This window comes from Schistocerca piceifrons, chromosome 2 (assembly GCF_021461385.2).
Source record: "Schistocerca piceifrons isolate TAMUIC-IGC-003096 chromosome 2, iqSchPice1.1, whole genome shotgun sequence".
In the NCBI taxonomy this organism is placed as follows: domain Eukaryota; kingdom Metazoa; phylum Arthropoda; class Insecta; order Orthoptera; family Acrididae; genus Schistocerca; species Schistocerca piceifrons.
In genome coordinates, this window is record NC_060139.1 from 16,285,809 (window position 1) to 16,357,897 (window position 72,089).

The following is a 72,089-nucleotide window of genomic DNA, read 5'->3' on the forward strand; positions in this document are numbered from 1 at the left end:
AGGCGCCAGCACCTATAAATTCGACTCTCTGTAGCGTCGTTGGATGACGTTTCTGGGCACGGTTACTTGCCATCGATTTGTTCCTCAAGACACCCTCTGTAATAGATCAAACTGTTTCTAGAACACACAGTATGAGCTCTGTGGTGTCACCGCCAGACACCACACTTGCTAGGTGGTAGCCTTTAAATCGGCCGCGGTCCATTAGTATACGTCGGACCCGCGTGTCGCCACTGTCAGTGATTGCAGACCGAGCGCCGCCACACGGCAGGTCTAGAGAGACTTCCTAGCACTCGCCCCAGTTGTACAGCCGACTTTGCTAGGAAAGGTTTACTGACAAATACGCTCTCATTTGCCGAGACGATAGTTAGCATAGCCTTCAGCTACGTCATTTGCTACGACCTAGCAAGGCGCCATTATCAATAGATATTTAACTTGTGATGCCTGTACCGTCAGACCAATGTACACCAATTATGGATTAAAGTTAAGTATTACATCAACTACGTACTTTATTTGCTACTATTAATTCCCTTAACTGTTCCAGACCTCACGCCAATCTGCGTGAGCTTAAAAGCGTGCATTTCGGCCTCCTCTAGCAACACGGTGTTGGCTCTTCTGCCAACACTTCAAGCTCTGTCTCACAAGGAGTAATCCAGCTGCAATCTTTACCTATTTCAGGCTTTTCCGAAGTGAATGTCACCGTTTTGTGATTTTTGAGCACTGTATCCGCTATTACTCATTTGAATTCCGCACTTAAATCTACATTCCGCTGCCAGAAAATTCATTTCAGCACACTCAGTTAATACTACGAGTGTGAGTCAAATGAAAACCTTAATTTTTTAAAAAAATATTATTTATTGTGCAGAAGTGATATAAAGCTGTATCACTTTTCAACATAATCCCCCCCACGCTCAATGCAAGTCCTCCAGCGCTTAGAAAGTGCATAAATTCCTTTAGGAAAAATTCTTTTGGTAGTCCCCACAACCACTCATGCACTGCGTAGTGTACCTCTTCATCATACCTGTTCATCAGAACGGAACTTCTTTCCTCCCATTGCGTCTTTAAGTGGTCCAAACATACGTAAATCACTTGGTGATGAGGAATGGCGCCATTCCTTGTTCGCTCTCTTCGTTTATGGTTGGTGGAAGTGAACCCAGGTTTCGTCCCCAGTAACGACTCTTGCACAAAGCGCCGAAGAAGTTCTTCACAAGCATCAACACGTCGTTCTCTCATTTCAGGAGTCAGCTGCCGTGGCACTCATCTTGCAGACACTTTGTGAAACTGGAGCACATCATGCACAATGTGGTGTGGTGACCCATGAATAATCTGTAAACATGCTGCAATGTCATTCAGTGTCGGCGGTTTTCCTCCACTATGGCTTCAACTGCTGCAATGTTCTGTGGAGTCACAACTCGTTGTGCCTGACCTGGACGAGGAGCGTCTTCCACTGAATTCACAGCGTTTGCGCACTTCCTACTCCATTCGTAGGCTTGCTGCTGTGACAAACATGCATCACCGTACTGAAGCTTCATTCGTCGATGAATTGCGATAGGTTTCACACCTTCACTATGCAAAAACCGAATAACAGAACGCTGTTCTTCTCTGGTGCAAGTGGGGCAGCCATCTTTATACTGATACTGCGACGGTATGTGTGCATCTGCACTATGCTGCCACCTAAATGCCATTCTGTACGCTGTTTTTAGCACGCTCACCAACTTACAGGATAACGGCGCGAAATTTAGATTTGTTATTACAAATTTAAGGTTTTCATTTGACTGACCCTCGTGCATCCATCCCTAAAATTTTTAACATTTCTAGCTCTGTGGTGTGCGTACTGTAAAACCTTCAGTACACACACCATCAGATTATTTGACTTGTCGCTCTAACGAAGTACGTGAGTGTCAGCAATATGTCTCGTGGTCTTATCGTGGCGTGTTTATCTTCTGCCGTTAGGTCAGACGATAGAAATGCCACTTACACACTTAGAGTAGCAGATTGACGGTGACCAACTTTAAATAGGACTTAATTAATTTTCACACACATTTATTAAAATAATAAAAAGCATAGACATTATGTAACTTGATTGTGGATGCTGTTTACAATTGACAATCTGAAGTTCCTTTGGTCTTGGTACATTAATCTTATTCTCACATATCTCTGATACTTGACAAAGTGTCTATACATTTATCTTCATGGCTATGTACAGGAATATAATCTTCTTAGGTGCAGACTGAAACTTGACTATAGACTGGGACAGACCAATGCAGACTGGTACAGACAAATACAGACTGACTGATCGGAGGTCTGTACACTCGTTATAATACCTCGCGCGTTCAGGTATCACTGTGTGAGTGTGATCCGCTAGGAGAAAAGGTTCTATGTTAGCAGCAATCTCACTGGCTGCGTTACATATTAATACATGGATCAGCGGAAGCAGAATTTGGTCCGTCTCTAAGGCAGCGTCATCTCATAGTGCGGAGACGGACGAGCGCTGCACCTGCGCTGTTGTGCTTAGCGGGGTGCGCTCTAGTGGGAAAGTTGTGTACACGCTGACTACGCGGAACTATGTACACAACAAGCTCTCTACCCAAACTTGATACAAATTTGATTTAAATTGAAATTTGGTTTAAATGAAAGAGCTACATCATATGGGGAAACAGATAATGCTCTCCTTCAAAAATCGTAATTCACTGCAAAAAATGTCTGGAAATTAAGTAAGTAAACTATGCTCACAGCTCTGCAGAAAGGTTTCTTCTGTTGACCTAGCTAGTAGCATCGTGATGCCACTGAGTCATACAAATAATAAGTGAGGTAAAATATACAAACTTCACGTTATAATGTAGGGAAAATCTTAACCAACAGACGTACTGATAACGGTGGTCTAAATGATTGCACAGTTCAACGCAGTTTATCTGGGACTCTGTCAGGTTCATCTCCTCAAAGACTGCCCTGTTTACAGACAGCAGCTGCTGGTCAGGACAGTGAAACATTACTCTTTCATTAGCCCTAAGCGAGCGGACTCTGGCAGTAACGACGCTAATCAACAAGGAGGACAAAGAGCAGCACGAAGCCCAGGGGAGGGTGGGGCAGGTCGGTGGTAGGAGTGAGGGGTTGAGGTGGGGGGGGGGGAGACATTACAGCGCAGTAAGGGAGACAAATGGCAGCAGGCGGCGCTGCGGGACTCCTCACGGCGGTCCTGGGCTGGCTGTTTCTTCTCCTGCCTGCCGCAGTTCTTCCACGGCCACTGGCTCACCGCAGCGAGCGCCCAAAGCACAAACTGCCACAAGTCGCACAGATACAGCATTCGTCTTGCAGGGTCCAGTTCAGTGAGCTCTTTTCCACCCACAATCGCCTCTTGTCACTAGTCGACAATTTGAATGTGGTCTAAAGTATGTTTTACAACAGCGACTTTCTGGACTTGTGCCTATGGGTGAGCGTCACGTGCTTACGTGTAAATCAGCCAGCAACAGCTTCACGAGTAGATCACGGGCGTCAACGATAGTTGATGTGCCGAGTGTGGAATTCTAAAATCTTTATTATGTTGTAGACAGCTTATGCACTAAAACGTGGGACTGTTAAGGTAGGAAGTTAATCTATTCTCGCCGAACTCACTTAAAGTCATAATAATGAGTTCTGTGTCTTCGTAACCTTTACTTTCTTGCTTGGCTTGATCCCGTATTACATTACGAAGGTTGCTCGATGGCTTGGTATTTTTCCTTCGACAAAGTGTTCTTTCACAGGAGAGACGAAGTATCTGAAGCCAAAAAGGAGTTTACGTCTTACAAAATGTCGACAAAGAAAAAGCCTGCACTGTACATAAATATGAACGTAAATAGATATACACTTTTAATGAAAATTGTTTCAACATTGAAGAAGTCTGAACTATACGACGAGGATAACAATTTTCGTTATTATTTGACACAGGAAGTAACCAAGATACGAGGGATAAAGTTAAAAAGCGCCATTTTCCGGCTTCTGAATATTGTTCGAATGCATTTGTAACAATATATTTTCTCAAGTAAATAAATTCATTTTCCGTAAGATGTTTGGACGACAGTTTTCCTGTTCTGTCAACGCTCAGGATTGTAGCGTGTTTACCATACAACTAAACTCAACAACATCCACAATGAATTTTGCTTGTGTAATTAGCAAACAATATAATCATTCTTGTTCCTACATTCTGTCACAATATTTCGATTTTGTTGCAGAAAGGAAAGTCTCTCTCACAACCTCACTTTAACAGTTAATGTGCCGTTTGGCGCACGCTTGCAAACGAAAACGCTCAACCGTGAGTGACAGGCCTCAACACAGAAATAAATCGCCAGGGGCGCTGCAGTAATCTCACCGCGAATAATCGATTGAGACAAGAAAGTCTTTCCAGTAAAAGGACAAACAATCGCCGCGCGGGGTAGCCGAGCGGCCGGCCCATATGACCGAGCAGTTCTAGGCGCTTCAGTCTGGAACGACGCGACTGCTACGGCGCAGGTTTGAATCCTGCCTCGGGCATGGATATGTGTGATGTCCTTAGGTTAGTTAGGTTTAAGTAGTTCTAAGTTCTAGGGGACTGATGACCTCAGATGTTAAGTCCCGTAGTGCTCAGAGCCATTTGAACCTTTTTTTTTTTTTTTTTTTTTTTTTTTTTTTTTTTGGTAGCCGAGTGGCGTGTTGTCACGGTCAGCGCGGCTTCCCCCGTCGGAGGTTCGAATTCTCCCTCGGGCATGGGTGTGTGTGTGTCGTTCTTAGCTTAAGGGGCTCCGGAAAGGCTCAAAATCATGAAAAGTTCAATTTTTACTTTTTTGCGTTTTCTGAATCTGCAGACTATTACCTTTTAATAGATATATAATTTATTCAATTCCGAAGACTACAACTATTTTTAAATTTTTTTTGAAATGTGCTCTACATGGACTTGACCCACTGTGGCGCTGTTAAACTGCTGTCAAATGGTGTTATTATTAACGCCCGTGTTCATCAGGTACATTTTAGTGATGTGAGATAAAGTATGTGTTGTGGCTAACCTGTGATGGTTCAATATATATCGCTGGTGTGATTGTCGATTGTTTCATGTTTATTTACTCTGTCGTTATCTCGAAAATATTCGTAATTAATTCTGTTTCTTGAGTCTCTGTTTTGTTGAAGAATAATAATGAGTAAAAGTAAAGTTATTAGAAATCCTCTGAAGGCTTTTAAGAAAAGGAGAAATGTTGGAAAGTCAAAGGTATGTCTTATTACTGTAAACAATAAAGACGATAACCAAGTGAGTGAACCTAACCTCTCAAGTACACCTGCCCATAGCAGTCAAAGTGGGAAAGAAAATACTTCACAGAAGAAGCTTGGTTCAATGAGTGAAAACTATGAATGTTTTATGGGCGAATCGGATGTGAATGAAATATTTGATATGTCGGATCTCAAAGGAATTTTTTCAAACTGTTTAAGATGTATTCATTGTAGTTAAGTTGGTCTGGAACTCTCCATAATAAAGCACGTAGGACTTGCTAGTGAAACACAACTGAAATGTGATAAGTGTTCATACATGACCACCTTAACTGCAACTGAAGAAAATGGTAGCAAAATCTACGAACACAACATTAGATTTGTTTATTCCTTGCGTTCAGTTGGTAAGGGTGCTACTGCAGGTGCAATTTTCTGTGGCATCATGAATCTTCCAAATCCCCCAACCAAGTCTACGACCTATAATAAATTAATAGGGTCTAAAGTAGAAAATGTCTGTATAGAATCTATGAAGAACGCTGTGGAAGAGGCAGTAATGGAAAATAATGGTAACAGAGATTTGACTGCAGCGTTCGATGGTACCTGGCATAAACGGGGACACACATCTCTTCATGGTGTAGTATCTGCCACCAGTATGTATACAGGGAAAGTTTTAGATGTAGCAGTAATATCAAAGTATTGTAGATGTCCACAAAAATATAAAGGTACACATGAAAATAATTGCAAAGCTAACTATAGTGGCAGTAGTGGAGGAATGGAAGTGGCTGGTGTTGCCAGTATATTCCAGCGTTCTGAGGCGTGTGATAAAGTGCAATATGTTAATTACCTTGGTGACGGTGATTCTAAAAGTTTCAAACATGTTCAAGGACTGAAGCCCTATGGTGATAATGTTGTAGTGCAGAAATTTGAGTGTATTGAACACGTACAGAAGCGAATGGGAACAAGACTTCGGCGACTGAAAGCTTCGTACAAAAAACAAAAACTCAGTGATGGTAAAGGGTTGGATGGGAAGGGAAGGTTAACTGACAGTGTAATTGACAAAATACAGAACTATTATGGAATGGCTATTAGGCAAAATACACAAAGTGTCGACGAAATGAAGAAGGCTGTTTGGGCTCTTTTTTTTCATACTTCTTCAACCGATGAAAATCCCCAACATAGCTTGTGTCCCAAAGAAGACAGTTGGTGTAAATATAACAAAGGATTGCTAACTGGTGAAGTGTACACTCATAAACATAGTCTGCCTTATGCAATAATGGAGGTGATGAAACCTATTTTCAGAAACGTAGCAGCACCTGAACTGTTGAAAAAGTGTATTCACAGGAAAACTCAAAACCCCAATGAAAGTGTAAATAGTGTTATATGGTCGAGAATCCCCAAGACTGTATTTGTTGGAATAGAAACACTTCCCTTTGGTGTGTATGATGCTGTTGCGACTTTCAATTATGGCAACATTGTAAGGTGCAAGGTATTTAGAAATATGGGTATGAAGATAGGTTCTAACATGGTACGAGCGATGCTTGCTTTAGACAAGGAACGCCTTCGGGCTGCAGACAGGGCTGTAAAGAGTCTATAAATACAAGCAAGAGTAAACAGGAGGAGGAACAAGAGGAAGCTGGAGGAGGAGTTTGCAGAGGATGAAGATAATCCATCCTATGGACCTGGAATGCACTAAGAAGTTAATCCAATCTTTGTCGCTCGGTTCCCAAAACTTTTATTTTCTCATACTAATTACATGTTTTCTAAGGATCTTCCAAACATATTTGTTTCAAACCTTCAGTAAATGTTACACAGTACCTTCTGCATAATTTAACACAGCCTTTTTCCAAAAAACTGTATATTTTCGAATATATAAATAAAAAATTGCAAAATAATGTTGTGAATTTTCATTACAATTGAAAAAAAAATCATCTTTAATAACTGAACTAAAATTTTGTAAAATCCCTGTGTTAAGTTGTAGCCCATATTCCAATAAATAATCTGTAAAAAGTTCAACTTCCTACGTCAAATACTTCGTGAGGAAAGATGTAATTTATAAGCGTTATTTTAACATTGCAAGTATAGGGCGTTCCGGAGCCCCTTACGTTAGCTGAAGTTGATTAAGTAGTGTGTACACTTAGGGACCGATGACCTCAGAAATTTGGTCCCATAAGACCATACCACAAATTTCCTAATTTAGACAAACAAATCTGCTGGAGGAACGACGGAACTAAGTATTATACCAGAGGTTTAAAATACCGCTTCAATTGCAAACTTCTTTTATTACCACACAACCAGTTTCGGTCTCTTATAAGCCCATCTTCAGGTGTTGTAACTTGGTGCTGTGCCCCCCAGCGCCGCGGTGGACGTGTACTGGGCGCGGTGTGCTACCTATGAGCGCAGCACAGGGAGCTTAAATTTGAAATCATCCTTCGAGATATGGTGACGAACAGAGCAGTGCACACAAGCCGCATTGTGTCACAAAAGTCACGCGGCAGTATACCGAACTGCACTGGGATCGCAGTTGTCTCACTTGTAAGCTGCCGGTAGTGGGCGACGATCAGATGGTGGCATATCGCGTATTACTGCGTCACACACGTTTTAGTTTAGCTATATGAATGGGAATATGAGATAAATAATTTCTCCCTTGTTTACTGGTACTCAAATGCACCAAATAGATATAAAACATTACAAGATATCACTGAAATGTTAAAATCTGTTTGGCTTCAGAAAAAATAAAGATTCTAGACAGGAAAATAGACTACAAAGAAGGTGGAAAGACTCAGAAAAAACACTATAACTTTCTAGCACTCTTGAACTAAGATAGAGCCTTCGGCATTGGAATACATGTCTTTGACATCATAGCAAGAACGGTGATAAATACAGAGTCATGACATGCACAATATCCTCGAATGCTATGTGAGAATAATTAGCATGGAATCAATAACAGGGGACAAGGCTTCCGCTTATTGCGAATTTTATGGTTCTCGAACAAAAGTTAGTGAACGGAGCAAAAGAAAATGTCTGGTGAAAAAACAGAAGGAAAACAACTACTGCTATTAAGTTCGGCTCCTAATGTTGCCCTTATTGCTAAAAGTGAAGAAGAGAAACAAAAACATGTTGAATGTGATTGCTGGCACACTATGTTGATCAAGGATACACGGACAAAGATGCCACAAAAAGCAGTAGAATTGAGAATAGGGAAATGTTGAACATAAAATTGTGGCAGCTCAGACAAGAAAGAATGGGGAAGGAATTCGGTCGTATTACTTGAAAGGAACCAACGTGGCATTTGTCATAAACAGATTAGCCATTTCAGGAAGCAAAGGAAGTTAGAGTAGAGGTGAATAGAAAGGAAACGAAATTCATGAGGATAGAAAGAAATTATGGGACAAAATTGTGGCAAACTATACAGACTGATGAACAAGTGTGTGAAGAAGCAGAAGAGTTTGAGTAAATGGGTGTTGGAGAAAGTAGCAGAAATGATGAAAATTAAGAAATAACAGCGAAGATAAAAGTGGCACCCAGAGCACCATATTGATTCAAGAAACTATTGTCATCCAAAATTTTATCAAGAGGAACCAATCAGGATCTATGAAACGATGCCAGTATATGACCACTGTCGTTGTATGAGGCAGAAATATGGAGAATACGAGAGGAAGGTAAAGTTTTTCGAAAGTAGAAGCCCGTGAAAGATATTTGGACCAGTTTATGAGGAGGAGAAAGGTGAAGACGAAAACCAGATCAGGGAATAAAATATTACTGTGGTAGCCAAGACAAGCAGACTGAGATGGGCCAGGTGCGTCTATAGAAGAGAGGAGCAAACAAGATTGAGAGACGTGTAGGTGAAGAGATCCGAAGGGCGAAGGATTTTACGCAGATCGAAAATAAAACTGACAGACTAGTTGGCCAATTATCTTCAGATATTTGGAGAAAGTGAAGAAGATGCCAAAGACAGCACGCTGTCGAGGAGGCTGCTTGACGACGCCACAAAACGACTGCCGTTTGTGAAGCCAGGAGAGAAAGAGTAAGTAAGGAAAACGTAGATTAAATGGCTTTTTAACGTCGCGAAAGAAGTTGTAGAGCTTTCCTTACTAGGTTGCGTGATGGCGAGAGAGTGCCAGATAGCATGGGTCCAGGAGTGGCAAGGCGTTGAACTCAACAAATCCAAATGAAGAAAAAGGTTTTACGACTTTTATTTACCTCGGCGGCATTAAAACAGTCGAAAGTAATGAACAATAAGTTCATTAATGAATTAGAAAAACAAAATGACGTTTCAAGCTATTATTTTAAAAATTTAAAGAAAATTTTAAAATTTAGTCCTCATGCTATATTCCGTGGGAGAACCGATATCAACAGAATTTACGAGTTTTGCAACACATACACAGACCATAAAACCGTTAACAGTATTGACCACCATTCATGGAGCTGAAAACCAATATATTTGGTTAATAATCAGGCACTGAGACACGGTGACGCTATAGCTTAGCTGAGACATCGCTTGATCTCTCATGCAGCATAGATAAACATTAAAAGTCACATAGCTACAACGCGACGGCTAAGGAAATGAACGTTGAAAGATATTATAAGATCCCTTCGAGCTTCAATTGTCAACAACGTTAAGTTTTGTGTTTTGACTGAGTGATCTTAAAAAAAATTAATGTGATAGTTTAAATTTGAATATTTAGAAGGACCACACATTTTAAAAATGATTGATTTTTAACGCCCAGCTGTCATTGCACCACATAGTGAACAATTTCATTTTTAAAATATTATTGTTCTTTACAAGCGACTTTAGAAAAAATCCGGCTTGTTCTGGTAACCCTAAATGCTGATCCACTTTGAGAGCTAGGACAATTATGACAGTCGCAAACAACACAGACACTAAAAATTCATACAAGTCTACCCCGGCAGCTCCCAGAAAACGAACCGCGTGTGTCAATGACCAGTAGCCTGCCAGGTAGGTGCAAATGCTGACCGAGTTGCGTCAAACACGAAAACTATCGCAATACGGCGGAAGCCATGGTCTGCGGGCGAAACATAATGACATCGTAGAAGCCGAAAGATACCATCAGACTGGTGACAAAACAAAGTTTCGTAAGAAGGGCTGGATACAATCCAACTTTATGTATTCAGGTTTCAAGCCAGCAGAAGAGAGACTCTGAAAGATGAAGTTGCGGAAGTCTAAAGTCTCTAGGAGAGTGATAGCAAGGAAACACTAGGACACGTGATGTCACAGCCATCCCTGCCATCGCAGAGCAGACGGGAAGCGCAAATATAAATATCCCGCCCTTCTTAATAAACGCCTGGTTGATGAGTGCTAATTGTCGGCTACGCAGTGCGTAGTCTCAGCCTTTGCGTCAGCTGCAGCTACCCAGTGAGTGGGGAGGCCATGGAGCCGGCCTCGGCATGCTTAGCTGTCTTCGATCGTCTATGGAACCAAGAGCTAGCCTGTCCCAGCTGCACTGCTAACTTCCGAGTCGACACTGATGGGATGTGGAGGCAGGTCTGCAGGTCTGCTGACGCTTGACCTGCGTGACCTCAACATTGTCCGTCATCCACTTTCGAATAGTGGGCATGGCTGCTGAGCATCCCGTTAATGTGGAAGACACCGATGTTACTGGCTCCCGTCTCCTAAGCGGGGGGCTGAGAACCAATCCCTACATACAGGTGGGTACTTCAGGTGGACCTGGGGCCAAACTCCTGAGAGTAAATCTTCTACGTCAGCGAGTGCTCTTTGGACATCGACCCGTGGTGGAACTGGAGGCTGCCAGAGTTGGGGAACCTGCAGCCGCCCCGTGACGAAACAGCTGCCAGCCGACGATCCGCTGTGATGGCGGTGGTTCTGCGAGTCGATCGCACGCCAGCATTCCACTACTGATGATGTGCTACACCGCACAACGCTTTGGAAGACAATCCTGTACTTCTGCCTAATAAATGTGTCATTGACAATGTTGTTTCCTTGGCACTCTCGAGTGCAGCTAGGATCTCACCACCGCATCCTGATCCACACTCTCCTGACGACTGTAGGAGTCTGGGACCGAACTCTTATAATATGTAAGAAATAAAATTAAATTTCTGCAACGAGGCCTCACTCAAAGAACAGTAGCAGCTGAAATGAGAATCGTGCGAACTCTGAAGATGCAAACCCGTGACCATAAAGGCAGTGGGAAGCAGTAATTCTTGAAATGTAACAGGCACACTTTTCCACAGTTACGGATCGCCATCCATAAAATAACGAACCAGATCTCCATACTCGGTGAATAGCTACAGTTACCACGCCGAACAGCAAGCAGCACATTGAGAGCTGAAGAGAACATGTGTGTGGTAAAAATTCCTGTAGGGACGGCAGTAAACCGATCGGTAAGGTACGAAATACAGAGAAGTTTAATGAGTGATAGGTATCAATACTAATGCTTGCATGGTTCAAACGACTGTATATTTTTTAGACAACAGTGTTCAGATTTTCTATTAAAAGCGACTGCTAGAAAGAAAATGCTGTGCTGCGAAAATGTGGGGTTCGCTTTTTTTGTCTTTCTCTTGCAGACAGGTTTAGCTCCAATAGCGGGGCGTTGAAACGATTACATAAACTTTTTCTTCCATACATATTCTTGTTCTGTACATACATTTTTAAATATTTACATTTCTAAATAAAAATTGTGTACACAGCAATGTGATTTTTGTTTTCTTAGTTTTATAGAAAAGCCGTATATGAAGAAAATATTATTTGTGACTCATCGGCTTATGATTAGAATACTACATTTCAACCTCAATCGTCCAAAACTTTGCAATGCGTCTGAAATAAACATCGTTGTTTTAGGAATTAACGTAATACATCATGAGGAATACCAATCAATCGATTCTGAGGTTGCAGTTCAATATGAACAACTGTTTCTAAATTCACTGAACCCAGCTGACTTCCTGCCGCACAGTTTGAGGCTTACTGCCAGCGTTCCTGTAGTACTAGTATGCAATCCCAGTCCTCTGTAACTTTGTAATGGTAGGTGTTTAAAGATTAAAACTATGAGAAGAAATTTCATTGAAGCTACTAACCTCATGGATTCAGCAGCTGGATAGATCACTCACATAACCAGCATGTAAATGATCCCTAGGATTTACCGATTCACTTTCAGTAACTTCTGTTACCAGTCAGGGTTTCGTTTACAATAACCATAAATAAGGCTCAATGTCAGACACTCAAATGCGTTGGAATTGATTTACGATCAGAGTTTCTTCCTACACTCAGTTGCGTGTTGCCGCTTCACTAACTGGTAGTCCTGAAAGTCAGTTGATATTGTTACCACACTGTATCCAATAAACGAAAAACTTTTATACTCTATAGTTTTGTAACTGTATTGTATAAAAAACTGAACCTTAAAAACAATAAAAACTAGAAACGAAGTAGAGGAATCTTTTTCATTTATATTCTATATGATTTATTATAATTTCGAATTATATACCTTCAAAGTGGGCGAACTCCCAACGAGGGACCGAAATTTGCGTCCTGACACAATGTCCATAGATGTCCACATTAGGAGGGGTATCCGAGACACTGCTTTCCTACATGTTATATTACATGTAATCGTCTTGTTGTTATCGTAGTCCTCAGACCAAGGCTCTGTCTCTGATGACCTGGCTGTCGACGGGAAGTTAAAATCTAATCTTCCTTCCTAGCTTCAGTCCGAAGACGTGCTCGTTAGTTATTCAGTCTACCCATCTAATCTTCAGGTTTTCTCTGTAGGACGACATTTCAAAAGATTCTCCTTTTGTCGAATCGTTTTTCGTCCACGTTTAACTGCTCATGCATCTAAATTACTAGCAGGGATTAATACACAGAAGAATGGAAAAGGAAATTCCAGATCCACTGGATGATAAGTATGGTTTTCAAAAGATAAAGGTACCAGAAAGGTAGTGCCAACATTCCATTTGGTAACGGAGGCATTATTGACGAAAAACCTAAGCTCTGTCAAAGGATTTTCCGATCTAGATGATTTGTTGTGCAACATAAAATGTTGGAAAAGTCTAAGAACAACGGGAATAGGCTGTAGGCAATTATAGGTTTTATTCAATTACTGTAAGAACAAGGATGAAGCATGAATGGAAAGCCAGGAGAGAAGTGATCGGATAGTCGTTCTCTCTTACTGTTCGCCCTGTACAGGGAAGAAGTAATACAGGAATAAAAAACAAGATTAGTTCATGATATTGTTGCCCTCGGTGAATGTGACGAAGGATTGAAGGTCCTGTTTAATGGAATGGCCAGATGAGCACAGAATATGCACTGGGAGTGAATCAAAGAAAGACAAAATAAGAAGTAACAGAAATGAGATTAGTGATAAACTTATCAAGATCAATGTAGCAGTAGTGTATGAGGCAGACTCGCACACGCGAAGAGATTATTCGTCACTTAAAGAAATCTACTAAAACCAAACAAAAGTCATAATTTCAAGAACAAACTCCTAGCATCTACGTCAGAAGCACGCCACTGTATAGCACTGATTCACTGAAAACCCAGAAATGAAGAAAATCGAAGCGTTTGTAATGAGGTGTTACTGATAAGTTCTGAAAATTAAACTGACTGATACGGTAAGAAATGCGGAGGTCTTCTGCAGAGTCGCAGAAGAAAAGAACTTGTCGAAAACACTGAATAGAAGAAGAGGCAGCATGGAACGACATGTGACAAGACAACTTCCGCGGTACTAGCTGGAGCCGTAAAGGGCAAAAACTATAAGAGAAAAGGTTGAAATATATCCATGAAATAATCTATGACACTGGGTGTGAGTGCTATTCTGGAATAAAGGGGGTGGCAGACCCAAGACTGGAATAGAAGTTAAGAGATAACCAAACACGTACCTTCTTGGTACTACATGATGTCAGCTTTTTGCCGTGCCCACCGGATCACCAAACTAATCGGCCTATCCTGCTTGCGATATAAAATATGACCTTGGATCGCATGTATCCCTGATGGATTTTCTAATTGTATATGGCTATCTATCTTTCCCGAAGAACTGATACCGATAAGTAGGAGGAAAGTGTACAACCGACCCTTCTGATGGAAAGTCTACTAAAAATAAAAGTAATTAAACCAAACAGGGCTATAATTTGGAAAATGAAAGTTATTTTGTGCATTCACTCGCGAAAAACACTGGACAGAAAGGGGTACCACTGATCGTGAATCCAAAAGTTACACTAATGAACGAAAAGGAAGTAATTAACGGTCGCCAATCTACTAGATCAATTTATATCCAAAATCCTGTACAAGATGGTGGGAAAGAAAAATATGAAATATTAAACACTGACATGGCAACTGACGGTTGCCACGTTTTTTTTTTCCTTTTTTTGACACAAATTTTAATTGAGTATATAATGATAGAGAAAACCGAGAGGTCACTTTTACGTTATGTTTGGCATTAAATTTTGAAACAGACAATCGAGTAAGGATTTGAAAATATGCAATTAAACTGTATGTTAGTACTGAACTTAGTTACGTAAACGATGACTTTCAGTGACCTCAGCACAACGTCATCAAAGAAATTTATAAAAAAAGCAAGCACTTTTTACTGGGCCATTACTTATTTTGCAAATTGGATTTCATATTATTGTCTGAATAACTGAGCCTTTATTACTGACTTGAACAGAATTAAATACTAGAATACGTACCAAACCAAACAGCCATGTGCTCCAAGCTATTTGTAAAATAAATAAAACTTACGCACTCTTACTTTGTGCATTTCTTTAGATTTGGATTTCTTCCAGGGATTGACTCTCAAACTTGAAAAATGAAATTGCCTTGCTTTAGTCATATACTGAAGCCTCTGTTGTACAAAAATTAATTGAAAGTAGACTGAGGCTAACTTCTTAAAAGAGAAATTATTCATTAATAAACTGGCTGTAACTATTCAAATTGTTTCTTATGACACTCAGCATATAAGGAAAAAAAGGAACAAGGTTCCTTCCTGGTAAAAATGTCTGGGGGCAATGAGGACACAATCGCCCTGAGTTTAACTGATTATTATTTAAATAAAACTTATCAATCAAATCACATTCTGTTGTGCTGCTGGGTTAGCCGTTAATACTTTCTACCAGTGAACAGTCTTACTTCAGTGCTGTGCATACGACGAAACTCGGAGCCGACGACGATACTGTGTTGCTGGAACTGCTGCTGTTGTTGAATACGGAAGCATATTGTAGAGCCACGGCTAATTATAGGAACCGGCAAACGTAATTAACACAGACTCTTCCGCCCGTCCACTGCCAGTACTCCTGCTCTACACATTTGGTCGGCGCGCGTACATGATGCCACCGAAAATGGTACACTCTACTGTGAGAGCGTTAACACCACACTTCCGCACACTACAAGCGCTGGAACCCGTCTCTCGCTCTTTCCTTGCGCTCGGCGCAACAACCCCCTACCTAAAGATTTTAAAACGCACAAGCACTGCTGTTATCGTTGCTAGTCGATGCAAATAACAATTCCTTTGAGTTTTTCCCAGAGCTTATAAGTTTTACAGTAAAACACAGATAAATACAATGAAACGTCAACAGACTTCTACCTAAATGTACACACACAGTGAAGATATCCTTACTTATTAAAAGAAAGCATTTAAATTACAAATATTTACATACAATTAAAAAAAGTTATATATCGGTAGCAGGTGCCATGCATCCTGCATTTTTGTTGTTACCCTCTGTATTTTGCGAAAATACATATTTAATTCCGGACGTACGCATAAAATATCATTCGAAATTGTGCTAAACGCATTCTCTGAAAATTTTTTCGAGCAGTTAGTTCATGAGCCCACACGAATAGTAAACGGTTGTGAAAACACACTTGACCTCTTACCAACAAATAATCCTGAGTTGATAATGAGCATCAAAACAGATACAGGCATTAGTGAACACAGGGTTGTCGTAGCGTGATTGAATATTGTAACCCCAAATCCTCCAAAAATAAACGAAAAATATACCTATACAAAAAAGCATTTAAAAATTCATTTGACGCCTTCCTGAGAGACTATCTCAAGTGTAGACAAGATGTGACTTGAATTCAAACAAATAGTATCGGCAGCAATTGAGATATTTACACCAAATAAATAAATTAACAAACGACATAGTTGATCGCCCTTGGTACACAAAACTGGTCAGAATACAGTTGCAGAAACGACGAAACAAACATGCCAAATTTAAACAGATGCAAAATCCCCAAGACTGGCAATCTTGTACAGGAGCTCGAAATTTAGAGCGGACTTCAATGATTTACACAACGAAACCTGGAAGAAAATCCAAAGTGACTCTGGTCGTATGTGAAGTATGTTAGCGGCAAGAAACAATCGATGCTTTCTCTGCGCGATAGCAATGAAGAAACTACCGAAAATAGTGCTGCCAAAGCAGAGTTACTAAACACAGCTTTCCGAAATGACTTCGCAAAAGAAGAAGAGCCCGCATCTCGTGGTCGTGCGGTAGCGTTCTCGCTTCCGACGCCCGGGTTCCCGGGTTCGATTCCCGGCGGGGTCAGGGATTTTCTCTGCCTCGTGATGGCTGGGTGTTGTGTGGTTGTGTGCTGTCCTTAGGTTAGTTAGGTTTAAGTAGTTCTAAGTTCTAGGGGACTGATGACCATAGATGTTAAGTCCCATAGTGCTCAGAGCCATTTGAACCATTTTGAAAGAAGAAGAAGAAAATATTCCAGAATTCGAATCAAGAAAGCTGCCAATAGGAGTAACGTAGAAGTAAATATCCCTGGAGTAGTGAGGCAATTTAAGTACTTAATAAAAGCAAGTTTTCTGGTCCAGATTGTATACCAATTAGGTTCCTTTCAGAGTATACTGATGCATTATCTCCATACTTAACAAACATATACAACCGTTCATTCGGACTAAAGATCCGTACCCAATGACTGGAAAGTTGCACAGGTCACACCTATATTCGAGAAAGGTAGTAGGAGTAATTCACTAAATTACAGGCCCATATCATTAACGTCGATATGCAGCAGAATTTTGGAACGTATATTGTATTAGAACATTATGAAGTACCTCGGAGAAAACACAGTCAACATGGATTTAGAAAATATCGTTCTTGTGGAACACAACTAGCTCCTTAATCACATGAAGTGTGAGTGATATTGACAAGGTATTTCAGATTGATTCCGTATTTCTGGTTTTCCGGAAGGGTTTTGACACTCTACAACACAAGCGGTTTGTAGTGAAATTGCGTGCTTATGGAATATCGTCTCAGTTATGTGACTGGATTTGCGATTTCCTGTCAGAGAGCTCACAGTTCGTTTTAATTGACGGAAAGTCATCGATTAAACCAGAAGTGATTTCTTGCGTTCCCCTAGGTAGTGTTACAGGCAATTTTTCTGCTCCTTATCTATATAAACGATTTGGGAGACAATCTGAGGAGCCGTCTTCGGTTGTTTGCAGATGTCGCTGTCGTTTATCGACTCATAAAGTAATCAGAAGATCAATATAAATGGCAAAACGATTTAGAAAAGATATCTGAATGTTGCGGAAATTGGCATAAGGAAATAACGAAATGTGTGAGGTCCTCCACGTGAGTGCTAAAAGAAATCAGTTAAACTTCGGTTACACGATAAATCAGCCAAATCTAAAAGCTGTAAATTCAACTAAATACCTAGGAATTACTATTACGAACAACTTAAATTGGAAAGAACACATAGAAAATGTAGTGAGGAAGGCTAACCAAAGACTGCATTTTATTGGCCGGACACTTAGGAAATGTAACAGGCCTACTAAGGAGACTGCCTACACTACGCTCGTCCGCCTTCTTTTAGAATACTGCTGCGCGGTATGGGATCCTTACCAGATTAGATTGACGGAGTACATCGAAAAAGCACAAAGAAGGGCAGCACATTTTGTATTATCGCGAAATACGGGAGAGAGTTTCACAGAAATGATATAGGATTTGGGCTGTACATCATTAAAAGAAAGGCGTTTTCCGTTGTGACAGAAACTTCTCACGAAATTCCGATCACCAACTTTCTCCTCCGAATGCGAAAATATTTTGTTGACACCGACCTACATAGGGAGAAACGATCACCGCGATAAAATAAGGAAATCAGAGCTCGTATTGAAAGATATAGGAGTTCATTCTTTCCGCGCGCTATACGAGTTTGGAATAATAGAGAATTGTCAAATGGCTCTGAGGACTATGCGGCTTAACGTCTGAGGTCATCAGTCCCCTAGAACTTAGAACAACTTAAACCTAAGTAACCTAAGGACATCACACACATCCATGCCCGAGGCAGGATTCGAACCTGCGACCGTAGTAGTCGCGTAGTTGCAGACTGTAGCGCCTAGAACCGCTCGGCCACCCGAGCCGGCAGAGAATTGTCAGGGTGGTTCGATGAACCCTCTGCCAGGCAATTAAATGTGATTTGCAGAGTATCCATGTAGCAGTAGAAATGATGCAGTGGCGATTTTCTTATGACTTGGTATGTATTTTTTGCTGCGTGCTGCTTTTTTAACGTGGGCTGTGGAAGTATTTGTTACAATACGCTGTTGCGATTGTGCGGGATATCGACATAATTTTTTTAACCTTCCAGTGGTTGCAGTGGCCAACGGCCTTGCCGCAGTGGAAACAGCGGTAACCGTCAGATCACTGAAATTAAGCGCTGTCGGGCTTGGCCTGCACTTAAATGGGTGACTCTCCGGTCTGCCGAGCGCTGTTGGAAAGCGGGGTGCACTCAGCCCTTGTGAGGCAAATTGAGGAGCTACTTGATTGAGAAGTGGCGCCTCCGGTCACGAAAACTGACATCAGCCGGGAGAGCGGTCTGCTGACCACACGAACCTCGATAATAGCATCCATACTGTGGTCATTCAGTACCGTTAGGGTCTTCCGAGACCTGATTGGAAGCTCTTTAGTTCAATGGGTGCAGTATGGCACATGATCCACGAATTTCAGTTTTCTGAGTGTCCACTGGCTCATGCTAGGAGTCAGTTTCCACAAAACCTAGAATTCAGTCTTCATCATAGACGGAGGGCGTGTGAATTCCTTTGAAACCAGAACTGCCCATTGTTTAGTCATGACATCATTGTCAACTTCTGTTCACCCTCTGCAGTGCGATTACAGCCACGTGCCAAATCATGTAAGTATATGTTCAGCCTTATATGCATACGATTTGTAAGTCGTAATCAACAAATATTTCTCTCAGAGCTTTTAAAAAGCAACAGCTCCCATAGCACATTTGCTGACCTTCTTATAGCCAACCACCCAACCACAATAGATACAGACTTAAGAATACTAAAACCCAGCCACAGCCTATACAGCAAACTGATCATTGAGGAAAACTTCCATATACAGAAGGCAATAGCGGAAGGAAATCAGGTTTGAAACGAATACACCACACTCTGCAAGGACACATTGTTTAATACATTAAAGCAACTTTACAAATAAAAACAGCACAAACAGATAAAGTCTACACACCCACCCACACATACACACACACACACACACACACACACACACACACACACACACGCACGCACGCACACACACACACGAAAAATAAATACACTAAAATCTGCAAAGACGCACCATTTATACGCAAATAGGAATACCATTGCAAAAGACAACACACACAGCTAAGAAGCACACAGAAAACCCACACACAGACGCACACACACACACACACACACACACACACACACACACACACAAAGTAAGAATGCAAATAAAATTCAAATTTGGCGCCGAACTCTCTGGTGAACAAATGAACAATGACTGGGCTGGGACACATAACAAATCACACTGTGTTCTGTTGTAGTGAAAAGCGTTTTACTACGTTATTTGTGGAAAATACTTGTTATAATTACGTATGCATCACACATCTCAGCATGATGCGGAGAATGGAAGTGCTTGCCACACGAAAACGTAAGTAAATACGAAAATAGGTGCGAAAACACCGCGAAAAGCTAAATTACGCTGTAGAAGATAGGTTAACTCTCAGTAAACCTTTCTCATCATCATCATTTGGTTGCAGGTGACAAGGTACCTCTAATAATCAACACAAAAGTGGTCCAGAAGATTCATGCTCACCATATGTAAAGGTATTTACAAAAAGAAACGATCTGTTGTTTGAATTAAAAATAATTTTATAATCATGTAACAAAAATGTTCACATTGCAGAAAAATAAAAACGAAAACCCACTGATGATGGCACAATGGTGACGAAACATGTTTGGGTACTGAGAAAAACGGTGTTTTGCATAACTGGCGGACCTCAAATGAAAAAAATTTTAACTGCAAACATTGCCAATACAAGAAGCTACAAATCAAAAAGATGGATATTTCTCTCTGCCTCTGTCTCCTACACACGCTCTCTCACATTTCCTGCTCTCTCTCTCTCTCTCTGTCTCTCTCTCCCCCTCTCTCCCCCCTTCCTCTCTTCCTCCCTACGTCCATCTCTCTCTCTCTCTCTCTCTCTCTCTCTCTCTCTCTCTCTCTCATACACATACACACCTGTCTTGTCATTCCTCTTGCCTCAGGGCTGTGGAAGAAAGTAGTGAACTTCATCACCACGCTGCTCATTACGCAAAACGCTTGCTTGAGAAGTACGAGGGACGCTTGCGTGCAAGTACCCAGAGAGAGCTAAGAAAAGGCCGAGACGAAGAGACAGGGAGTCTCGGAGTAAGGGGGCGGGAGCATAAAAGCGAGCAGACGGAGATGAAGAGAATGAGAGACGGGCATCCCCTTGGCAGGTGACACGGGAGTCCCGAGGCCGCTGAGCCTGCATTAGCCAGCGGCGGCTCCGCTGCTGGCGCTCCCCCTGCGCCGGGCTGACAGACGATAACGGCGCGCTTGCCTGGTGGGGGCGGAGCCCAGCGGCGCGGTGCGTTACATGCGTCACGCAGTTGGCCCTGACAGCAGCCGACCTGTCTACGCCCCGCGCCCCTTGCCGCGAGCACCCCGCCACCCATCACCTGCCAGCAAGGGGTGCGTTCTGGGCGGACGCGGCCACGCCCTTCTCTTCTTTCCGAGTCTACATACCGTCCTATTATAATAACCAGTTCTGTCCAAATTAAACCTTACCCATTTTTAAAATACACTACTGGCCATTAATATTCCTACACCAAGAAGAAATGCGGAGGATAAACGGGTATTCATTGGACAAATATGTTATATTAGAACTGACATGTGATTTTGTGATTCACTCAGAACAACCACCTCTGGCCGTAATAACGGCCTTGATACGCCTGGACATTGAGTCAAATAGAGCTTGGATGGCGTGTACAGGTACAGCCCATGCAGCTTCAACACGATACCACAGTTCATCAAGAGTAGTGACTGGCCAGTTGCTAGGCCACCATTGACCAGACGTTTTCAATTGGTGAGAGATCTGGAGGATGTACTGCCAGGGCAGCTGTCGAACATTTTCTGTATCCAGAAAGGCCCGTACAGGACCTGCAACATGTGGTCGTGTATTATCCTGCTGAAATGTAGGGTTCCACAGGGATCGAATGAAGGATACAGCCACGGGTCGTAACACATCTGAAATGCAACGTCCACTGTTCAACGTGCCGTCAATGTGAACAACAGGTGACCGAGACGTGTAACCAATGGCACGCCATACAATTACGCCGGGTGATATGCCAGTACGGCGATGACGAATACACGCTTCCAATGTGCGTTCACCTCGATGTCGCCAAACAGGGATGCGATCATCATGATGCTGTAAACAGAACCTGGATTCATCCGAAAAATTGAAGTTTTGCCATTCGTGCACCAAGGTTCGTCGTTGAGTGCACCATCGCAGGCGCTCCTGTCTGTGATGCAGCGTCAAGGGTAACCGCAGCCATGGTCTCCGAGCTGATAGTTCATGCTGCTGCAAACGTCGTCGAACTGTTCGTGCAGATGGTTGTTGTCTTGCAAACGCCCCCATCTGTTGACTCAGGGATCGAGACGTGGCTACACGATCCGTTACGGCGATGCGGATAACATGCCTGTCATCTCGACTGCTAGTGATACGAGGCCGTTGGGATCCAGCACGGCGTTCCGGCCGGCCGAAGTGGCCGTGCGGTTAAAGGCGCTGCAGTCTGGAACCGCAAGACCGCTACGGTCGCAGGTTCGAATCCTGCCTCGGGCATGGCTGTTTGTGATGTCCTTAGGTTAGTTAGGTTTAACTAGTTCTAAGTTCTAGGGGACTAATGACCTCAGCAGTTGAGTCCCATAGTGCTCAGAGCCATTTTGAACGGCGTTCCGTATTACCCTCCTGAACCCACCGGTTCCATATTCTGCTAACAGTCATTGGATCTCGACCAACGCGAGCAGCAATGTCGCGTTACGACAAACCGCAATCGCGATAGGCTATAATCCGACCTTTATCAAAGTCGGAAACGTGATGGTACGCATTTCTCCTCCTTACACGAGGCATCACAACAACGTTTCACCTGGCAACGCTGGTCAACTGCTGTTTGTGTATGCTACCTGTCGTAGTGTGGGTGTAATTTTTAGCTCAATTAAAAGACGCGCTCTCTGACCGCTAAATAGAGATACTATTTGTGACAACGATGAAAGCTAGCGAGTTCAGAGATGATTGTTAGTTCAAATGGTTCAAATGGCTCTGAGCACTATGGGACTTAACATCTATGGTCATCAGTCCCCTAGAAGTTAGAACTACTTAAACCTAACTAACCTAAGGACATCACACAACACCCAGCCATCACGAGGCAGAGAAAATCCCTGACCCCGCCGGGAATCGATCCCGGGAACCCGGGCGTGGGAAGCGAAAACGCTACCGCACGACCACGAGATGCGGGCGATTGTTAGTGAGAAATCCAGCGCGCACTAATTAATTAGTAGCTGTCTGTCTGATTGTCTTGGAATGTCAAAGAGACTAGATACATGTGTACGCCCGCCAGGTTTGTTGGTTGTTTGTGGGAAGAGACCAGACAGCGAGGTCATCGGTCTCATAGGATTAGGGAAGGATGGGGAGGGAATTCGGCCGTGCCCTTTCAAAGGAACCATCCCGGCATTTGCCTGGAGCGATTTAGGGAAATCACGGAAAACCTAAATCAGGATGGCCGAACGCGGGATTGAACCATCGTCCTTCCGAATGCGAGTCCAGTGTGTAGGCCCGCCAGGTATGACGAATATTTTGAATGTATTAGGTAAAATTTATGTGTGCAAATACACTTCGGATAGTTACAAAAAAGTTGTTTGAATGTTAATTTAACAGTCCGCCAAAATCCATCGTAATAGTTTTGGACGATCGTCAAGAACTGCAAGAGACCACTAATAATGGAGGGAAACGCCAGCGTGAGGTATGAGAAGAGAATTATTTCGAAAAGGGACATAAAGAACGTTTTTAATTTTTAAACCTGCGTATTCTTAACGAAATGTTCAACCTTTCCTTCAGCAGAAAAGGTGACTGTTCGGATAGTCGACACCCCTCTTCCTTCAGCAGAAAAGGTGACTGTTCGGATAGTCGACACCCCTCCGTAGTCCGATAATATATCCCTAAACAATTTGTACAAAGTTATTTACCCGTTTAAATAATATTTCTCTGGTGCTTTCCAAATGTTTTTCTACAAATAATATCCTACAAATGGCGACGGCATCTCCAAAAACTTTTACGAGTAGGTATAATAAAAATTAGGATCCATTATTGGAGATCAACATTGCACTAATAATGATTTTTTGCATATTTATGGCATATAAGAAAGAAAGACAATAAATAATTACTGGGAACAAGAAACATTTAAACCACCGAAATATACTGGAATTTACAAAATTCCGATCTTTATACAGATGAAAACATGAGTAATATTAAAGCATTAGAACACGAAGTACTGGCTATTACAAATGCCGGAATTGGTAACGCAGGCGTACAGGTTGTGCTAGACGCTGGCGTAGCTGCGAATTTAATTTCCCAAAGTCTGTTTGACGAGCTGTGCAACAAATTCAATTTGTCTCCATTACCAGCACAAAATTGTCACATTATAACTGCCCTGGGTAGTACATCAAAGGTTGCCAGGTAACAAACTTGTTTGCCTATTAACATAAATGAGAACGTATTTACACACACATTATTAGTAGTCGAAAAATTAACAGCTGCTTGAGGGGGGTGGGGGGGAGGGGTAGGTCGCCAAAAATTCTAAGAGAATTAGATTTTTCGAAAATATGCCTATTTTGTTGCGCACATCTTCCTAAATAATTTGATGTATAAAGTACATATATTTGAGATATTATAAGGCACTTTTCTGGTCTTAAGTGTACCAAGATGCAGCGCCACACCACTTTACTCAGCATTCTTCCGTCATACGTAAGTGTTTTCCTCTCTGTAGAATTCGAATGTTTATATTTGCGCCAGAGATTGTCATACGTGAAACTAAGGATTATTGATATTGATACTTTCTCTGCTGATTTCGACGTGCGTTGGTTTGATGACTGATTTTGTCTGTTCTCTGCTTTGAAGGGCTTGGAGTGTGGTGCTGTGAATTTCGAAACAATTTGTATTATAGCTTGGCAATAAGAAGGAACACAGGGGAGATGAAAAATATGAAGCAAACAGTTTGGGCCTCATACTTCCACAATATGTTCACAGACAATAACCCTATCCCCAACTAGTGCCCAAAAGGAAGTGAATCACGGCGTCGCTACCAAAGTTCAATTGCTGGTGGTATAGAATATCACTACAAGATTTCTCTACCAACTGATGTAATGGAAGCCGTCAAACCTATATTCATGGACCTTGAAAATGAAAACTTATTGACGAAATGTCTTCATGTTGTTGTTGTTGTGGTCTTCAGTCCTGAGACTGGTTTGATGCAGCTCTCCATGCTACTCTATCCTGTGCAAGCTTCTTCATCTCCCAGTACCTACTGCATCCTACATCCTTCTGTATCTGCTTAGTGTATTCATCTCTTGGTCTCCCTCTACGATTTTTACCCTCCACGGTGCCCTCCAATGCTAAATTTGTGATCCCTTGATGCCTCAGAACACGTCCTACCAACCGATCCCTTCTTCTAGTCAAGTTGTGCCACAAACTTCTCTTCTCCCCAATCCTATTCAATACCTCCTCATTAGTTACGTGATCTACCCACCTTCAGCATTCTTCTGTAGCACCACATTTAGAAAGCTTCTATTCTCTTCTTGTCCAAACTAGTTATCGTCCACGTCTCACTTCCATACATGGCTACACTCCATACAAATACTTTCAGAAACGACTTCCTGACACTTAAATCAATACTCGATGTTAACAAATTTCTCTTCTTCAGAAACGCTTTCCTTGCCATTGCCAGTCTATATTTTATATCCTCTCTACTTCGACCATCATCAGTTGTTTTACTCCCTAAATAGCGAAACTCCTTTACTACTTTAAGTGTCTCATTTCCTAATCTAATTCCCTCAGCATCACCCGACTTAATTTGACTATATTCCACTATCCTCGTTTTGCTTTTGTTGATGTTCATCTTATATCCTCCTTTCAAGACACTGTCCATTCCGTTCAACTGCTCTTCCAAGTCCTTTGCTGTCTCTGACAGAATTACAATGTCATCGGCGAACCTCAAAGTTTTTACTTCTTCTCCATGAATTTTAATACCTACTCCGAATTTTTCTTTTCTTTCCTTTACTGCTTGCTCAATATACAGATTGAACAACATCGGGGAGAGGCTACAACCCTGTCTCACTCCTATCCCAACCACTGCTTACCTTTCATGCCCCTCGACTCTTATAACTGCCATCTGGTTTCTGTACAAATTGTAAATAGCCTTTCGCTCCCTGTATTTTACCCCTGCCACCTTCAGAATTTGAAAGAGAGTATTCCAGTTAACATTGTCAAAAGCTTTCTCTAAGTCTACAAATGCTAGAAACGTAGGTTTGCCTTTTCTTAATCTTTCTTCTAAGATAAGTCGTAAGGTCAGTATTGCCTCACGTGTTCCAACATTTCTACGGAATCCAAACTGATCTTCCCCGAGGTCGGCTTCTACCAGTTTTTCCATTCGTCTGTAAAGAATTCGCGTTAGTATTTTGCAGCTGTGACTTATTAAACAGATAGTTCGGTATTTTTCACATCTGTCAACACCTGCTTTCTTTGGGATTGGAATTATTATATTCTTATTGAAGTCTGTGGGTATTTCGCCTGTCTTATACATCGCGCTCACCAGATGGTAGAGTTTTGTCATGACTGGCTCTCCCGACACCATCAGTAGTTCTAATGGAATGTTGTCTACTCCCGGGGCCTTGTTTCGACTCAGGTCTTTCAGTGCTGTGTCAAACTCTTCACGCAGTATCATATCTCCCATTTCATCTCCATCTAAATTCTCTTCCATTTCTATAATACTGTCCTTAAGAACATCGCCCTTGTATGGACCCTCTATATACTCCTTCGACCTGTCTGCTTTCCCTTCTTTGCTTAGAACTGGGTTTCCATCTCAGCTCTTGATATTCATATATGTGGTTCTCTTTTCTCCAAAGGTCTCTTTTATTTTGCTGTAGGCAGTATCTGTCTTACCCCTTGTGAGATAAGCCTCTACATCCTTACATTTGTCCTCTAGCCATCCCTGCTTAGCCATTTTGCACTACCTCTCGGTCTCAATTTTGATACGTTTGTATTCCTTTTTGCCTGCTTAATTTACTGCATTTATATTTTCTCCTTTCATCAATTAAATTCAATATCTCTTCTTTTACCCAAGGATTTCTATTAGCCCTCGTCTTTTTACCTACATGATCCTCTGCTGCCTTCACTACTTCATCCTTCAGAGCTACCCATTCTTCTTCTACTGTGTTTCTTTCCCCCATTCCTGTCAATTGTTCCCTTATGCTCTCCCAGAAACTCAGTACAACCTCTGGTTTAGTCAGTTTATCCAGGTCCCATTTCCTTAAATTCCCACCTTTTTGCAGTTTCTTCAGTTTTCATCTACAGTTCATAACCACATTTGCCTCTGGAAATGTCTTACAATTTAAAACCTGGTTTTTAAATCTCTGTCTTAGCATTATATAATCTATCTGATACCTTTTAGCATCCCCAGGGTTCTATGTATACAACCTTCTTTCATGATTTTTGAATCATGTGCAGATTTCTACCAGGCGGCTTCCTCTTTTATTTCTTCCCCCCAATCCATATTCACCTACTACGTTTGCTTCTCTCCCTTTTCCTACTGTCGAATTTCAGTCACCCATGACTATTAAATTTTCGTCTCCCTTCACTATCTGAATAATTTCTTTTATCTCATCATACATTTCATCAATATCTTCGTCATCTGCGGAGCTAGTTGGCATATAAACATGTACTACTGTGGTAGGCAGGGGCTTCGTATCTATCGTGGCCACAACAATGCGTTCACTATGCTGTTTGATTTTGTATTTATAACCCTGTATTGACCTGACCAGAAGTCTTGTTCCTCCTGCTACCGATCTTCACTAATTCCCACTATATTTAACTTTAACCTATCAATTTCCCTTTTTAAATTTTCTAATCTACCTGCCCGATTAAGGGATCTGACATTCCACGCTCCGATCCGTAGAACGCCAGTTTTCTTTCTCCTGATATCGACGTCCTCTTGAGTAGTCCCCACCCGGAGATCCGAATGGGAGACTATTTTACCTCCGGAATATTTTACCCAAGTTGACGCCATCATCATTTAACCATACAGTAAAGCTGGATGCCTTCGGGAAAAATTACGGCTGTAGTTTCCCCCTGCTTTCAGCCGTTCGCAGTACCGGCACAGCAAGGCCGTTTTGGTTAGTGTTATAAGGCCAGATCAGTCAATCATCCAGACTGTTACCCCTGCAACTACTGAAAAGGCTGCTGCCCCTCTTCAGGAACCACACGTTTGTCTGGCCTCTCAACAGATACCCCTCCGTTGTGGTTGCACCTACGGTACGGCCATCTGTATCGCTGAGGCACGCAAGCCTCCCCACCAACGGCAAGGTCCATGGTTCATGGGGGGATAAATGTCCTATTTCTTTCAAGCTTGGTATACTTACTAAACACAAACTCTCTAATGCAAAACTCTAGGATTTTCGAACCTATTAAAACCTTTGGTAAAAATTGAGATAATTAAGTATAAATTTAGAGCTTTTTCTAAACATGAAGTTTAAAATGTAACGGCTCATTCATTTTTTTTATAAATTAAATGAATTCTAGATTTTCATACATCTTTAAATATGGTTTGTATGATGTGCAAAATTCATCGGCGAGTCTCTCTTAGTCATGAAGAAAAATGTACTTATTGCAACAAATGCAGCCAGCAGTAAGTGAGAAAAATGATGAAATTTCACATGTTAAAAAAAATTTATTTTGTTTTCTTATTGAACTTCACTGTTATGAGTGTGAATACTGAATCCTTCCTGGTCATCCTGACAAAGTTTTATGAATTTATTTGTAAAAGTATAGACAGTGGAAATTAAAATGTTCTGTGGTGCCTCTCCTGCACCAAGTCGGCCCGTTTGACGCCATACACCACATAACGAAGCCCTTTCCTATCCTTTCCTTGTCTGTGGTGGAAATGTTCTTGCACGTCTGATGAAAGCAATATTCATGATTTTCAGACCCGGATCGTGGATGTTTTCTCTCTTGCAATGACATTATCCCTTCGTCTATAGTAAAGAAAAGGAAAAAGGAATGGTTTTTAAGAAGGAAGTTTACCTCAAAAGAAGCTAGTAAGGTGATGCTAGGTGGGACCTCTAATTTAGATGTCAAAAATACGTAAGATTTAAAAAACCTTAACGCTTCATAAAAATGTCTGTATGTAAATTTGTTTCCAAGAATTTTGTAATCAGCTTAAGTTTCAAGCACTTGTACATGTATGTAAATGTTTTAGGAGAAAGTGCAAACATGTCTGATGGAAACATGTGAGTCAGAAAAAATCATGACGCAGTGAATTAAGCGTCCCAAAGGTGTTTATACATATGAACCGGTAAGCTGAAACACAATTAAAGTGTTACATACCTCAAATCAGTGACGCACCCACCCAGTAAAAAATTAATGTGCTATGTATCGTTAAAAGTACGCTCTTCGAGTGCACAAATTTTGTCTGAAAACCGGGAGAAGGAATCTATTTAGTAGCGACCCTAGGCTTTACAAGCGGAACAGTGACGTGTTGTTGGCGAAGACATGCGATGCTCATCTCAGGTGCTGGAGTAATTTCGTCGGGCGTGGATGTTCTGGCGGGTTCTTAAGGTGAGCCACATCCGTGCTGTCGTCGGAGTCTGCATACTACGCAGACAAAATTAAGAAGAGCCGGTGTCCGACTCCGCGCAGTTACAAGAGTAGTTCGTATGCTAGCTCTAACTGTGAAGCGTACGAGTAAAGACAACGCCACGACTACTCAAACAACGAAAAATAGCTGGCCGTGGCCAGTGATAGTGTAAGTGGCAGTCAGATCCAGAAATGTACCCAACCAGCGGCGCCAACAGAAACAATCAAAATTTTCCTTTCTCCTGGAGTTAATAAGGACCTTGTGTACTCCCACAATATTAATCGCAAAGTCTGCAAAATCTCGTAAGGAAAGAATGTAAAACAAAAACGACATTTACCCCTTTTTCTTATATACTGGACCCAGATAGAGGAAGTGTATACATATGTCTATGTATTGTTATATCAGAATATTTGTTGTTTTCATATTTCTATAAGGTGGAGTGTAAAATTGTAAAGAAATATCAAACTTTCAGAAGAATTGCATAACCTATTTATGTAATTCATACTTGTTTCTCTTTGACTTATTTTTGTCATAGTAGTAGAAAGTGTTAGAATGAATGCAGAAGAATGCTCAAGATAAGATGGGTAGATGACATAACTAATGAGGAGAAATTTGTGGCACAACTTGATTAGAAGAAGGGATCGGTTGGTAGGACATGTTCTGAGACATCAAGGGATCGCCAGTTTAGGAGGGCAGCGTGGAGGGAAAAAGTCGTAGAGGCAGACCAGGAAATGAATACATTAAGCAGATTCAGAAGGATGTAGGTTGCAGTAGGTACTGGGAGATGAAGAAGCTTGTGCAGGATGGAGTAGCATGGAGAGCTGCATCAAACCAGTTTCAGGACTGAAGACCACAACAACAACAACAGCAACAGAAAGTAATATCTAGAGTTGAGCTATGGCCGAAAAGGTTCTCTTCATAATTAATTGAACGTATCATCGTGTGTTCCCAGAGAACAGTTTAAGATAACAAAAGGCCGAAAGTAAATGTCTGCCCATATGGCCTTACTAATGGTGACACACTGCCTCCCTCTTTATGTTTGTATATGCAAGCTTTTTGTGATAATCAAAATCTCTATGTAAAGTCAATGATCAATTATTTGTAAGTACTGTGTGCTGTGTATCTTTGCAGACGTCACACAGTAGGCGACAGATGTGGCGGTAAATTTTAAGTTAATGAAAAGACGCACTCTCTGGCCGCTAGATAGGGATACCATCTGTGACAACGATGAAAGATAGCGAGGCCAGAGATGATTATTAAGGAGCACTCCAGATCACACTAATTAATTAGTAGCTGTCTGTCTGACTGCGTTGGGATCTGAAAGAGACTAGATGCATGTTTACGTCTGCCAAGTATGAGTTACTTTGTGAATGTATTACGTAAACGTTATGAGTGCAAATATATTTCGGACAGTTATAAAAAAGTTGTTTGAATATTTATTTATCAATCCGCCAAAATCCACAGTAACAATTTTGGACGATCATGAGGACCTGCAAGGACACCAGCAATAATGGAGCGAAACACCAACGTGCCACAGCAGCGTTGAAGAGGGATAAAAAGAAAATCATTTCAAGAAGGGACATGAGAACATTTTTTAATTTTTATATCTTTGTATTCGGATAGCAGAAATCCAACCCTTGTCTCATAACGTATTCCAGAATAATCTTTAAAAAGTCATGTACTCATTTAAATAAGATTTCCATTGTACTTCCCAAATCCTTTTTCCAAAATAAAATTCTCTACAACAGGTAGCATTACCGTCTCGTATTGGAACTGCTCCGACGAGAAAACACCATCCTAAGATAAGCGCGGGAAGTTACAAACATTTTCGCGTGTATCGCAGCTTTCCCTTCCACGTGTGCTGTGGCGCTAGCGCCCTCCGTGAGACACGTGAGCATACTGGCTAACAGTGTCACCCTGCACGGTGATGCGGTTGGGGGGTTGCTGTCCGCCGGTTCCTAGTAGAAAGTGATCGCGCTTTTAACATGTCAGTTTTCTTGTTTGTGGCGCCATTGAGTTACTAGACTGTTCTGTCTGGCGCCACTGGCTCAGTTGTCGTATCGCCTATCCCTCTTGCGGCCGCATTGCCAATATCTATGAGAAAGAGTTCGTACCTGTGGGTTGTGTCCTTAGAAGATCTTTGCTTTCCGTTACATATACGAGGTTCGCTGGCCCGAGAGGGATTGACATTTAAATTGATTTGAATGTAGGCTGTCTAGTACGTCGTCATCTTTAAGAAAAAAACTTTTCGCAGAATTCAAGCACATTATCGCGTGGCTGAAATGTCTACAGCTGCTACAGCCTGCTTTCGGCAGTGTTCATCACGTTAATAAAAGTTTTATTGAAGATTCTCAGTGATGTTCTGTACCCAGATACCCAGTATACCATCAATACGTATTTCGATCATCAACGGGTAATCAGCAGAACGAACGAAGTATTTAACTTTTGCAGCTACACCAATGCTTTCAGGCTATTAGAACAACAAGAGCGTATTTTAAATAGTTCCCGCGAATCTTGGAGAAATATAAAGTTAATTAAAATGCATGTTACCATTCCTGTATTCTGTACACCGTAGAGACGAGTCCTTATTAGAAAACAGCTTCTGACACTAAGGCTTATGATGCCAACACGGTGTCAAGCGAAGGAGAAGAGCAGTGCCGTAATGTTACACTCGGCAGATGTTATGTGTCACTTAAGTGATCTGACAAAATGATGGTCTTTAAAGCTACTTTCTTTTCTTCACTGACTCATTTGAATTCGGTCCTTTTCATTTATCAGGGATTTGAAATAAAATTGGAAACTAAAGACATCGAAAGTGTAGAAACGTCGCAACACGGTTAACTAATGCAACGCTGCCTCCTTCCTTCCTACTTTCCATAACTCTCTAGTTACTCTTTGGTATTGTAGTGATGTAACTATCCATTTGTAGCCACTGCCAAAAATATTTTTCAGTTGATTTCATTTTGTCCTACGCCTCTTCCCCTAAGGCGCTCTATAGACGTTTACTGTATCCAGCACCCACCCTAGTCATGTTAGCATATTCTACTCTTTGACTACACAAATAATTCTCGCTCCGCCTAAACTACTCTACCTATTGCCGCATTAATTTTTTCTGGATCCCACAGCTTTTCTAGTACCTCTTTATTTTCTGCTTTACACTATAGTCAATTATTAATATCTTTTTAACACATCTGCTTCTGTATACATATTACCATGGGCCACAAAGTTCCGCTAGTCGAACACTTACAATATTGCTTTCCTCAATAGCACGACAAAATTTTCTGTGGTTTCTCCCACTCGTAGACTGTTTTCCATCTGCAACTGCCCCACCGTTGACGGCACACCTAAGTCTCGCCTTCCAAACTGCTAACCATAGACCCACTTTGCTCTCTATATCCCCACTACAAACATGACAGTTTATACACATTACCTGTATACACGTTTCTGTTAGCTAATAGCTAGAAATTTTTTCTAAGTAAATTATATTCGGTGTAAGGAATGACTAATTAGAGGCAGCGTGGCTAGGATTCAGCGTAAAAATGTCTCTGTAGGATGACGTCAGGTCGGAGGAAGACACTGGGAGCCAAGCTAAACTATACAAAAGGTTAAAAATAGAACAATTGTATCTTTAGAAACAAGTCATTTTTTGTATGTTTTACGCTCGTATGAATGAAAAACTAAACTCATAAGAGTATTTGAGGTGCAATACATCGGAGGCTTTGAATTACTAATTTTCTCATCTAGCAGAAGCGACATGTGGTACTGTGCAATTACTTCGCATAGCAGACATGCTTCATTCAGCACCATTTAGAATAAAATAAAAAAGGAGATAGAGCTACTCAATTGAGGAAGAAATGTGTTAATATGAAGATTACTGGAGAATGAACTCGTAAGTACATGATTTAATGACAAACGTGCTGTCTGACTATCGTAACATAAGACACAACAGGAATTTATGCAAATAGTGATATGAATAGAAAGTAACACAAAACAATATTAATTTGAAAAGCTTACTCGTACACGGATAAACCCAAAAATCAATGAAACTCTGGCCTCGTAGTCCAGCGGCAAAGCTCATGCAAGGAATTCGTAAGGTTAAGGGACAGAATTCCGACCGGATGATGGAATATTTCAGTCTGCCTTTAACTTAACCTTCACTTCTCTGTGATGTGAAGATTCCCCAGAAACGACACGTGGTTTGGATACCGCGTTAAACTGCAGATGTCCTTCCCCAGAACGGATTACTGGATTCGTTAAGGACACACAAGTCTTTTGAGTAGCGTCAAGTTGAAAGACTTGTACAACGCCTGTCAACCACGTGGAATTATTATTCCTGTAACAGATTAAATGATACGTTTAATAGTGTTGAACAACTTACGGGTAACGCGCAGACACACTTCTGCGTTGTCAGGATAGTGTTGTGGAACTTGCAGAACGTCTTTCGGCGCTAACAAAACGTGATTACCAAGTTGTAACTATTGATTGACATTGAAACTTCTTTATTTAAATGAGTGTGTCTGTACTTAAATTGCTGAATGACTGAGAAGATGAAACTTCTACGTTATTTGATTCTGAAACAGCTGAGTAAAACTGAACGTACTGAGCCTACTTTCTCTTTACTTTTTCTTCTCATGTCAACACTGACCCACAATATTCTAGCGCAACGCAATCTGACTGCTCAAAAAAAAATTACAAACTGACTTGAAATAATTAATTCAAAAAAATAACCCTGACTAAAAAGAAATCTTGACAATAACCTATACACTTTCATTAAGCACTTACCTCACAAAAATCTTCATTACGCGAACTACTGCAATACAGAGAACGTCAATACTGCAAGCTAAAGAAAAGATTCTAACTACTAAAAGGCATGTAGTTAGCAAAGGAAAGATTTTGTTGCAAACCAAACAATGTACTTTTTACCTTAATAATGTGACATCCAGTTCAAGCACGAATATAAATCGTCATTGACAACTAGTACAAAGGTATATAATAATGAGTAATATTCAATCTCCAAGTCGAATATGTACAGATCGTTAGCCTGTGCTAACACTTCAGACCTCTACCCTCCGTCAGTGCTAACTTCCCCCATCTAACATCCATCAATGACAGCTGTTCACCTCCAACTGCCCAACAGTACTTCCATCACTGCTGGCGACTAACTTCCAACTGCCCAACAATATTGGCGATTAACTTCCAACAACGAGTCGAACCAGCCACAGAGTCTCTTACAAAGAAAGCGCAGTCAGAGATCAAATGCAAAGCGCTACACAGCGCTGCCAACACAGAAGCAGCCCACTTACAACATTTACGTTCTGTGCCTACTCATCAGCGTCGGCTAATTCGGCGTGCCTGTAACATGGAGGACTCCTGTTGTCGGCTCATTGCTCCACCAATGCAGCTGAAGTCTTGTGGGCTGACGACTGGTAGTCTGCACACGAATCTGTAGCGTGAGATTACGCCCCATTCTGCTGACAGCGTTCTTAATTCCGCACCAGAAGGTCATGATGACCTGCAGTGACCTATCGGGATGTACGGCACTGTCGGAAGTCGTGTAGTCGGCTGATCCTGGCCGCCCTGTACAGATGGGCCCTGGCAACCGGAAGCATCTGCAGCGATGGTTACGAACAGGGGCAGCAGGTGGTCCACTCACTCAGTAGTGATGACAGTGTTAGTGCTATATGTTGTATGCTTGTTGCCTCTGTAGTGTCTTATACCATAATAATCAAGGTTCTTTATTTAACCAACAGGAAGCTACTCATCTTTAAGGGAGGCTTGTGGTACAAGCTCTTCCGTGATAGTCCTCGTTAGTCTCACTGCTGGTGAAATGTAGTCCCGCTATGCGATGAATGGACAACGCCGAGCTCGAGTGCGAGTTGGTGTGTCAGTGACTGAGATAGTGACTGAGCGGCTGTGGTAGTGCCTCAGACTGACTGACTGAGTCCTCCGGTCCGCGGTCGTGATCTAAATACCGGGTGATCAAAAAGTCAGTATAAATTTGAAAACTTAATAAACCACGGAATAATGTAGATAGAGAGGTAAAAACTGACACACATGCTTGGAATGACATGGGGTTTTATTAGAAAAAAAACCAAAGTATTGATAGACGCGTGAAAGATCTCTTGCGCGCGTCGGTTGGTGATGATCGTGTGCTCAGCCGCCACTTTCGTCATGCTTGGCCTCTCAGGTCCCCAGACCTCAGTCCGTGCGATTATTGGCTTTGGGGTTACCTGAAGTCGCAAGTGTATCGTGATCGACCGACATCTCTAAGGATGCTGAAAGACAACATCCGACGCCAATGCCTCACCATAACTGCGGACATGTTTTACAGTGCTGTTCACAACATTATACCTCGGCTACAGCTATTGTTGAGGAATGATGGTGGACATATTGAGCATTTCCTGTAAAGAACATCACCTTTGCTTTGTCTTGCTTTGTTATGCTAATTATTGCTATTCTGATCAGATGAAACGCCATCTGTCGGACATTTTTTGAACGTTTGTATTTTTCGGTTCTAATAAAACCCCATGTCATTCCAGGCATGTGTGTGAATTTGTATCTCTCTATCTACATTATTCCGTGATTTATTCAGTTTTCAAATTTATACTGACTTTTTGATCACCCACTACATGCGGTCGAAAGGGCGTTGGCGGCGTCTTCCTTGCGAGTCTGTCTTTGGCCTCTCTCCTGATAGGCGCGCTTGATCTAGCGCCTACTATCGATCTTCTCGCTACATCTTTGCCGACCAGTGAGCTGGTGACAGCTTACGCCAGCACACTTTAAGGACTGTCAGATGTACTGGGGTTGGAAGACAATCTCTCTATCAGTGATGTGCGACCAGTGCGAAGTCTGACAATTGGCAGGTCGTGGCGACTAGGATATTATCATCACGGGAATGGCAAGTAGTGTGTCACCTTTTTTTTCTTTTGTTTTGAGTCATCATTCTTATGACTGGTTTAACGCAGCCCTCCAGAAATTCCCATCCTGTGACAGCCTCTTCATCTCTGAGTAGCACTTGCAACCTATGTCCTCAGTTATTTGCTGTGTGTATTCCAGTTCCTGTCTTCCTCTGAAATTTTTACCCTCTACAGTTCCCTGTAGTACAGTGGACGCTACCATGGAACCAGTGAAGTTATTCCCTGACGTTTTAACAGATGTCCTACCATCTTCTCCTTATTGCCAGTGTTTTCTACTTATTGCCTTCCTCTTTGATTCTACACAGAACTATTACCTTATCAGTATGTGAGGTGCTGGGGTGGAGAAGACTTTGTACCTCTTTAATTCTGACGAATTTTGCATGAGAACGAGGAATGCACTCTACCGCCTCCTTACCTACCACCCAATTAATTACGCACACAATGGCAACGAAAAGCTAGGCCGCTGTGGCCGAGTAGTTCTAGGCGCTTCAGTCCAGAACCACGCGGCTGCTACAGTCGCAGTTTTGAATCCTACCTCGGACATGGCTCTGTGTGATATCTTAAGATTAGTTAGGCTTAAGTAGTTCTAAGTATAGGGACTGATGACCTCAGATGTTAAGTTCCATAGTGCTCAGAGCCATTTGAACCATTTCGTAACGAAAGGCAATGATGGTGGACCCTGCTGGTTGGTAAAATAAGGCGTGCACACTCATGATAATTTAATAAAAAAGTAATGTACTCAGAGAAAAAAATCAGAACTTTATCATAATAAACAACAGGAAATGGGATTCTGCATATATCTATGAAATGATATGCGGATTAAATATTTCAATGATACTTATTATACATCGAAACATAAAGGCACATGATTATCAACACAAACAGTAGTTTAAAGGATAGGGTATGCTGAACTATTATGAGGATAAGAGTTGGCTCGAGAACAAGGGGCTCCTACTCTCTGTGATGCAATAGGTTGGCGGTAATGACTGGAGGTCCTAATGAATCAAATACTACTCTCTCGACTTTATTGCAGTATCGCGATTAGTACTGAGAGCTCAAATAGGATCACATGGAGAAACAAGCAAGTTGGACTCGTAGCAAAGCGAGCGCGAGTGCTGTTGAGGACTTCAGTATAAAATGATAGGTCCCGGAGCCGCAAAATACTTTTACCAATCCTGAAATTTGTATCAGGTCGTCGGTAGGTAGCGTTCTGATGAGGTAGGCGCCGACTTCTGCTGTGCAGCAACTCTGTTTCAACCCCTGGCCTCGAAGGCTGTCCGAGAATTCTAAGTTCTGTCGAGAAAGTGCGACTAAGTCTCAAGACCGCCCAACTCCGACGAAGATCACATCCCAAATGCCTGCGCCCACACAAGAGCAAAGCCAACATTGCTCAAGTCCCTACCATCCTCGAAAACCGCGAATCACATTCAGTGCTGATTCCAAAATTCCCCCACACTGTCTCAGAGCATCATTCGCGCCAATTGCGACCATTCCCTTCAATTTCGAGCAGCGCTTTAAGACGTTAACTAGCCTCAGTTTAAGTTGACCAATCACGCCTCCGCTATTCAGCAACCGTTTGACCAGCTATTAAAACAACTTTCGTAGACCACCGGCCATCCGGCGCTAAACAGTCGCACCCTGCAGGGAATGGTCCACAAGTATTCTCAGAAACATGAGGACAATGCAGTCAAGCGGTACCAGCAGTCTTCGTTCCGGACGCGCCGGAACGGTAAACACATAAACTGTGGCGACACCCACACGTCTCACAGGTCGTCTCGTCCTGCATACAATAGGCGAAACTAGAGCGACGTCAGTCCACCAGGCGGTTGGGCCCACTGATGTACGAGGTGTGGCTAGAAAAAAACCGGACTAGTACTGGTGAAACAATAAAACGAATGCAATAAGGCTGAAAGTCGCGTGGCCTGTCACGTGACTCTCGCTCCGCCTACTGCTCGAGTTTCATCTGCCTCCTGCACTCAGTCTGCACGTGGCGTCTGTTTTAAGTAGTTGACGTTTTGTCTGTGCGTCGGAAAATGTTGAGTGTACAGAAAGAACAGCGTGTTAGCATCAAATTTTGTTTCAAACTAGGAAAATCTGCAAGTGAAACGTTTGTAATGTTACAACAAGTGTACGGCAATGATTGTTTATCGCGAACACAAGTGTTTGAGTGGTTTAAACGATTTAAAGATGGCCGCGAAGGCACCAGTGATGACACTCGCACTGGCAGACCATTGTCAGCAAAAACTGATGCAAACATTGAAAAAATCGGTAAACTTGTTCAAGATCGCCGTTTAACAATCAGAGCAGTGTCTGAGTTAACAGGAGTTGACAAGGAAAGTGTTAGGCAGATTCTTCATGAAAGTTTCAACATGAACAAAGTGTGTTCAAAAATGGTTCCAAAGTGTCTCACAATTGAACAGAAGGAACGCCGAAGAATGATTTGTTCTGATATCCTGGAAAACATTGAAAGTGATCCCACCTTCTTACAAAATGTTATTACTTGCGATGAATCGTGGTTTTTTACTTACGATCCCGAAACTAAACACCAATCGATGCATTGGAAAAATCCTGGTTCTCCACGACAAAAAAAAGCACGAATGTCAAAATCGAAATTCAAGGCAATGATGATTGTTTTTTTTTGACATCAAAGGGATTGTGCACATTGATTGGGTACCAGAGGGACAAACAGTGAATCAGCATTACTACATTAGCGTCCTGGCTACCCTACGTGAGCGAGTACGGAGAAAACGGAACGATTTGTGGAGAAAAAAGTCATGGATCCTTCACCAAGACAATGCCCCAGCTCACAGTGCGTTGTCAGTGAAGACGTTTTTGGCAAAACACAACATTCCCATCTTAGATCATCCACCCTACTCTCCTGATTTGGCCCCCTGTGACTTTTTTCTTATCCCTAAAGTCAAGTCAGCTTTTAAAGGAACTAGATTTGAGACTGTTGAAGCAGTAAAAGAAAAAGCGACGGAAGTAATGTATGGACTTACCGAAAATGATCTGCAGCATTGCTACGAACAGTGGAAAATTCGTATGGAGCGGGGTAGAGACCGAGGAGGAGAGTACATTGAAGGAGATAACATGAAATTGTAAATAATTGTAAATAAATGTTTTTTCCAGCATCAGTCCGGTTTTTTTCTAGCCGCACCTCGTATGACCCTCTCAGTATTCGTAGAAGTGCAGCCCCCAACCGGAAACGCAGTGTGCCGCCTCCTCCGATGCTCGCCTCGCACAGGCCACCCAGGGAAGTAAAACAACATGTTTGGGAATCGAGTGAAAAGTATTTTGGGTTCTCAGTACAAATAGTCTCGTTACAGTTACCCTATTTGCCCTGTTACCACCGTGCAATTACATTAAAACATTAATAAAATTGATGAAAACGGGAGGCGGCACGTCAAAGTGAACATGGAACCTCTCAAGTCCACTTCATTTTCAGCATTAGATTGTAGCATCGTATCTCAGATGCTTAGATTCTCTTCTGTTCTGGTTTTTCTATAGTACGTGTTTCACTACCATGCAATGCTGTGCTCCAAACGTACGATCTCAGAAATTTCTTCCTCAAATTAAGGTCTATATTTGATATCAGTAGACTTCTCTTGGCCAGGAATGCCCTTTTTGCCGGCACTAGTCTGTTTTTTGTGTCCTCCTTACTCTGACCGTCTTGGGTTATTTTGCTGCCTAGGTAGTAGGATTACTTAGGTTCATCTACTTCGTGATGATGTTAAGTTTCCCACTGTTCTCATTTCTGCTACTTCTCATTGCTTCCGTTTTTGTTCTATTTACTCTCAATCCATATTCTGTACTCAGTATACAATTCATTCCGTTAAGGAGATCCTGTAATTTTTCTTCACTTTCAGTATGCGTAGCAATATCGCCAGCGTATCTTACCGTTGATATCCTTTTACCTTAAATTTTAATTCCACTCTAGAACTTTTCTTCTATTTCCGTCATTGCTTCGTCGATGTATAGATTGAACAGTACGGGTGAAAAACTTCATCCCTATCTTACACTCTTTTTAATCCGAGAACTTCGTTCTTGGTTTCCAGTCTTATTATTTCCTTTCGCTTCTTGTATAAGTTGTATATTATCCGTCTCTCCCTATTTTTCACAGAATCTCGAACATCTTGCACCATTTGACATGTCACTATACCACAATAATCTTGAAATGAGTGCTTCAGTACTAACACCATCGATCTTAATAACCAACTAAATTGGGAGAGGGAGAACCGGGATGTTTTGGAGACGGGAGGTAGACAGTGGCTCGTTATGACTAAATGAGACCTGCTTCTTTACTAGTGGTCAGCGGGCCTCGTTCTACTCTGTTTGCTTAGCACGTTGTGCAGGCTCTTAACTGCTCTGTCATGCTTGCGATAAATGTTACAGCGTCAGCGGTATGATTTGTGGTGTCACCGCCAGACACCGCACTTGCTAGGTGGTAGCCTACGACGCTAGTATACGACGGACCCGCGTGTCGCCACTGTCAGTAATTGCAGACCGAGCGCCGCCACACGGCAGGTCTAGAGAGACTTACTAGCACTCGCCCCAGTTGTACAGCCGACGTTGCTAGGAAAGGTTCACTGAGAATTACGCTCTCATTTGCCGAGACGATAGTTAGCATAGCCTTCAGCTAAGTCAATTGCTAAGACTTAGCAAGGCGCCATTTATCCTTTGCTATGTATCTAATGAAGCATGTACAGTAACAAGACCAATGTTCACCAGTTGTGGATTAAAGTTAAGTATTCCAGCAGCTACGTACTTTTCTTTATAGCATTCATTACGTATCCTGTTTCAGACCTCACGCCAGCCTGCGTGAGTTTAAGCGCGTGCCTTTCGGTTACCCGTCACTGTGGACTGGCTGTCTTGTCAGTCCACAACATGATTCATGCTCCATGTAACAACAGCTAAAGAATCTCTCTCTCTGTTTCTCTCTCTCTCTCTCTCTCTCTCTCTCTCTCTCTCTCTCTCTCAGTGGACGTTTTGGTAACTTGTGTCTTGCGACTGGTGCAGATGGAGCAACATATTCTCATGTCCACGAGCGACTTACAGTGTTGAATGTTTGTTTCTGCTGCATCGCAATGTTTCCACTTCTGTCTGGTGTCGTCTGCGTCTGTGTTAGCGTGAAATTAAGAAAAATTTTAGTTTATTTCCGTTTTGTACTATGTGGCGCAACATTCCCTCTTTTTTAAGAAATTCGTCCTGAATCTTGTTTTCTGTATTCATTACTAAACTAGTGTGTACATGTACTTACAAATTAATATCATTCCAGTTTCAATTCCTTGTTTGTTTCTTGAGCGGAACAGTAAGGCTCTCAGTCTGTGGTAACTTCATTATCTGACTTTACAGTCTCTCTCCGGTCCGTTTTCTTACTTCTAATATGCGAGTAGTTTCCAGTTTCTATTCATAATTATTATCACTAGTATGGATTGGTGATTCTTTTAAATGCGATATTTTGCGTTTTAAGCAAAAGTAAATTGCACAAATGAGTGCTAGACTCAGGATAACTCTTCCAGCGAACACACTAACAGTTACTACGTTTCGCTTGCGTTTCTTATGATATTATTTAACATCTTGTAACATCGGGTTAACTGCAATTCTTCCCTTACCTGACATTATCAATTCATCTAACGAGTGTAACAGACAGGAATCCAATATTTTGTTAAGGTTTCTGTACAGGTATTATGCTTAATGATTACTCTGGCCAGCACAATTTTGGTCGAGAGTAGGTAATCATTGTTGTTTCTGTGATAGCAGCTGTAAGATGAAACCGTATTCCAGCCGTCTCACACTTGGTTCCTTAGACTGGTAATCCGCTATGAGTGTGAAAATTGTGCGACTGAAGCCAAAAGATGTAAAATTAGTTATTATCTGTAAAAAAAACAGAAAAGTGCATGCCTTCGTGAGTTACTACAATGTAAAAAATGCTTCTAATGGCTCTGAGAACTATGGGACTTAACTTCTAAGGTCATCAGTCCCCTAGAACATAGAACTACTTAAACCTAACTAACCTAAGGACATCACACACATCCATGCCCGAGGCAGGATTCGAACCTGCGACGGTAGCGGTTACGCGGTTCCAGACTGTAGCACCTAGAAACGCACGGCCACCCCAGCCGGCTACTACAGTGTAATTGGTGACAAAGAATCAAGTACTAGTTCCTGTCACAAAAGCAGACACTTGCGAAATAGTAAAACTCTAGCTAGAAAATGAAAATCGCTAATTGCACTCTGATTGCTCTGACGCATGTCGAGTTCAATGGCAATCAAAAATATGTTGTTGGTAATGCTTAAGGAGACGGTATTAACTCATACCTCTGGATTCAGGACCACAGAACAATATTTCTTCTACGTATGTTTTCACAGATTAGTTATTATCACGTTGCCGTTACGTTGCTATGATTTCTAGCCCTAATATTTATAGTCAAATATTCCCTCTGACACTGTCCCAGGCTACTGGCATATTTGTATGAAAGGAAACTACAACAGTTCGTCCATCTGTCATCAGAAGGGACTGAATTATGTATACAAATTCCGTTGCTGAATGCAAAATTTTTTAATATGAGTTGGCAATATTGGTAACAAGGCACACGAAACGACGTCCCAAATGTCTTACGGCTCAAATACAGAAACTTGGATCCGAATTAGTTCCTGTATTTTCAGTGACGTACCTATGTCTGTCCGATCATCCTTATCATAAGTGATGGTGACGAGCAAGTTAGTCTTAGTCTTGTAAATCATTTCGTAGTGTCTCAAGCGAATTATAGACTCCTGAAGATCCTCTACATGCATACAGTCATGGCTTAGTGAGGTGACGTAACAAATCCTCTTCCTGAGCTGTCAGGTTTTGTGAAAAGTAGCTCAAAGGTATACAATTTTTGCACGCTTTAACATGAGAAAATCGTCGGATGTTACGTTTCGTCTGTGTACAGCTTATTTATCACGTCTCAGTTTGCCCTGATAGGTTGCAATTTTTTGCTCTAATTTTCTTGAGGGACATCAAAACTTTGTTTTCTTCAAATAGGCGATGATGCACGGCCTCTTAGGATGTGTAAACGTATCCCTATGTGACTTTCTCTACAAAATGTACTGACCTAGGCTTCTCCATACCTTTATCTTGACGCTTTAATGATATAAACTTCATTGCACTTGTTTCATGTACAACAGTGTCGAGGATAATTAACATTTTAAGTCCACACCATGTGTGTACAGAAAATAGATTTTGCCAGACTGGAGAGACTTGTTAGCCCTCCTGTGTAAGTAGATGCAAAGGCGCAGCTACGGCACGTGTACCGCCCCCAGCTGCTGCAGTCGAGACCCTGGGGCTGGCGGCTCCCTGGATAAACAGCCGAACACTCCGCAGGTGGGGCCACAGCCAAACAGGAGAGCCGCCCCGAGTGATACTGAGGGTAACCATGGAGACGCAGCCCCTCGCGCTCGCCTAAACTAATTTGTTAGCTGGCGTCTGTTACGCGTTTGTTTACTTTACGAGCTTCTTACTGCGCGCCTTCCTCCCCCTCTTGTCGAGCCCGTATCTGCCTTAAGCCTTCGCCCCTTGCTGTCCTGAGAGAAAATTGTACATGCTGCACGTCACCGCTGACAAGCAAGTATCTTGCCACCGTGCAGGACCCCGACACGCCACATCTGCTTTTCGTTGGCTTGCAAGCAAGGGACGGTGACATATGGCGAGTGTCATCTACATCTACATCTACATACATACTCCGCAATCCACCATACGGTGCGTGACGGAGAGTACCTCGTATCACAACTAGCATCTTCTCTCCCTGTTCGACTCCCAAACAGAACGAGGGAAAAATGACTGCCTATATGCCTCTGTACGAGCTCTCATCTTATCTTTGTGGTCTTCCAGCGAAATATAGATTGGCGGCAGTAAAATTGTACTGCAGTCAGCCTCAAATGCTTGTTCTCTAGATTTCCTCAGTAGCGATTCACGAAAAGAACGCCTCCTTTCCTCCAGAGACTGCCACCCGAGTTCCTGAAGCATTTCCGTAACACTCGCGTGATGATGAAACCTAGCAGTAACAAATATAGCAGCCCGCCTCCGAATTGCTTCTATGTCCTCCCTCAATCTGACCTGATAGGGATCCCAACCGCTCGAGCAGTACTCAAGAATAGGTCGTATTAGTGTTTTATAAGCGGTCTCCTTTACAGATGAACCACATCTTCCCAAAATTCTACCAATGAAGCGAAGACGACCATCCACCTTCCCCACAACTGCCATTACATGCTTGTCCCACTTCTTTTCGCTCTGCAATGTTACGCACAAATATTTAATCGACGTGACCGTGTCAAGCGCTACACTACTAATGGAGTATTCAAGCAGTAAGGGATTCTTTTTCCTATTCATCTGAATGAATTTATGTTTATCTATATTTAGAGTTACCTGCCATTCTTTACACCAATCACAAATCCTGTCCAAGTCATCTTGTATCCTCCTACAGTCACTCAACGACGACACCTTCCGGTATACCACAGCATCATCAGCAAACAGCCGCACATTGCTAGCCACCCTATCCAAAAGATCATTTATGTAGATAGAAAACAACAGCGGACCTACCACACTTCCCTGGGGTACTGCAGATGATAGCCTCACCTCTGATGAACACTCACCATCGAGGACAATGTACTGGGTTCTATTACTTAAGAAGTCTTCGAGCCACTCACATATTTGGGAACCAATCCCATATGCTCGTACCTTAGGAGTCTGCAGTGGGGCACCGAGTCAAACGCTTTCCAGAAGTCAAGGAATCCGTCTGATACCCTTCATCCATGGTTCGCAAGATATCATGTGAAAAAAGGGCGAGTTGCGGTCTGCAAGAGCGATGCTTTCTAAAGCCGTGCTATTGCATGGACAGCAACTTCTCTGTCTCAAGGAAATTCATCATATTCGAACTGAGAATATGTTCGAGAATACTGCAACAAACCGATGTTAAGGATATTGGTCTGTAATTTTGAGGATCCGTCCTTCTACCCTTCTTATATACAGGCGTCACCTGCGCTTTTTTCCAGTCGTTCGGGACTTTACGTTGGGCAAGAGACTCGCGATAAATGCATCCTCGCTTGTGTGCTTGTCTACATGTATTAAAGTTTTGCTCAGAAATTTGATCTTCTTAACGTTACAACTAATATGTATTCAGGTACAACGTTCATAATTATGGACATCTGAACTATAGCAGCTGTGTTGGAAAGGCCGGACTTACGTTGTCACGATGGTGACTGGTGAGTTTAGTTCCGTTCGTCGGCGTGGCATCGCAAGATGGAGCGCGGATACTCGGCGCATGTCCGCGATCGTGGAGCAACAGTTTTTTCACGTTTTAAGATGTCGAAGGAGTACTGTGAGTATCTCTATTGGAAGACAATCCTCAACAGAGAATGCGCCATGGGCTGTCAATGGACAAACGTGTACTGCAATAGATAGTAGCTGGGTCACAGTGAAGCTATTTCAATGAAGGTCTACGGCGGCGTCTAAAGAATCATACTGACCTCGATCTTGTGATGGAGGACAGACGCTAAAGCGCTAAGCGTCTGCAACCGCTAATTATACATTCGTAGTACAGGGCTTATCAGGGACACCCCAAACGTATAGATAGGTAGCTCAGACTGATGAGTTATGGTTAAAGTTGATAGTGTTGATGGCAGAGCGGGAATGCGTCGGAAAGTATATGAACTGTAATTACTTTTGAATATATTGTGGGAGCAACAGTGATCAATGTCATTAATAATATTTACTATCAAAAACAGTTTTGATCACAAATTATTTACTCCGGTGCTCATTTGTCTGAAGATGACCACAGTTGTGGTCGAAACTGGTCACCGAAATTAATAATTTGTTATCAAGACTGTTTTTGACAGTAAATATATGAACTGTGTTCCAGTAATATGAAAGAGATCTCATGACACGAGATATTAGGAAGGATTTTAAAGTCTAATATGCGACAAAGGTTCTGAAACAGTTATACGCTCGACTGTGGAAGGTGAGCATTGTGTTAAGAAATGGTCTTCTAACAAGAGTAGACAGACTAACCCCTTATTTATTGAAGCTGTGCCTCGTTACATGAATTTTCATGCTCCAATAATGAATGTTGTGCACGATATCCGACTACGAATCAAGCAAAAGGATTAATCACAGTAGTAGCTTATGTGATTGAACGTCAAACACTGTATAATCATTGTTAAAAGCCTATCAAAATTACCAATTGTAAATACGTACAGCTCATAGTTGAACACAGTGCCAAAGGACGATTCCCCTTCAAAGCAATCACAATACCTGGGTCTGAAAAAGGTATAACACAGGCAGCAGCTCACCAAGGTGCAGAACAATGATTAAGTACTGGATGGAGCAAATAAAAGAGGCCAGGAGAACAGAGTTACAGGGTACAAAGAAAAACAGCAGAGGGAAGGAAATATAGTACTAATCTGACTATATCAGATGTTGAAAGTGACCAGTATTCGTCCATTCGTCTCTTGGCACTTTTTGGCCCTGGAATTGCTTCAGTCTCATACGAAATGTTCTGCTGCATTTCGTAAAGACTATGAAGGTTCAGTAAAACTGTGAGGACGGGGCGTGAGTCGTGCTTGGGTAGCTCAGTTGGTAGAGCACTTGCCTGCGAAAGGCAAAGGTCCCGGGTTCGAGTCTAGGTCCGGCACACAGTTTTAATCTGCCAGGAAGATTCACTATGAATGTTGTTGCGATACATCTTAGACCTGACATAGATCAGATGACCTGGATGGCCAGGTAGGGCCGTGACCAGACTAACCGCTGCTAACAACCCTGTCAGACGTGTGAAGATGTGTAACTGTGCTCGGCTGCATGGGCAGTTGCTCCATTCTATTGGAAGTAGCGGTAAGTCTCTTCCTCCTCCGGTAATGCGACGAAGTCAGGGCCCGATTACAGAAGATTTTACCAATAATGGGGCCTGCAGACACTGCACACCAAACTCCGATAGAGTTGCGTGGAAGTTATGCGGATTCTCCGCTGCCCAGAACCTGTGATTCTGTTCAAATGGTTCAAATGGCTCTGAGCACTATGGGACTTAACTTCTTAGGTCATCAGTCCACTAGAACTTAGAACTATTTAAACCTAACCAACCTAAGGACATCACACACATCCATGCCCGAGGCAGGATTCGAACCTGTGGTCGTAGCGGTCGCGCGGCTCCAGACTGTAGTGCCTAGAACCGCTCGGCCACTCCGGCCGGCCTGTGAGTCTGTAAATTGACATAACCAGGTGAAACCAGGCTTCATCAGACGTGAAGAACATATCCATGACCAAACCATTCATTGTTATCTGAATGAATTGTTATCTCAGTGAATTGTTATCTCAGTGAACAGCCACTCACAAAACTGGAGGCACTGAGGAGCGTCTGGTAGTTTTAATGTGTGAGCAAAAGACACTCGATACGGATGCATGTGCAGGAGTATTCGTTCGCATGATCGACGTCATATGCCAGTCGTTTGCGACAGGCGTCGGGTTGATTTGATAAGACTCTGAAGTATTTTCTGGGGAACTGCAGCCACATTTTCTGGTGTGCGAGTACATTTTGGAACGGTTTTTGACTGTTTCAAAACAAATCCTGTCTGACGCCATTTCCGGACTAAGCGGTACTAAGAAGGGGTCCAGGAACCCGCATCGACGTTCAGAGTTGTTGGTTTACCCAGAGAAGACATAGAAATGGGAATTAGAGAGATAAGACACGGAAGTTACTTACACCTGCGACAAAACACAAACCTGGTGAATTACTTGTTTGTTCTTCAATAATATTGGGCATTAAACTTTATTTTTGATATATAGACTGATATGCATGTGATTCTCGGGAGTGTAACAGAGGCCGCGTTACCGTTAGTTAATGGTCTACGTAGCTCTTGAACTTGTTCCCGCCGCTGCGTTGCTAGTCAGAAGTAACTGCGTGCAAAACTCGTGGAGTTAAATGCATGCACTTTTCAACTGAAACTTTCAATATCACATCAGTTGTCTCTTGGATGGAATAACGTTCCGAATGGACGGGGAGAACTCATCTCAAGATCATCACAGCTTATTAGGAGTCAGCAAGTGTACATTACTGTTATTTATTGTAGTCTACGCTTGTATCCGTTACACGGTTAGCTTTTCAAGTTCGTTTTCGGACTGGTTCCTTGAAAATGATTACTATCGTAATTCCTCCCCGACTTGCCTTATTTACACATTGTTTTACGTACATGGTTCTAGGTCCCACTCACGAGAAATTCGATTAGAATACAGTTAGCGTGGTATCCAATGCCTTGACATGAAATTACAACGATATTCCCATTTACATATTGCATGCATATCACATTACTCATTCACAGAAACACAACTTTTTCCGTATAGTGTTCTCGTCAATTGTTCCTAACAGAGCCGAATCATTCGGTAACGTTTGCCATCAATGACCATTCAGTGATGATCACTTTAGTCATACTATGAATAGCACCATACTCGTGCAAGAAATAAGTCTCAACAACGGAGAGCTGTAGTATAATCACTGTTCGCGCAACTCCTTTGGGAAAGGAAAAGAAAAATTTTGTGACCTTGAGATTTCTTTTACATTAGTCCTCGAGTTTGGATACAGGTAAAACAATCCCTTTTATACGTAATGCACGTATCGAAAAGTTGCCAGAGAGCTTGCTGTATGCCATTACCTTAGTCTCTTTCTCTACTTTTGTTATATGAGATAACTGAGTGCTATTATGCGTCAGAGAACTTAGTGCTACATATACCTGTATACACAGACAAACATATGTAGAAATGGTAATTCATAAGATAAACAGAAGAAAACTCTTTGCTATCGCTACATGGTTATTCCAACACTGCAGCGGTATTCTGCGTTCTACCTTTTTTGTTAGTACAGTTAATGTCATTCATGGGCTCACTCATCACCACGTGGTTAACAAATTTTAGTTAACTTTTGAAACAGCGGACAATTAGTTAAATAATTTAGATAATATATCATATCACATTATCTGATCATCTTTTGACAGTAAAAGTCTTTACTATAAGAAATTCATGTAACCAAGAAAGTGAAATCATCCGATCGCCGTACATTACAAAAATATTCCTTCGATATTTACTTCGATGACAGTCATTCCGTCATTAGAAATATTCCCTATCTAGGTTCGTTACATAGTAATTATTGATCACTTTATATACTTATATTCCAGACATGGAAAATGAGCATTTGGCGTCATTGGCCGGGAGGCCCCTTGCGGGGCAGGTCCAGCCGCCTTGGTGCAGGTCTTACCACATTCGACGCCACACTGGGCGACCTGCGCGCCGGATGGGGATGAAATGATGATGAAGACAGCACAACACCCACTCCCGGAGCGGAGAAAATCCCTGACGCAGCCGGAAATCGAACCCAGGCCCGTAGGACGGCGATCCGTAACGCTGACCACTCAGCTATCGGGGTGTTCATATTCCAGACATCATACAATGATTATCGCATTTTTGCTCATCAACAGAAACCTCATTCTACAGCGCAGACAGAACACTCATTGACGCAGGTTCAGGTATACTACGGTTAAATAAAATCTCTAAATTATAGGCTAACGCATTTACATTAGATCTAAAATACAGATGGCAGATAGACTTATAATATGATCTTCTGCCTAAACTTTCGGATTACTAACACTTAGTACTTTAGGAGGTTGTAAGGGAGGGGGGGGGGGGTTGGGTTGTTTGGGGAAGACCAGACAGCGAGGTCATCGGTCTCATCGGATTAGGGAAGGACGGGGAAGGAAGTCGGCCGTGCCCTTTCAAAGGAACCATCCCGGCATTTGCCTGGAGCGATTTAGGGAAATCACGGAAAACCTAAATCAGGATGGCCGGACGCGGGATTGAACCGTCGTCCTCCAGAATGCGAGTCCAGTGTGTAGGTTGTAAGGATACAGCATTTGACTGGTTACCCATGCTGCAGGTGAAGTTCTTACATACACTCGTTCACAAATTAGACAAAACACTTTCATACCTTATAGAGGGCCGTTAATTTTTCAGCCCCTCTTAACCAATAGACATATAACCAAACTGCTTTTACCTATACAAAATGATTCAAATGGCTCTAGGCACTTTGGGACTTAACTTCTGAGATCATATGTCCCGTAGAACTTAGAACTACTTAAACCTAACTAACCTAAGGACATAACACACATCCATGCCCGAGGCAGGATTCGAACCTGCGACAGTAGCGGTCGCGCGGTTCCAGACTGTAGCGCCTAGAACCGCTCGGCCACCACGGCCGGCTTACCTATATACTAAACGGGTCTTGTCCACTGACTCCGATGCTCTTAATTACTACTTAATCTAAGGCCACAGTCGTCATATTTCGCAAACATTCTCTTCTGATTCATCAAGAGCATATTTTCACTTTGATGGGAGACCAGTCGTGTATGTCCTAGCTCCTGTTACTACACGAACAACATCTGTATATGAATTAGAAATACATTCTGACGTGTTTGCAGCCGGGACATTACCTCTACAAAAATTAAAACTTGATGGGTAGTGGTAATTTACGCTCCAAATTTCTTAACAATATTAACTGAGCAGAAAATTATATTCACTGAAATTATTACAGTCGCGTTTCTAAAGCCTACGCTCATGTTATTTTAGAGGTTCCTTCAACACACACATTCAGCTTGTAACAACAACGACTCTGTAATATTGTACATATAAGTAATTCTTTTCATCTGATTTTACGATAAACTTGTGTAATTGATGTTCTGATTTCATTTCGTTTTGTTTCATGCCATTATATTAAGAAAACTGTAAATAAGTTTCAATGTGAATATTAATGTTTATGTCAAATGTCAAGTAATACTGTAATGGAATTGAAATGTAACAAATGTTGAAACTGTTGTAAGATGTTTAAAATTGTAACTGTGCGTCTGGTCCATACGTAGGCAATGTGTTAGGATGTGTAGAATGCAAAACCTCGGGTGAATACCCGGTCTGTCAGGGAGCGGTAAAAGGTGGATGGCAGGCGAGCGCGGGAAAATGCACGCGGGCGCTGCACGGCACAACGGGCTCAGCAGTAGTTGGAGTTTGGCACTGGTTTGAGCAACACCTTCTGGAGCGAGGAGGCTCTCCTGGAAGACATAGCTTCACTGAGCCTCGGGTATGCCGTTCCGACACCCACACAACATGGCAAAATTCCATAGGCACTAAATGGAAAAGTATTGTGACGCTAATAAGAATTAAAGTGCCTATACGTCAAGAGCCATAGCTGCGGTTGTATGTGTGCTCTGTGCCTCGCCATCTTGCCGCCGCCAACCGCCGCATCGATACTGGCAGGTTGAAACTTTTAGCACTGTATTCGTATGGATCAGAGAGTGAACTGTGTTTGTTTGGTGCAATAATAACCTAAATTTCACGAGAACGTTTAATCATTTAATTATACTCACAACTAACCTAGACAGGGGCCTTTCCAAACGTTGTGCAGCCCGAGTTTCCCGAAATGAAAATTAAAAATTGTGTTAATAATAATTATTTGCAGAACTAGCTATATTAGAATGGTATTTAAAGAAATGTTTTGTTAATGAACCAGTAAATGAATAGCGAAGGTCTAACGAAGTCGAAAGGTAACTTTAGTATTGACATAGTAATGAAGTTTATTATTTCTAGACAGATTTAAAGGCATTTAAATGAGCAGCAAATAAGATGAAACTTATATACTGGAAATCTTGAATGAATAATAAATTCAGTAATCATTTTCTTAAATGCAGCGATCATAACAGTTTCAGGGTCCCCCCTTCATTCATTTGAATTCTGAAGTGTTCTAAATTGGTTTGACCAGCAAAAGTTAAAGTCAATATAAAAGTCAAAATTTATCAATGTTTTATCTTTATCAAAATTGACTTTTTGTGTGTGGCATGAAAGTACAATTTCTAGGATAACCTATGGCCGATTTTAATCAGATTAATAGACAGTATAAAGTTTTGTAGTAAACATTATAGTGTGGTGTTACGTATTCATGATTTTCCATATCAGTACAGAATGTGAAGCTATCAGTTCAATAGATTTTCTGGTTCTAAAATTCTACTATATTATGCAGTGTTACAACTTGTTGTTTTGCATGAATATATACCAACTCGTATAGGGAAGAAACTCAGTTGATGCCTAATTAGTTTGGCGACCGTATTATTGTCACATTTGTAGCAGCTTCTGGTTTGCTTTTGATCCATCCTGACGTGTGATTGCATTTCGAACTTACTTGACGCATCATTGTTATTACAGAGTGGATGTAAGTCTGATTTGCCACCATTCAGGTACACGCGGTCGATATCTACACGAAAATCCTTTCTCATAAGGTGAATCCCGCTCACTTGCCGTAGCACAGGGTTTAACGATTACTGTGTCAGGGATTACAAACTGTTAGCAATACTTCTTCAAGTCATGATTAGAGTACAGATCTTTAATTTTCCTCGTATTCGGGTTGACTAGGAGGTAATATAAGCCAACAATGCATCTAATACCCCCACTCCAACCTAGGGTCAACATGGGAGGGGAGATGGGGGAGGGTTAAATATGGCCGACACTAGTTTGTTGAACTATCCACTACATGACGAGTCTCAACTGTGACTTCGACGATATTCACTGTGGGATTTTGATTACGCCAACGAGTGTCAACATCGCAGTTTACTTACTCTGTTGTGGGTCGGTGTTACTGTTTCCTTTAAAGGACACCTGATTCTCCTGATTGGAATGCCAGTGGTTGTTTGAATTACTTTATGTTGTACTGAACTGTGGTGTCTTTTGACCACTGGGATACCACTGTTTACGGTTGTTGTGATTATTCCAGGGACGTACTCTATTATTTTGATAACCCAGATGGTGCTTGTCATCGGTCCTCCTATGTCTTTTATGATTTGCATACTCAATATTTACATACCCACCAGCACCTGGCGTTTGAGGGGCCAGCGTCAGAGTAACGAATACGGCGCGACCACCAGCTGGTCGCTCGTGACTGGTGACTACTGCTGACAAAGCGGCGTTACCTGATTCATGTCATTTCCATTCCTGATTTGCATACTCAATATTTACACACCCACCAGCACCCGGCGTTTGAGGGACAGTGAAAGAGCAACAGACACGGCGCGATCAGCAGCTGGTCGGTCATGACTGGTGACTACTGCTGACACGGCAGTGTTGCCTGATTCATTCCATTCCCATTCCTATGAGGGGGCGTTGGCGGAGCAACAAACATGGCGCGATCACCAGCTGGTCAGTCTTGACTGATGACTACTATTGACACGGTGGCGTTACCTGATTCATGTCATTCCCATTCCTGATTTGCATACTCAATATGTACACACCCACCAGCACCCGGCGTTTGAGGGCCAGTGAAAGAGCAACAAACACGGCGCGATCACCAGCTGGTCGTTGTGACTGGTGACTACTGCAGACACAGTGGCGTTTCCTGATTCATTCCATTCCCATTCCTATGTTTACTTCCGTTATTATGAGCCCTTGCATCTCTCTTAGTAAATCAATGGAGCATTACGGATAAAGAGTATTCAAAATCGGATTCGGATACCTGCACTAGCTTTTGTCTAGAGTTAGCAGTTTATCCTTCAGAATACCTACACACCTTTATTTGAAATAATTTCATTCCAAAAGTGAGTCTGCCCGCACCTCGTGGTCGTGCGGTAGCGTTCTCGCTTCCCACGCCCGGGTTCCCGGGTTCGATTCCCGGCGGGGTCAGGGATTTTCTCTGCCTCGTGATGGCTGGGTGTTGTGTGCTGTCCTTAGGTTAGTTAGGTTTAAGTAGTTCTAAGTTCTAGGGGACTTATGACCACAGCAGTTGAGTCCCATAGTGCTCAGAGCCATTTTGAACCAAAAGTGAGTCTTCTTCAAATATTTCTCAAAATACTTTCTTGTGCTTCCCTGTCTAGGACTGAGAGAAGAGTTCCTTTCTTAATTTTTCTTGAGAGCTTTTCTCACTGGCACTTTGCTAAAAAGGCATTTTAGAATCGTTCGTACAAGTGCCAACCATCTGCAGTTACAGTAAACCTTAGAGCAGCCTCACACTGGACAATTCGCGTGATGACCTGAATCTTTGGTGGATCAGACAACGTTTTAGGCAGCTCACTTATAAGAGATTTAATGAAAATAATAAGATGTACATTTTCCTTTTGTGGTACGAACACCTGAAATTGTCTGCATTTGAGAAGTCTTTCCTCCAACAAGACAGACGTAAGGGCGGATCCCTCCACTAAATTCCTACTCATATACTTTTGTAGCAGTTGTTTATCTGAGCATACGTCATCTTTTGCCATATCGGACTATAATGGTGGTCCCTGGCTCCATCTATTTAAGCTATATGTCATGTGCTATTACCAATTTGCGCTTTTACAGTATGTAATTCCTTTTCCACCCGATCAGCTTCACCAGTCAATTTATCTTGATCCTCTTATTGCCATTTGGGCAGATCTTGAGTCAACGTTTTCCCCACGAAACCAAGTTATCTCCTCACAGCTTGCACTTTGGTGCCCTGTTCAGCGCGTACCTCAGTGACAGTCTGATTTATCGCTTTCCTTTGCTCGACTTAGAATTTTTCAGTTAGAAAGTCCTCTGTTTTACTTTCTGGTTCAGCACATAGTTTTTCCACGCATGATACTACTTTCTTCACTTTAAGCTTCAGACAATTTTACTCGATTTGCAAAGTATCAGCACTTTAGGACAAATCTTTCACCCTTCCAGGATGGCGCTTAAGGGTTTCTTGCAAACCTGATTTTTCGATATTTATGTGTTCCAAATCGGACCTAAAAGCCTCTTTTAAGCCGTTAGCCTCTTCTACTTTCAACTTTACGGTTTGATTTTTAACTTGTTCACTGACTTGCTCAACTTTTTTGTTTCAAAGGAGAAAAATCTTTGGACGAAGTGTGTTGACTACGATTCGTAGAGGATAAGTTACTTTTCATGATTTAGTGTTACTGTTTTAGTGTTGAAAAGTCACTAAATATGCCTTCTGATTTTTGCAAAATCAGAAGAAGAGAACCTTGCGCTGTAGTAATGGGTTCAGTCGTGAGGGCTTATGTAACATTATCAACTTCGATAGTGGGGTCAGAAATCACTGCATCTCCATCAGTTCCTGGATTAAACTCCATAGTATTATCTTCAATAAAAGAGCTAGAGATAAAAATATTGGATTCCGCATACATGTCAGTTTCAGCTGGCGACGTAACACTACCCGCCTTAGCTGACCCGGAGTTGTGTTTACATCGGCGGACTTGCCGTTGACCGTTCGAACATTCTCACTTATACTATTAGTCTGTGCCATTTTCAGCAGTTTTTGGCGAATTAACAACATAAGAAGGGAAAGTAACTCTCTAAAACGTTATCACTCTTACCTAACACTACTGAAAATATAAAAGAGATAACGCTTGCCGCTCGTTAATGCACGTGGCAAAATGTATCTTTATTAACCAAGGACTCGCACTTAACTACGATTATCCACAATTTTTCTGAATTTCTACAGATTCCAATTTTAATTACAAAAAATTTAAAAATGTACTTAAATGCAAAAAAATCTCAACGTCCAGGAAAATTATTTCTACTGCATTGGATACATGGAATAAGTGATTCTGTTCTGTCCCTGGTGCTACAAACGCCAACAATCTTCATGATAATAGTTTTGTAATTCTTATTCTTTTCCGTCCAGATTTTCTTGCTTTTTACAGAGTTCAGTGCTCGCACAGAACAGAAAAAACAACTGTCACAGCCGCCAGTATAGCTCTCCGTCTCTGGCCGACAAGAAGAGTTACTACATTGGGAAAGCAAATTATTTGAGAATGAAGAAATGTACACTCATACGTCGCTGCCGGCATAACAGGCTCACAGTTTCTAATTCACAACCACATGAAAAATAATTATTACAGGCACGCCACTCTTATTTGCTCTTGGACATCGGACTTAATAGCGAAATAATAGCTGCAGCCTCTGAAAAGGTTTGCTTGTGTTATTGTTTTTCTGGAAAGTGTTAAAAGTACTCGCAGAGACTGAAAGCTCCGGTTTCTGACCTGTGAATATGGTAATTATTACTCTTAAAATAAACACAGGTACACAATTTCCAATTTGTGCAATTATTATTAACTATGAATTGCAAAAACTTACATAAACAACGGCTAAGAGAGGCTAGCTCAGACAGAAGCAAAAAATGTATCAAAACAAAAGAAAAAACATAAAAACTCAGAGATAACATTTTGTTGCTTTTTGTCGTAATCACTGATACACATAACAATACAAGGAGTGTAGCATCTCACTGACAGAGATCTCCCACAATACAATCGCCGCGCAGGTTAGCCGTGCAGTGTGAGGCGTATTGTCACGGTTCGCGCGGCTCCCCCCGCCGGAGGTTCGAGTCTTCTCTCGGGTATGGGCGTGTGTGTTGTCCTTAGCGTAAGTTAGTTTACCTTAGATTAACTAGTGCGTAAGCCTAGGGACCTATGACGTCAGCAGTTTGGCCCCATAATCCTTACCACAAAATTACAATATGATTGACTTTGTAACTTCCGACTCCGTTCTTTTCCGAATCATTGTTTACTTATTTAAAATGTATACACTAGTTCTCTTTCTTATTCCATAGGAGTTTACACTACCGACACACACAATCTGTGTACATAACAGACAATATGGTGCTCGAACAAATTTTGCGCTTATTATATAAGAAATGTGATGTAAATGTGTTTGTAACGGCCGGCCGGTGTGGCCGTGCGGTTAAAGGCGCTTCAGTCTGGAACTGCGTGACCGCTGCGGTCGCAGATTCGAATCCTGCCTCGTGCATGGATGTGTGTGATGTCCTTAGGTTAGTTAGGTTTAAGTAGTTCTAAGTTCTAGGCGACTGATGACCTCAGATGTTAAGTCGCATAGTGCTCAGAGCCATTTGTTTGTAACGTAAATGTGTTTCAAACAACATGGGGATAAATGGTGAAATTAGAAGATGTCCAACGTTGGAAGTATATTATGGTCGCTCTCCCAAATGCTATGGGTCTGAAATGTGGTATTCACAAAGCAGAAGAAATTTCGAAGGAATGTGAAAATGTGATCTTTTACTTCACAAGACGAATAATTACGGTAACGCAGGGCTGTGTCTGAAAACAGCACTAAATCAGCTCTAGGAGGAAGGAAAACTAGCAAAATAGGTAACGAAGCATCGCCATAAAAAGAAAAATTCTGTTGGCAGTCCGGAACCGCGCAACTGCTACGGTCGCAGGTTCGAATCCTGCCTCGGGCATGGATGTGTGTGATGTCCTTAGGTTAGTTCGGTTTAAGTAGTTCTAAGTCTAGGGGACTGCTGACGTCAGATGTTAAGTCCCATAGTGCTCAGAGCCATCTGAACCTTTTTTTCTGTTGGCAGACTGCGCATGGGAAGGATTGATGCGCCAAAATCGTTAAAGGTAGAAGCTTAATTTCGTGTGGAAATTGGAGCTGATAAAATTATTATTATTATTAGTATCACTATCAGGTAACGATACTACAAGCAGATTATAAGGTCTACATGATCTTAATTTCGTAATTTTTAATCAACAAAAAGTTAATACTGAGGTTCGATTTATTTTTGAATTCATATCTTACCATATATGCACATGGGTTAAGTTCAAGCTACAAGAAAGCGAAAAAAATAAGTTTTTTCTATGAGAAATATAGTGGGAAATACTATCAGTGTCGGAATGTAGAGTCAACTTTTGCAGTTGTTGTAGTTCTGTTACAAAGCATACAGCAGTACAGTTATATCTGGAAACAGCAGGGAACGAGGTCGGCTTTGCAAATTTCCCGGCCAGTAAACTATGCTTTTACGATAAAGCGATGGAGATAGTCGTTTGCTGCAGATATGAGATAACGTTTCACTCTGTCATCTATTTATCATGCCGAACACTGAGTCGACACTCTAATTGGATTTTCTACGCATGTTAATTGTCAGCAGTTCCGTTTAATTGAATTAACTACATCACGATGGAAATTAGGTACGTATAAACAAGCTGTTCTTTATGCAGATGATGCAGCTTGATGATAACGAACTGTCTGTTTGCATATCGCTGCTATCGAAGACCAAAGAACGAGTAATAATGTATCGCAAAACACGAAATGTTTGACGAAAAACGGATACTGGATTCGTTACACTGAAAATATAATATGAGCGTGCGTGCGCACGTTTGTATGTGTGTGTGTGTGTGTGTGTGTGTGTGTGTGTGTGTGAGTGTGCGTTGTGTGTGTATTTGTGGTCCTCTAGTCTTGGTCGCTACGTCGTTTGCAGAGGATATTCACATACCGTTAGTATAAATATTAAATGTTATAAGATTTTCGGAGAGAATTTGGACAAATCTGAATTAACAATGTTATTACATCATACGCTACTTTAAGCAGGATGTACCACTGTCCAGATACATTGATCAATACTCAGGCACAACTATACTTTTTTTGATACCTTTTTCGCAGCGGGTGTGTTAAAATTTTTAAAAGGCGGTGTACATGTTGCCTAAATGGTACTCATTCGATTTAAGTAGCCGTTCAGAGTAAGTAAATGTTCATCAACGTTGTCTTCCAAGACTTCGTACGAATTTTATCAACACACCTTCGTCATGATCGTTGTGATTTTTTCTAAGCTGTTCATCTCTCCAGAATGAGATTTTCACTCTGCAGCGGAGTGTGCGCTGATATGAAACTTTCTGGCAGATTAAAACTGTGTGCCCGACCGAGACTCGAACTCGGGACCTTTGCTAGTTCTGCAAGGTTCGAAGGAGAGCTTCTGTAAAGATTGGAAGGTAGGAGACGAGATTCTGGCAGAAGTAAAGCTATGAGGACCGCGCGTGAGTCGTGCTTCGGTGGCTCAGATGGTAGACCACTTGCCCGCGAAAGGCAAAGGTCCCGAGTTCGAGTCTCGGTCGGACACACAGTTTTAATCTGCCACGAAATTTCTGTTCATCTCTGCTGGTTTACGAATAACAACGTCTGAAGGTAGTGTTTTAAATATCTTCGTAATTTTTATCTTATTCAACAATTTTTCCTATTCACTTGCAGCGGGGCGGGGTCGGTTCGTACTTCGTACTGCTCTTATTAAATATCCACCTACCTCAGAACGGCTACCACTCGACGTCCCTTCACTCTGCAATGGTAGATACTTACTAGTCAGCGAAAAAACAGCGTTGAAGAAAAATGCCACCTAATACCTACCCTGCTGATGCCGCGTAACTCTATGAGAAACAGTTCCTGCAAGTTCATATTTATCAAGATTACAGGCTGTAATATGGTGTATTTTTGACGGAAGTGAGTGACCAGAAAGTCCAAGAGAAGGCTCTGTATTGCTTAGGCAACAATTGGAAATGGCTATGAAGTCCACATTTAGTGAGATACTACTCTATCACTCTCAGTTCACAGTAAAAATAACAAATTTCACACGCGAAAACACCCAGGAATCGATTACCAGTCTGACCCGGTGGAATATGCTTACTAGCAATCACTGATCCACTGTTGTGAGTTTCACAATCGGTCTTATCAGTGGTCTTCTATAATACACTCCTGGAAATGGAAAAAAGAACACATTGACACCGGTGTGTCAGACCCACCATACTTGCTCCGGACACTGCGAGAGGGCTGTACAAGCAATGATCACACGCACGGCACAGCGGACACACCAGGAACCGCGGTGTTGGCCGTCGAATGGCGCTAGCTGCGCAGCATTTGTGCACCGCCGCCGTCAGTGTCAGCCAGTTTGCCGTGGCATACGGAGCTCCATCGCAGTCTTTAACACTGGTAGCATGCCGCGACAGCGTGGACGTGAACCGTATGTGCAGTTGACGGACTTTGAGCGAGGGCGTATAGTGGGCATGCGGGAGGCCGGGTGGACGTACCGCCGAATTGCTCAACACGTGGGGCGTGAGGTCTCCACAGTACATCGATGTTGTCGCCAGTGGTCGGCGGAAGGTGCACGTGCCCGTCGACCTGGGACCGGACCGCAGCGACGCACGGATGCACGCCAAGACCGTAGGATCCTACGCAGTGCCGTAGGGGACCGCACCGCCACTTCCCAGCAAATTAGGGACACTGTTGCTCCTGGGGTATCGGCGAGGACCATTCGCAACCGTCTCCATGAAGCTGGGCTACGGTCCCGCACACCGTTAGGCCGTCTTCCGCTCACGCCCCAACATCGTGCAGCCCGCCTCCAGTGGTGTCGCGACAGGTGTGAATGGAGGGACGAATGGAGACGTGTCGTCTTCAGCGATGAGAGTCGCTTCTGCCTTGGTGCCAATGATGGTCGTATGCGTGTTTGGCGCCGTGCAGGTGAGCGCCACAATCAGGACTGCATACGACCGAGGCACACAGGGCCAACACCCGGCATCATGGTGTGGGGAGCGATCTCCTACACTGGCCGTACACCACTGGCGATCGTCGAGGGGACACTGAATAGTGCACGGTACATCCAAACCGTCATCGAACCCATCGCTCTACCATTCCTAGACCGGCAAGGGAACTTGCTGTTCCAACAGGACAATGCACGTCCGCATGTATCCCGTGCCACCCAACGTGCTCTAGAAGGTGTAAGTCAACTACCGTGGCCAGCAAGATCTCCGGATCTGTCCCCCATTGAGCATGTTTGGGACTGGATGAAGCGTCGTCTCACGCGGTCTGCACGTCCAGCACGAACGCTGGTCCAACTGAGGCGCCAGGTGGAAATGGCATGGCAAGCCGTTCCACAGGACTACATCCAGCATCTCTACGATCGTCTCCATGGGAGAATAGCAGCCTGCATTGCTGCGAAAGGTGGATATACACTGTACTAGTGCCGACATTGTGCATGCTCTGTTGCCTGTGTCTATGTGCCTGTGGTTCTGTCAGTGTGATCATGTGATGTATCTGACCCCAGGAATGTGTCAATAAAGTTTCCCCTTCCTGGGACAATGAATTCACGGTGTTCTTATTTCAATTCCCAGGAGTGTAGAATTGCACGTCAAATATTCCATAATGAAAACAGAATATCCCACGCGGATTTTTCACTAAAGGCCGAAATCTCACACGCTAATAACTTTTCAACAAATCAATCCAGAAATGTCCTGTTTTCATCAAAAATGTGCGTAACTGCAACAGCTTTAGCCACGACTCGTACTAAACGCGAGGAACTCAATATTCCTTCATTTTACACACAATGCGCACCGTGACATCTAACATGACCTTATACGTCCGATATCTAGCGAGCGACTCTCTCGATGTTACTACACTCTCTGCATATTTAATTTTCGGTGCGCGGGAACATCTTAATTCTGATTGGCTGATAAGTCTGACTGACCAATCAGAATGATCATTATACCTCATTCTCGCGGTGAAACTTGCCTTAGCCAATCACTAAACAGAAAGTCATTGAAGTCATTCCAAATGCAAATACTAATACAGTGTATGATAAAAAATTACCGAAATGAAAAATAATTTTGAAATTAATTTAGAAACTTCTTACACTTTAGACTGCTATTCTGGCTGCTCTATTACAAAAGCATGCACACCTCGAAATACGTCATCAGTATCGTGGTTACTACACAGCTGTCCCACGGTCCAATTTCGTAACGTTTTTCAAAAAGTAATATTAAATTTTACGTATGCCTCACATACACTCTCTCACTCATTCCCATTTATATAGACAACAAAATAATAAACGAATAATAATTTTGAATGGTTTTTACACTACGAAAAGCTGAGTAATTAAAGTTTTGCAAAAAAATTCCAATTAATTTAATTTTATACATTGAGAACTCTAGATGACTTTAAATGATAACAAAAGATAAACTGTTATTGTTCCTAATTGAGTTTTAGACCTAAGTGTCGGTTTCATGACCAGTAATTTTCTCAATCTCCGAAAATATAATAGGAATAATTTTGAAATTTCGACAAGATCCTTTACAAAATAACAAAAGATGGTGTACCAAATTTGAACAAAATTGGTTAACAATTACTATAGTTCATTTAGATTCGTAGGGGGCATGAATTTGCGTTCCCACTAAGCGTTACTTGCCATCGTTCCCACGGACACAGGCGTCAGCTGAGCTTGATTCATAGCCGAGGCTTCTTCCTGCAGCCTCCGTGATACACGTCTGCTTGTTATACTGTACTGAATGTTATCTGGTAATCACTTGCCACGTTACACACTGTTCCTTACAGTGACTGATCAACTATTCCTGGATGATAACAACAAAATGGTTCAAATGGCTCTGAGCACTATGGGACTCAACTGCTGAAGTCATAAGTCCCCTAGAACTTAGAACTACTTAAACCTAACTAACCTAAGGACAACACACGCACCCATGCCCGAGGCAGGATTCGAACCTGCGACCGTACCGTGATAACAACAGCTCGCCGCATTACATCCTTCGTTCTTCGCAGACTTCCTCAGAAAGCATTGTAGGTTAAGATCTTCACATTCTGTTGCCTTGTCTTTGTTTCTTTCCAGAGTTATCCAATACTTTCACTGTGTTTCTTTCTCATTCTCTCGGTACAGTCTAAACGTGTTTCTTTTTCCTCCTGAACTGGAATCTGTACACATGCATCTCTTTTATTTCAGAAAGTCTCCATATATTATTTCTCCTCCTGTTATGGCTTTCCTCCCTCTTGATTCCAGCTAATTGTTCATTGCCTTCCACAAAATGTATCTGGAAAGCTCAGAATCCCGTAGATTACGTCTACCAGACATTGTATTGTATACTGGCGAGAATTGGAACTCCAATGATACATTACTAGACGTCACGAGAGTAGAAAAGTGAACTAGTGTTCTATTTTGCTGAAGAAATTGTGCGTTTTGGTTTTTAAAATTGAACAAACGTAAGATTCTTTCCTGGAGAATTCGAGATACACTGAGGGGGCCATAGATTTCTTCTTCGTTGACATGATGTCTGCGCAAAGACTACTAACCAAAAAAATCGTTTTCGAAAACGATTTTCATTAACAGTTGCCGTTCATAGTAGAACAGTCTTATTGCAATTAACGGTTTCGACCAATACGACAGTCTTAACCTGTGACAATTTATGTTACATGTAATAGTTCAAAAACACGTGATAACGCAGCAGACTACGTTGTCACTCATAGAAGTGTCTACGACTGTCACAGACCTGACGATGGCGATATTTAATCGAAAGCGGTAACAGCCACGAATAGCTGAAGACTGTTAATTACTTCGTGGACAACTGACGATTGCATCTAATCGGGAATGCTGCAGTAGTGCTGCCAGCTCCCTCCATAGACGTCCGAGTTTTCTTATGAAAAGATAAAACATCACTACTAATTGTATCACAATGATTTTATAGCGCTAAGCTGCCAACACAAGTGTCACTGTTGAATTGTTTATTGATGTAAAACGAGTTAACAGTTATTTCAGGTTATCACGAGCTGTAGGTGCAGGATCTCATGCTGTACACAGATTCAAAGTTGGTGTTGGCTCTTGTCCGTGGCTTCACAAACCATACCATTCAAACTAAATCAGTTCGTTTTGCTGCTACAGTAATTCAATATTTAACGTTTTCACTTTAAAATAAACTAATTTATGTGTGCACACGAGCGTTTCAGCCTATGTACGTTTTCACTCGAGTACAGACAACAGGTTTAAAATTCAAATACGCACTTAATGCCACTCTCTAACAATCAGTCCCTGTTGCAGAGCCCAGTGTTGTCGGTTTTACTACGTGTACATTGGTGTGATCGTTGTATTATTTGTGTCCGTGTTCACAACATCTCGTTGTGTCACAGGATACTGTGTTTACGAGTTCATCGTTTGTTTCTATCTGCGACAGCTGGGCAGAAGTGAGTAACTTTTATCATATACATTTTCATTTCTTAGGCAACGGCCTTGCCGCAGTGGATACACAGATCACCAAACATAAGCGCTGTCGGGCATGGCCGGCAATTGGATGGGTGACCCTCCTGGCCGCCATGCGCTGTTGCCATTTTTCGGGGTGCACTCAGCCTCGTGCTGCCACTTGAGGAGCTACTCGACCGGACAGTAGCGGCTCCGGTCAAAGGAAACCATCATAACCAGGAGAGCGGTGTGCTGACCACACGCCCCTCCTCTCCGGATCCTCATCTGAGGATGACACGGCGGTCGGATAGTCCCGATGGGCCACTTGTGGCCTGAAGATGGAGTGCTTCTTTTACATTTTTTGGTTTCATTATCTTCGCTTGTTTCAATTCGGTAACGTAGCTTATCGTATTAAAACGCCTTTGGCTGTGTGTTCTTTTTTCAGAAGTGCATTTCATATTTACATTGTCCGTGCATTTCACACTACATTTTGATTTTTGTGAGGAGCTAATACTGTTTTTATTATTAGAGCAGATCGTGATAATTTACAAGATATAACTCACTATGCAACTTTATCATCTCTAGTACAACGATAGGGTATATATATATATATATATATATATATATATATATGTGAATATTTACGTATTTTTAATTCTTCAAATGTGGAACATTTCGGTCAGATACTTTTGTTTTGGCGCAATACTCAATATGCTAGAGTTAACCATATGGGAACAGTTGGGACACCAGGTCCTATAGATTCGTAAATAGCGTCATATCTGGATCCTAACAGTACAAAACGGAAAAATCAAAATGACCAAATGTCCATCCCGAGCTCAACTTTTCTGTAAGTTTTACATGGCTCTCCTTTGTCTACGACACCGTGCATACAAACATATGTATGAAGAAATGCAATGAAATTGTAGAAAAAGGAATAAGTTATAAATGGTTCAAATGGCTCTGAGCACTATGCGACTTAACTTCGGAGGTCAGAAGTCCCCTAGAACTTAGAACTACTTAAACCTAACTAACCTAAGGACGTCACACACATCCATGCCCGAGGCAGGATTCGAACCTGCGACCGTAGCGGTCGCTCGGTTCCAGACTGTAGCGCCTAGAACCGCACGGCCACTTCGGCTGGCAATAAGTTATATCTTATGTGTAACATAAATTAGTGAAAATTCGTTTTCAGCCCGTGCGGTAAGTCTCCCTGACCCGCGATTCTGGGTGACTTTCCCGAAATCACAAATTCTCCTAGAACTCTCCAATGCTTTTCATTCACCCTTCTTCCTACACCTTCAACCCTCCTACCCAAGGTAGGAGCCATTATCTCCGAAAGCGTGCCTAATTACAACGCTCTTATAGAAATATGAAAATAGTAACTGTTCTCGAAAGAACAGATACCATTGATGACCGTGTAGCTTCTCTAGAATAAATGATAATTAATTGGAACCCAAGCTGCGGACAGATGTTGATATACCTCGATAGGGACAGCTGAAAATGTCTCTCACGGGAAGCGTGCAAGGGAAAAGTAAGACCCTGCAGTCGCGCTATTTATGTGTGTCCTTGGTGGATCAGATGGTTCAGAGAGTCGGTTGGCCTCTGTAATAAAAAACTGAGTGGAAGGATCAACAAACGAATTTGAACGGATGTCATGTGACCTCCGAAAGGACCCAAAAAAAAAAGATGGTTAGAGCGTCTGCCCTGTAAGCAGGAGATCCCGGGTTCGAGTCCCGGTCGGGGCACACGTTTGCAGCTGTCCCCATCGAGGTGTATCAACAACACCTGTCTGCAGCTGAGGGTTTCAATTAATTATCATTACACCTACAGAAACTAAAGTGCTATTAATAGCTTTCCTTATTTCAGAAAAATACTTCTTTTTTAGTATATATTTTAAGATCACAATGAGTTTATAAGCCTTAGATATTGGAGTTAGGGCACACTAACAAATGTGATTCTTCATGCAGACTCTTAACAATTTTGAATGGATCATTGTACAATAATTGCCTTTTCTTGGCTCTGAGCACTATGGGATTCAACAGTTGAGGTCTGAAGTCCCCTAGAACTTAGAACTACTTAAACCTAACTAACCTAAGGACATCACAAACATCCATGCCCGAGGCAGGATTCGAACCTGCGACCGTAACGGTCACGCGGTTCCAGACTGAAGCGCCTAGAACCGCACGGCCACACCGGTCGGCTGCCATTTCTTGTTCTTACGTTTATGCATAGATGGCTTAGGATGACCTTTAAGTAGAATCAGATCTCCTACATAGTATTTCTCAGTACGGTCTAGCCGTTTGTCATAAGCATTCTTTCTTGCTTGCGCACATGCATTTAAGGGAATGATTGTTTAGTGTGTCTTTTCTTGGAAAGATTTGCTGTTGTTCGATATTTGAGGAAGTCCAGTATAAGATCGTCTGGAAAGGTATGGCAAACCATTCACGATCTGTTCAGAAGGAGTGACAAATTCTACCCATTGGGTCTGTCGGTTGGGTGTATGTATATGCGTTTGTAAACCGGTTAGATTCTCGAAAAATCCTTTAAGGAGTGTTTTTTTTCCTAATAAAAGTGGGATATTAAAATCTGTTTGATACAATATTCCTTTAAGAAAGTTCGCACCGTTTTTCCACTAAAATCTGAGGCACAGTCAGATGGAATTACCTTGGCCTTTCAGAATCGTGGAAAACAGTCTTCTTTCGTCCTTTTCACAATAGGCGCTGCTTTTGTTAAGTTTTTTGTGTACAAGCGTACGTGCTTCGTGAATAAATCATGTACTGTCACTAAGTACTTAATTACCACGTTTAGTGTATGGTGCGGCGATGTCAACAGCTGTTATTCACCCAGGGTTAGTTATCATCGTGGGATGGACTACACCTCAGTATATGTGTTTATTGAATTAGCTCTTTGACAGACGTGGCAAGTCCAAATAATTGATGCACGTGTATGTGCATATTTGGGAAACAACAGTACAACGCTATTTTTTGTTTACATTTCTCAACTCCCACATGCCCCCGCGCCAAGTGTGTGTACCAGATGAGGTGTTCTTCATGGGCGTTTGGTGTACAAACACGCCACGACTGGGTTTCGGCATTAATACGATGGAACATGCGACCGAACCGCCGAATCTTTCCATCAGTAAATGGGGTATGTTCTCAAGTGACTCCGTTGTTTTAACCCCTCCACTGACAGAATGACCCGCTTCCTACTTCCGTATGTATAAAGCCAATACGGACTTGTAGCTGTCACGCCTTTGCGCTTACTGCTACGTATTTTAACCATAAATAGCTCAGCCCTAATGGCAAGAGTTAGTAGTGAATTCTGGCGTTATTAATCTTTGAAGACAGCACAGCTGCCACAAGCTCAGCTCACTTTTACTCCACTCCTACCCTCGCCATTACACCACATTAACTAGGTGCTACATAGACCTTGCTAAATTCACTTGCGTATACATTTCTGACTGTTACTCGCCAGTATTTACCTAATGATTAGTACACTCCTAACCGGACTATTTCCCAAAGAGCTGTGGTGATTGAACGGGTTCGATCCACGGCCTACAGTGCCCTACAGTTCACACGGTAACACTGCCTACCTGACCCACTTAACTTGGTAGTGAGCTTATGTATCCAATCACCACTGCTAGCAGCAGTGGGTAATCCTATCTGCACGACGAGAGCAGCAGACTTACCGTCGAATCCTCCTGAAAATACTTATAACTACGGTCGCCAGCTCTGAAGGAGCAAAAGAATAAATCAATTTTTTGGCTCGTTTCAAAGTGAAACGGCTCGAGTTGAATTTAAACTTAATTCTGAATATCACTATTTCTGACCATTCTAGGCGATTCTACGAAGCAAATACTCTCTCAATTTCTGTGAGTTGGCTTGGTAGTTACCACCAAGACAATTTAAGCAACTTAGGTTAACAAACTTCTACCCTTCAACTTATTTAATGATTTTGGGATATTACTCTTTGGACAATTGCTATAGAATTAGTTAAGTGACTTTACTTGAAAGGTTACTCAGAAATATTTAAGTAACTATAAATAGGCGACTCATTCTGGTGTGACCATTGCTCTTTTCTGGTTCTTATACGCTAAATTATTCTACACCCAAAATAATTGTAAATGAAAGAGGCGATGGTGGCCTCAGTCTGATTTCACTACACTATGTTTCAGGTTACTACACTTTACAATGAACAACATGCCTCGTAATTTTACTCATTACTATATTCTGCACTTGCACAAAAGAAAACTGGTATTCTCCTTTTACATGTATACAAAGTTCGACTTAACAATTTCAAGCGGTCTTGCCTTGGGTAGACGTGTCGGTGCTGGTGGTGAGATGCATGTGGCTAACGCAGCTCTTCCTCTTCACGCCTCGTGCCCTTAATGGCGGCTGGAACTACGAGCTGTAGCACTCGTATAAGCTACTGCGCGTCCGCCATAAAATCTGGGCGCAGGAACTCTTACAATCAGCCCCAGTGGCATAGAGACGGCTTCGACAACCATTCGTCGCGTTCTACTCCACAAATGGCGACGATATTCTCCTTTTCGCTGTTGCACAGTCACTTTTGCGTGAGCACAGTTATGCACGTCCGCTCACGTCAACACTCCCCAGGCCATTCCATTGTTCAGTCCCTGTGTCTCCAGCTACCTCTAGCTACGCTCGTATCACCAAGAGTGGGGGCGTTCCCCTACCACCTTTTCACCGAAATCATTTAGTATTTAAGAATCTTTGTATTTATTACCCTGGAGTTCATACCAGTCATAATAATTTACTACTAGCGCTTTATAACATTAAATCATACAGTAATAGCTTATAATTACCAAGAAAAAGAATACATTTGACTCCGATATCTTATTGCATTGTCTGAGACAGCGCTAATTCCCAGTTTCGCCAATAGATGGCATCAGGGTGCACTCCCTGGCAGTCTCACACCAGCGCGCCCGTTTCCGACGCGCGGGCTCCAAATTACTGTCAGCCCACCATCATTTCAGTTCCGTTACAAACAGAACATTATTGTACAGCCTGTAAAATTTCGCTATGTTGTGGTTGGGCTGATGTTCAGTGATTTGAATCACCTTTTTCCATCTGAAGTCTACGTTTTGTAAGGCACTCGTGTTTTTACACATCTCAAGATAATACTTTCGATACGCTGTGTCTTTCATTAGGTATATCTTGCAATCACTTGCTTGTTCTACTAGTTCAGCAAAGTCGGATAGACCTTGATCAAACTGCAAAATACATCCACTTCAAAATTTTCACTATATTTAATATAAACAGTTTCAAAATCGTATTGGTGCAGGAAGAGGCACCATCTAGTTAATCTTTGGTGAACCAAATTACAGGTCAACAGAAAACTCAAAGCTCTGTGATCACAGAAAACTTATGTGATAACCATAGCTGTAGTAATAGAATTTACGAAAAGACCACAAGACAGCAAGTGCGTCTAATTCTGTTTCTCTTCTGTTTCATTCTCAGACAACACTCTGCTCTCGAAGCTAATGAAATTTATTTCTGTCTTCCCTTCATTGTTTATTATTTGAAAGAGACATGAACTGAGTCCTCGCCAGGACGCGTCTCACTCAGTACAGAAGTCCTTATTCCTGTCTGGATGGTGAAGTATACTGGAAGATACTAACACTTTCTTTAAGTTATTAAAAGCTTTCTGGCATTTTTCTGACCATACCCAGGGATTACTTTTCTTGAAAAAATTTAATAGTCCTGATTATCCAGCAGGTGGTTAGAAACAAATTTCCTGAAAAATGACAGGAGACCGTAACATCACTATAATGGTCTCTTAGTGTTAGGAGGACGAAATATTTTTATTGAACATATTTTGTCTGTATCGGATACAAAAACAGAAGAGCATATGACACGGCCTAAAAATTTTATTTCTTCCTTGACAAATTTGGATTTGTCAACATTAGCACTGACACTTTATTCCGAAGATTTCAAAAGTACTCTTTTCAACCATAATACATGTTTTTCCCATATAGGCGTGTCAATCAATAAAGCGTCGACATCTACTGTGACTTTGTCACGAGACTAAAATGGCTTCAGGGGTTGCAATAAAAACACCAGAACTAAATTTTAATCCAAAAGGTAGCACTTTGAACCGATACGAACGTCTGGAGGAAAATGAACGCCATACTTTTGTGATTCTTCCGACAACGGAATCTGCCGAAACGACGATCACAGATCGATCGTGGACATATATGTTACTCCACGGAATCCCTGAAGTTGTTTTTCGAGCGCCTCTGGTCTGGTAATAACAGTTATTATGATCGCATTTATACTGCGAGCGTCCAGAACCAAACCCACGCCTCCTCCTCCGCAGTGACTGTTACAGTGGACTGTTGTACGGCGACATTGAAGTTTCTATGATGTTCCATGCTCGCATTCTGCATTATTCCTGTTTCACTGTCTCCTGCCCGCCCCCAGAATGGATTAGCTTTGTCGAGTAAAAGATTCATTTCGAACGGCGTTCATCTTGTATATACGAGGATTGTCCAAAAAGTAAGTTCCGATCGGTAGCGAAATGGACACCACAGTGAAAACCCGATGAAGCTTTGCACAGATGTGTAGGGCAGCGTCTCTAGTATGACCGTCGATCGCATCAAGACGCTCTTTTCAGTTATGAGCGCACTGTGAACGAGTAAAGGTGCCTGGAACAACGATGTCTCCCGCTAAGTAGGAGGGCCCACTGAGAGGCTTCGCCTTAATGAATGCAGCCCACCTAACACAACTGCCACGCACTTCCTTCTTCATGGCAATTCTCGGCCGCACTCTGCAGGGGCAGTGAAGACGCTCCTGCAGCCTTTTCGATGGGAGTGTTCGATCACCCACAACACGGCCCTAATTGGCTCGTCCTGAGTATCATCTCTGTTCACATGAAACGCTGGATACGAAGATAACACTTGGGCGCAGGCTACGCGCTATTTACCAGCGTAGAGAATTGTCAGAAAGCACAGGCGGCTGCCTTCTATGACGACGTAAGTGTCTCAGAAGTGTGGCTAACTCTTGCAAACAAAATGTTTCTGATTTTCACTGTGGTTTCCATTTAGCAACCGACCGGAACTTACTTTCTAGACAACCCTCATATATAACTTTTGACAACTCCATGTCTGTGGAAAAATACATTTATAAACGATAGTAATAATAGAGACAGCTCAAATTTCTGCTGTTCGCTAAGGTATTGAGATCATGTAAATCTTAGTTTACATCAGTTGACACAAGTGTTGAGTGGTACTTAAGAAAGGTAAATAAATTAGTGAAATCAATGTGAAGTGAAGTAGAAATTAGAAAATAAATGAAAAACTTAGTTAGTTTAGAAGAGTTACACACTGGCAAACAGCGGGCGGAGCAGCAGTGGCAACAGCCGGCACTTGCAAGTCAGCAAGTTCAGGAGAAGCCATCGCCCTCCCCACATAAGCAGAAGCTGTCGATTCAGCCGTCAGGGCATTGGCCGACAAGGTCACGTGTTTCTCAGTTGTCACATGTGATCAAAGGCCCTCGCCTACATTCCAAGAGCCAACGACCGACGTTAAGAAGATTCTTCAAGAAGCTTTTCAACATGTACCACTCAACACGTACCACTCAACATGTACCACTCAACACGCGTTCGCCATTACCATAGTCAATAAGATCACTATCTGCTCACACCACATTGACGACTTTTATCTTTAATTTCAGGCTCTGGCAAAATTGCCCTGACTTGTCTTAGTGGGTATCAAATTTGAAATAATTTCTTTCCTCCCCACATTTAAATGCCATGCTCCACTCTGGAAGTCGACATTTACATTCCACCTTAGTAGAAATAACGTACCAGACATACCGAACACAGACAAACCCTTAACTATAGAAAACTTGCATTCTGTCGCTGCACTTTCTAAAAAGCACGTCAACCTGCGCCTGTTTTTCGACCTTTGTGCCTGTGGCTTCTGAAACAACACAATTTAGCACTGGCGCCAAGTAGGAATCCTTTTTACTTCACGTGTCTTACTGAAA